Source organism: Cavia porcellus, unplaced genomic scaffold (assembly GCF_034190915.1).
Source record: "Cavia porcellus strain 051 isolate PalLab524CR breed Dunkin Hartley unplaced genomic scaffold, mCavPor4.1 scaffold_4, whole genome shotgun sequence".
NCBI classification, from domain to species: Eukaryota; Metazoa; Chordata; class Mammalia; order Rodentia; family Caviidae; genus Cavia; species Cavia porcellus.
This window is the reverse complement of record NW_026947487.1, coordinates 77,305,925-77,378,013: the sequence shown is the minus strand read 5'-3', so window position 1 is coordinate 77,378,013 and position 72,089 is coordinate 77,305,925. Positions and strand designations below refer to the sequence as shown.

General features: G+C 38.8%; 1 protein-coding gene and 1 pseudogene across 2 annotated transcripts; both read left to right on the top strand.

Moving 5' to 3' along the window:
- The first annotated feature begins 9,485 nt into the window (after nt 1–9,485).
- LOC111757445 (DNA endonuclease RBBP8-like) lies at nt 9,486–15,618 on the top strand (annotated as a pseudogene).
- A 17,699-nt stretch (nt 15,619–33,317) lies between these two features.
- On the top strand, nt 33,318–71,437 carry Hpgds (hematopoietic prostaglandin D synthase). 2 transcript variants are annotated; one of them, XM_013154996.3, is made up of 6 exons: nt 33,318–33,521; nt 41,639–41,780; nt 49,240–49,332; nt 55,364–55,473; nt 68,889–68,987; nt 71,122–71,437. In XM_013154996.3, exons 2-6 carry the CDS (start codon nt 41,648–41,650, stop codon nt 71,284–71,286), a joined length of 600 nt encoding a protein of 199 aa, XP_013010450.1. In that variant the 5' UTR covers nt 33,318–33,521; nt 41,639–41,647; the 3' UTR covers nt 71,287–71,437. The 2 variants fall into 2 exon arrangements, with proteins under 2 accessions (XP_013010450.1, XP_023421792.1); XM_023566024.2 differs by lacking the exon at nt 49,240–49,332.
- Nucleotides 71,438–72,089: the final 652 nt, after the last annotated feature.

Below are 72,089 nucleotides of genomic sequence, written 5' to 3'. Positions count from 1 at the left end.
GTGTGTGTGTGTGTGGTATTAGGGATCGAACTCATGACCTCCTGCTTGCCAGGCAGGTGCTTATGTTGAGTAAATCCCCAGCTGAGTTGTCCACACTATCACACATAATAAAATCAAATAAAACAAAACAGATTAAGACCAATCAAAACAAAAGAATTATAGACAAAAGCATTATAGGACTTCAAAGCAAGATGATAGGAAATAGCAATGGCTATCATAAAATGTCTCATTTTCTTCAAAATAGTTGCTCATACCATCACACATAATAAAATCAAACAAGACAAAACAGAATAAAACCAACTAAATGAATGAAAGCATTATAGGACTTCAAAACAAGATAATAGGAAACCAATCATGATTATGATAATCCATTCCATTATGTTCAAAATAGCTGCCCATACCATGAGACACAGTAAAATCTAACAAAACAAGAAAGAACAAAATCAAGCCTAACAAAATTGTGAAAACAATACAAGAGTTCAAGACAAGACAATAAGAAATCAACAGTGATTAACACCATCATACTCCCCTATCACATTCATAGTATCTATTGTGCTTTTTGGATCCCACTAACTCCTTCTGTTTTTTTGTGCTAGGGTTCACCCATATGAGTTCAACTGCTTTGCCCATGAACATGATCTCCAGTTGCATCCATTTACCTGCAAGAGCCTTAAGATTACTTTATAGCTGGGTAGCTTTCCATTGCATGAGTATATCATATCTTTCTTATTCATTCTACAGTTGATGAGCAAGTTACTCTTGCTTTTGGTCTCCTGTCACATGGAACAATCATTTTCTCTCCTTTGATTTTCTGTCTATGAATTTTCTTTCAAGTGTGTCTTATATACAGTATATTGATGGATCTTGTTTCTTGATCCACTCTCCCTCTGTTTATTTTTATTGCTGACCTGAGGCCATCTACATTAATGGTTATAACCAGCATATATTAGTTTGTCTCTGTCATGCTATCCTCCTGTTGGCCCTCCACTTTTCCCCTTCATTCAGTTGCCTGTCATGTTTGGCAACTCTCTTCTGCTGCTGTTCCTGGCACCATGGTCATCTTTATCTCTCTCTAGAATATCTTCCAGCACTCTCTGTAGTATTGGTTTGGTAGTCATGAATTCCTTCAGTTGTTTTTTTTTACCATGAAAGTATCTCATTTTTCCATCAATTTTGAAAGATAGTTTTGCAAGGTATATTAATCTGGGTTGGAAGTTTTTTTTTTTTTTTCAATATTTGAAGCACTTTGCTCTAAACTCTTCTTGACTTGACAGTTTGTGTTGCTAAGTCTGCTGTGATTCTGATTGGTTTTCCTTTAGAGTGATCTGTTTCTTGCTTCTAACAGCTTTTAATATCCTATTCTTGTGCTGAACTTATGGGATCTTGATTATTATATGTCTGGGGGTAGATTTACTTTGGATATGGCTAGTTGGAGTTCTATATGCCTCACTTATCTGCATGCCAGACCCATTTCCCATGTTTGAGAAGTTTTCTGCTTTTACTTCTGTAAATAGCCTTTTAATTTCATTTGTGTTGACCCCTGCTTCTTCACTGATACCTATCACTCTTAAATTATGTTTCTTTGTGTCATCTTGTAGCCACTGAATTATTTCCTTGTTCCTTGTTATTTTAGGAGATCTTTCCTTTCATGATTACTAGCTTCAATCCTGTCTTCAAGGTTTGAAAGTCTATCTTCAGTCTCTTTCAAATGGTTTTGCCGGCTTTTGATTGTCTTTTTGAATCTATTTCATGCTTGTAATTCCTTTCTATATTGTTTGTTCAAGGTTTCTATCATTTTCCTATGTTCCTCTTCTATATCTATGTCTTCTTTTTCTATGTCTTCTTTAGATATGCTGAGCAATTCTTTCATTGCATTTGTGATTTCTTCTTTTAACTAAGACATTATTTCTGATTTGATTACTTTTACAGCCTCATGAAGTTGTTTCTTTACTTCAGTTGCTATCCTCTCGGAGATTTCAGGTATGTGACTTCCATTTTATTCCATGACTATATCACCCAGATTTGTTCTGTGTGGGCTGGAGGTGTTTTTGCTCCTTTGTCTGGACATTCTCTTGGTTCCTCCCACAAAAGTAGTTGTGGAGTCCCAGGCACTTCCACAATGGCAGCCCCTCCATGGTGTAGGGGGAGGGACAGACACCTGGGATCCTCTAACCCCAGATTTACAGGGAGGTAGCAGGGTGTGGGGTGGGCTTTTCCAGACCTGTGCAGCTACATGAGTCTTCCCTGATGATTAGGGGTGCATGGATGTGGGGCTGCTTCTCTTGGCCTGATTTTTTACACTGGGATTCTCATAATGGTGGCAGGCACACAGGAATGTGTTTGTCCAATTCTGCTGGTGGGTGACAGCTGGGCCAAGGGAGCAAGGCCCTCTAGGGGTGGCCTACAGGTGCACGAGGCTTACCCGGCTGTTTGTCCCTGCTCCTGCTGGCTGCCCACAGAAAGCAAGCCTTTTAGTGGTGGTGGCTCGCAAGTGGAGGTAGATTTGCTGATTCTCTCGGCATGTGCTCTGTCAATACAATTTGTTGTCTATATTGGCTTTCACTCTTGTCTGGTTTTCACATGCAGTTAGTTTTTTTTTATTGTGAACTAGTTTTCCTTGTACTTTTATCTGTGAGAATTCTTTGGAAATTACATTTAAGGTGCCTTTTTCCTAAGGATAGTAAAACATGGGCTTACTTTAAAGTGTGTGCATGTGTGTAGAGACAAAGACAATGTAAATTTAGGAAACAAACTAATAATGTGAGTGCAGACTTGGGGTCAGAATTATGTACAGAAAATTTATTTCCTTTTTTTCAGCCTTCCTACAATGGGGCAGTTGTCCTTCTTTATGAGGATGGTTACTATTTTCTGTTTCACCTAATAAGAATATTGTCCTTTTGGGTGTTCTGACTTCATGGCTTGGGCTCTGTTCTAAATTTTGGTCCTGGCTAAGACACCAGGTTTGTTTCTTTACCACATGGGGGCTCCACAAAAACCCATAACTTTCTACTTTCTTGTTGCTTCTAGCCTGTGAAGAAGTTATTGATTCTGTGCCACCATTAATCAGTAATTTGTGCTGCTGGCCTGGCCTGTATTCCTAGCCAAGTTATCCACTCTGAAAACTATTTTCTACAATACCATTAGTTGTGTTCTCTCAGGAAAAATTTCTTTGAATCCCAGACAGCCATAATTTACAAAAAGAGGTCAAGATTGGATACCTTACCTGGACTTGGTGTCTTTGTGCCCTGTATATTCTCTGCCTACCTACATGAGTTGATGGATTATGAAAATATTTGGAACAATTATAAAAGGATAATCCATGAGTAGCTCTCTGCAAAGGAACCATAAATAAAAAATACAGACATGAAAACATAGGCAGACAAGCAAATTACAATGGTGTTTTCTTCTATCCTACTCTCACAACTAGGTTAGCAGATAAAAACAAATGAAAATAGAGTCAGATAAGAGAAGAGATAGTCTGAAAAAATTAGTCAAGAAAGCTATTTGAGAAATGAATTTAAATCATTATTATTAGCAATAAACCCTCTTAACAGGTGTTATAGTTTAATATATTAAACAATAGTAGTATACAATTTTATACAAGGAAATGCATATTTACATGCTTAATTTTTTATTGTTTGGTGTAGCTGATTGTTTTAAGAAGTTTGGATATCACTGGGTTACATTTTGTACACACTATAGAACTACAGAAGACTTTAGGCTAGAAGGTAATATTTCTGCTCTTTAGAAAGATTAATTTAATTCAAAGACTCAAGATGAATGTGAAACAGTAAGACTGGAGGCAGGAAGGCCAGTTTCTAATGATCTAACCTAATGTTCAGGACAGCTTCCTCCTTCTGCGTTCTCAAATGGAGCTTGATGGCAGTTCCTATTGAGTGTGAAAAGGCTGGTTGGCAGTTAAATTGGAATTATCATCAGTTATAGCATGCTAATGAATTGGTTTCCTTAATCATACTTTATAAATTGTGAGCCAGAACAATTTATATTTAAAAAATCACTGTACTTCATAATCATGAGCCCATGCAATTAATCAACTGTTTAAACATAACCTTTTCCAGGGGGCCTGCAACACTGTATCTATCCTTGTTAATTGAAATTAATTTCTTTTTAAAAAATATAATTGCTTAAGCCTGTAAACTATGGATCCAGTCTAAACAAGTAAAGCTTCTAACAGGAAATCTAGAGTGGTTTGCTTTTGTTTCTGTGTAATACGTTTCATATTCATTCAAAAACTTTACTATTTCTGGTCATTTTTTAGAAGATTAAGAGTCAAGGGATTAGAGCAAACTTTCCATACTTACCCTCACAGCATTATCATTAGACAAACAAATACAGCTTCAGTATTACTGTGCTGGCCTTCCTTCCACATTACAGAGTGTGTACTTTTCCTCAGCAAAGTCCACAAGAAATGTCAGTTCCTAATGCCTTTGTCACCTGCCTTTCTGTAAGCCAGAGAATGTTGCTAAGGTTTTCTGAATTTCTCTGGAGTTAAAAACTACAGTTGAGAGAAGCCTCAGATGTAGACAGATAAGAGAGACTGAAAATGTTAAGAGGAAATGAGTCTAGAATTGATGTTTTTGGAAAAAAGATAAAAGATAGCATTCAGTAAAGGAAGTTGACTTGGCCAAGCCTGTTTAACAAGATAACCACGGTTAACGCAGATGTGCTCGTGTTCTTCATTAGTCAGTAAGTATTCCAGAAGGCTAGAAATGAACAAAAGCAAACAAGCAAAAAATAATAGATATTTCACTTCATGGAACAAAAAGAATTCAATAATTCTTAATTGATTAAATAAATCCAAATTAAAGTTAAGTGTGCTTGTTTTGCAAGAGAGTGAAGCTCTCTTGTAAAACCTTGAATTATACATAATTCAATTATAAAAGTTAAAGAAAATCTCCAAAGTTTTCATAATGGTCCTTATGTTGGAAACCAAACTAAATAATTATTATTTTATCAAAGGATCTAAGGATAGTTATGTAAATACATGATTTATTTTTTACAATTTCACTCTCTAAGATTTATGCCCTCTGGGTGATTTGGTATTTTGTGAGTGTGCATTCTTTATTGGGAACCTGAAGTGGATGTTTTAATCTTATTTCCTATTAACATATAAACATAAGCCATAACTCATGTGTGTTTTTATTTATAGAGTTTAGCATGATTCCTGACACAGGAGTAAGTGCTTGATGATTTTCTTTTAATGGAATGTAACTTTCTCCATTATAGTATTTCTCTTAGACAAAATACTTACTTAATAGCTATATTTACATTTATTAACCAATTTATCTTAGTTACTTTTTACTCTTTGCTGAGACAAAATACCTGATGCCCAGAGTTAGGGAAGGAAAGGTTTATTTCTTATAGTTCTTTGAGTTTCAGTCCATACTCAGTTGGCTCCAAGGCAGGGTGGCATGGTGGAGCAGCCCTTCATGGCTGCTGCAAACAGCAAGGTGGAAACCGGCAAGACAGAGAGACACACCTTCTTCCCATCATTACGTAATATCCTGGCTCCACCCCTAGGCAGGTGTAGAACTCACACCACCAATCCACCCACTAGACAATGAACCAATCACAAGTGCATAATTGCATGAAGATTGGGGGCCACTGACATAAACCATGACACAATTCTTTATTAAAAATGAGATATATTTTAATGGAGATTTTCTTATTAGAGATATACTTATAGACTCTTCAGACCTGAAAAGCATTTTCCCAAATTCTGACAGTTACTTGTGTAAAAGAAAGTCTGGAGTGCTCACTGAGCCAAAACAATGCTTTTAAATACTAATAAATAAAACAATATTAATGAACAATAGGGATGGAATGTTTGCACTATTCTATCTTTCCTCTTGCTGCTTATTCTTATTTTTCCTTTTTCTTTAAGTTTTTTTTTTAACTTTTAACTTTTTATCAGTACCAGGGATAGAACTCACGACTGCCTGCTTGCAAGGCAGGTGCTTATGCTGCTGAGCTGCATCCCCAGCCCCTATTCTTATTTTTCTAAAAGGAGATAAAGGGTCTGAAGTAAATGTGCAAGTCTGAGCTGTAGATTAGCTATTTTCTAGCTGATAGTGACCTTAATCAGGAATCAGGTTGTTTTTCTGTACTTCAGTTTTCTCATTTCTAAAAAAGGAAGTAAAATAATATTAATGTCAGAGTTATCACAAGTTGTAAATGACAAAATACATTTGAAATACTTAGAAAATTGTCTGACATATAGACTTAGATAAACTTACAATATGCACATTATTAAGAATGTTGACCAAAAGTCTCATGTACTTCAGAGGTGCAGCTTTTGGAAGTAGATTGGATGATAGAGTGCTGTACTCCCCAGTGGGTTAATTCACTGAACTACTGGTAGGAGGTGAGGCATAGTTGGAAGAGGTTTTATTGCAGGCATGCCTTTAAAGGTTCTGTCACCATTCTGTGCTCCTTTCTTTTGCTATCTGCTTCCCAGATGCCATGAAATGAGCAACTTTCCTCCACCATATCCTTCCATCATGATGTTTCTGCCTTAGAGCCACCCAACCATGCACTGAATCCCCCAAACTATGAGCCAAATTAAGCTTCTCTTCCTTTATAGTGTGAGTGTCAGGTATCTTGTCCTAGCAATACAAAAGCTGATCAATACAGAAAATTGTTACCAGTGAAGTAGGGTCATTGCTATGATTGTGCCTGACCATGTAGTATAGAAGCATTTTAAAATGATTTGTGGGAAGAGTCTAGAAATGTTTGGAGGTGCTGACTAAAGCAGCCCTAGAATGCTATACACAGTGTTTGATGGGTGATTCAGCCCAGAATTCAGAGGACCAGGATGCTGATAGGGATGTGGACAGCAAATGTCAAGCTTGTGAAGTTTCAGTTGGGAACAGAGATTCTATTGGCAGTTGAATTGGAGATCATGTGTTGTATTCTGGCACAAAAGTTACCTACATTTTGCCCAAGTTATGAGACATTTCAGAAGACTGAGATTGAGGATAGTGGGCAGAGAAAATTTCAAGACAGCCCAAAATTCAGGTGTGGCATAGGTACTGCTGGCTGGTTTTAGCCAGATCGACAGTGAAAAGCAGGAAAGGCAGAACAGAAAATTTTGAAAAACTTAAATTTTGGCTCTAAAAGAACCACATTTGGATGTGCGACCAAAAGAGGCATGGTTGCTGAAGAAATCAATTAAAAGAAGTCCAGTGTGTTGTATCAGGTAAGAGATTATCTTGAGGGCATCTCAGGAAATAACCAGATTCCATTCACTCCAGGCTCAAGGGTATAAAAAATGTAAACTGAGAAACTTTGCTTTCAGAAATGAGCTCCAGGAGACCCATTCAAGGATTCTTCAAATTATGGTTTCCCTAAGTTCAGCCATTTAAGCACTCAGAGGCATCTGCAACCCTGGTCCAAGGGAGCCAGGCTCCTGCTTGAACTGGTGGTAAGCCTTGGTGTCAACTATGTGGTTCCAGTTATTCAGAAATACAAAATGCAAGAGTTGTGGCATCATGAAGACTTCTATCCAGATTCAAAGGAAGATCTGAGAGGCCAAGCAGCGTACCCCAAGAGGTCAGTGTATGAAGTTATAAGATTAAATGCAGAGGTGCAGTAGAGACTTCAGGAAATCATAGATGCCACAAATATAGAACATTTGCTGAAGAAAGTTGAAGGCCATGAGTTCAGCCAGCCCAAGAGAGAGACTCCAATGGGCAATGCCACTGGGGCAGGGATTCCCAAGAGCTTTAGTGTCCATATCTGGCCATAACTTTCCCTAAGTGTGGGACATGGACCTACAATATTTAATGTTTGCCATGTCTAGTTTGGTTTTGCCTTCATCAAATCCTTTCTATTTCTCTATTCCTCTCTTTTCAGATAGAAATATTTGCTACATGCCATTGTATGTTGAAAGTATTTAAATTTTTAAAAATTTTTTATAGGGGCTTATAGCTAAGAGTTTGCCTTGAGTTTCAGAGAAGACTTTCTTGAGTCTCAAAAGAAATTTTGGACTTTTTTTCAGCAATGGTGAAACTGTTAAGACTTTGATGACTCTTAGAGATAGACTAAATGCATTTTATGTAATGAGATAGACATAAGCCTTTTGATGGCTAGTGATAGAATGTCATAGTTTACATTTAAGAACACCTACGTCAAAAATCTCTTATGTTTAGAGGTGGAAATTTGGGAACATATTGGGATCATGGAAGCAGTACAATCATCAATGGATTCATAGCTAAATGTGCTGTTAGGGGTGGGCCATAGTTGGAAGAAGTATGTCACCTGGAGCATGCCTTTGGAGGGTGCCTGTCGAGCATCCTCCTCCACACCTTTTTTTGCTATCTGCTTCTTGAAAACCCTGAGGTGAGCAACTGTCCTCCACCATGACCTACCACTATGATGTTTTTTTGTCTCGGAATCATTCAACCATGGACTGAATCCCCTAAACTGTGAGCCAAATTAAATCTCTCCTTATTTAGGTTCTGGGTGCCAAATGTCTAGTCCCAGAGACAGGAAACCTGAGTAACGCAAGGACCAAATGACAGTGGAATCTTCTAAGCAAGTTAGCAATTCACCATTTATACAAATTGTTTTTTCAAGTACTGAGAATATAATTTTCAAAGACTGGATAAAAATTATCTTTCTCAAAGGGCCATGCTCTGGCCCATGGGACATTTATTTGCATTCTTTCCATGCCTTGGTCCTTTATTTATCTTGTACCTCTTCCATAAAGTATAAGCAGACAAGGTGGAATCTGAGCTGATTCACCTCTGAATTTCCAGAGATTGTTATAAAACCTAGCATATTGCCAGTACTCACTAGGAATTTTTGGAAGAATGATGGGTAATCTTCACATTTTTATCCCTCATTTGGATATTCTTCTAAGCACCAGATGTATAGAACCATACACAGACTGAGTATCTTCACTTGAATGTTTTGCAGTCCCTTTCCTGGTGAAATTCTCATGAGGCTCTTCCTTCTGCATTTTTGATGTGATATCATGCAATAGATATTTAAACCATGTGTCTTCTTAATGTCAGTAGTATCTCACTGTCTCTAGAATTTGCTATTTCCTCCATTGCACTGTGAGTTTCCACTCATCTCTTTGTGCCCTGTCTTTAGTCTTTATAGCCTTCTGCCCTCACTCTGAATTCCAACACATTCTCCTTCTGGAACATTCCTTCTAAAGTGCAAATTAAATCACAGCACTGTTTTGCGTAACATTCTCCAGTGTCATCCTATTAACTCCTCAGTAGGCACTTTTTTCCCCTTCAGCTTCCTCCTTCCCACTGTCTAGCTTACTTAGACAATCTGTTTTCAGAGTGCTCTACTTGTAATGTATTGCATGTTAGTTTCATTACATGGAGAATTCTTCTCTTTTTTACTAGCTGGAATCATCTCCTTTGGGAAACATTTTTTAATCTCTCCATTTGCCTTTTTCATTCTGTCCTTATCTCTACAACTCTAAAGGTGTCTTTCAACGAGTCATGTGGCGACTTGGTCTCCATTGTGGCAGTGTTGGGGTGGTGAAACCACTGAAAAGTGAGGTCCATGGAAGGTAATGGGTTCATGAGACACCACTTTTGGAAAGGATTAAGTCAGGTCTCCTGGGCCTATATTAGTTCCCACAAGAATAGGCTGCAATAAGGGACTCTGGTACTTCTCTGGGGCCCCTTTCCACATTTTCTCAACACAGTGATGATCTCTGACATGAGGCCCTCACCAGAGCCAAGCAGAGGTTAGTGTCATGCTCTTCAATATCCAAAACGGTGAATTAGAAGATTTCTTTACTTTATAAACTACCCTGATTATGTGTTTTAATAGTACGAAATGGACGAACACAACCACATTTTCAGTTTTATACTCTTTTCGTTTCCTTGTACCCCGTATTAGACGATGAACTTTTGAGAGCATTTAGTGGGGAGTCAGGAGACATAGCCTCTGTTTTCATCCTTGCCACCAGTAGTTTCACCAGACAAATTTGGAATGATTTTGAACTGTGGCTTTTAACTATCTCACTATGTCTTAGTCACCTTCCTCATGGCTGGGAAACAGTACCCAACACCCACAATTTAAATGAGAAAATCTTTACTTTGGCTCACAGTTTATAGAAAGAAGCATTAATCCATAGTTGACTGTGCTGAGGCAAAGGGCATGGTGGAGGGAAAGCTGCATGATGGCAGGGAATGAGAGTCAAGAAAGTAGCTGGAGAGAGAGAGAGCCTTCTAGGTCATGCAGCCATGACTCGCCTCTTCTGGTGAGGACCCCCTTTTACCATAAGTCAGCTGCAGTGCTCCTTTGACACAGTCACCTTCCAAGCTCCTACTGTGATTGAGTGAGGTTTTGGGGGATATCTAAGATATAAACCATAAGGAATAATTCAAAAATCTACATGGTATCTTTTGTTCCATTGTATCTTTGCAAATGCTGATTTCTAATTGAAAAAGTCACTTTAACAACCCTTGCTGGCTGATAGTCGTAACTGATCCAGAATCCCAGACCCAGCAACTCACAGGAAAGCAAATGAATAAGGAACTAACCATACAACTTTCACTGTTAGCCATAAAGAAAACACATAGTCCGCAGTGGAGCCCTTATGATATATGAGCACAGAGTGCTGAGAGGCAAATGCCAAGAGAGGAAGCTGGGTGTAAGCAGGAAATTTACTAAACTTAGAAACCTTTAAGATAGACTGCCTGCATTCAAGCCCAGACTCTGCCAATTATTAGTGATAGAAATGTGGGAAGATTCCACATTTTAATAGAGATAGCTATAATAATAACACATACATACACACATAATACCCCATAATATGTTTGTGAGAATTAAATATATAATTTATATGAATTTTTAAAAGATCTGAATGTATCTATTGGAGAAAGAATGCTTCTGTCTGAGAGAGAGACACAAGGGGTCCCGAGTGGGTTGCCAAGGACCCTGAAATATTTTGAACAGTGCCTAGGACCATTGTTAATGCTAGATATCCATACCATTAAGTAGATATAAAGGACAATAATTTAAACCATAGGATGAGGCCACTATATCTTAAAAGAAAAAGTTAAACATGATATTCTGAAGAAGTGATCTATTTGATCAGAGGGCATTCAATAAAAATTAAAATATTTCTATAATCGTCATCAACAGTTGTAGCTACATGGTCGAGTTATGTCATAAATTGCATTGGCACAAAATAGAACTTTTTGGGGGATAAACAAAATAAGCATCACTGACCAAGCATCACTGACCAAGTATCACTGACCAAGACTTGAAATAATATTTTTGCAACAAACTTTTGGAATTTAGTTGATAATAATTACTTTGTGTAAGTCAGAATTATACACATATTTAAATTAATAAAAATACCTACAACTGGCTGGATTTATATTAAATTGTTTGTAACAGTGTCATTTAAAGGAAAATTTAACCAATGAAACATTTAATAATTACACCTACTTCTACTGCAGAATTATTTTTTACTTTAAAAAACGAGAGAAAAGCATGGAAAACATTCTGAAGCTATGATCGATATAAACCTACTTCAGTTTTACATTAAAAACACTCAGCCATTTAACTTACGACTCCTATGAGATGTTTGACAACAATATCTTTGATCATGAGCCATCAGCTCTGTGTTGAACATTGATCCCAATGGAGGAGAACTGAATGTAATCTGTGTGTAAACTTTGACCTGAAGATGAACATTGAACATTAACCAACTTTCCATACAAATGATTCATGCAGGTCTGAACATCAACTAAAGCACTTTAACATGTATAAATTAAGAGCAGCCATATGACATCTCTGGGGGAAATAACTGGCAAATTAAATAAATGCATGTATTGAACGCTTATTGCTGGAAAGCAATAGTCATTTTCTTAGGGCTTGTGGTATGACATTGAGCTCAACTGAGACAGTTTTTTTTTCTCTTATTTTAATAAATCAGTAAGGACATGAGTTATATTTCTTGAGTCCAATAAATATCATCTTTCAAAAGCAAGCCAAATATTTTCAGAAAGATTTGGCAGCAAGGTAGAAACCACTACTGTGGTAGTTACTTGAGGTTTGGACCAAATGATATATGTTGAAAGTTGAAGCTTGGTTTGGAGATTATTTTAAAATTTGATTTAACAGAGGGAAAATGGTTTTTTCAAGTATATTTATTGTGGTGAAATATACATGCCCTAAGATTTACCTTTCCAGCTGTTTTAAATGCATAGTTCAGTGGCTCTAACTTCACTCACACTGTATGCAGCCATCACCAATACCCACCTTTAGAGTTTCATCATCTCCCCCAAGAACATACAGTTTTAATATATGCACTGATTTGGCTAATTCCTCCTCCCAATTAACTCCCTAAAAAAAGCATCTTTCTGAAGAAAATTAAGATGACAGTTTCTTAAAAGAATGTGTATGAGTTCACTATGAGTTCAATTAGTTTGACTTCATGCTTTGCTCTTTATGGTTATAATTATCTACATGAGATTCCTAGAAAATAGTCCTACAGAGCCTAAAATATAAAGCAGTCCTGAGGAAGAGAAAGTTATTTTGCATTATAGTCCCATTCAGCATGAAACCCTGTAAGAATTCAAAAATAGTGGCATCACTTATGCACAAGAATGATCAGTATTCTAATAATTCTTTGGATCCATTTTATACAACTGTTTTTCTAAAGGCACATATGAGAAAAAAAGACAATACCAGTAGTTTCATGTTTTAAATTCAGGCTCCATCTCTGAATTGAGATAAACAGTGTGGTGAGATACGCACAGAATTAATTTCAAAACCACAGCTGGGGCTCCACCGAGGGTTTGGCAGGGGAGAACAGTGAACTGCAGTTGGTTCACAGGCCTAGCAGGCATCTGCTTCCCTATAGTGACTTTGGAGAAATCCAGATGGTCCTGTAAGACGTAAAAAGGATCCACTCCCACCTCCCAACCCAAGAGCTGGGACCAGGCAGCTACCTCTGGTCTGGAGTTGTGCTCAGCTATTGGGTACTTCAACTGTTCAAGGACAACTTGAGGCATATAAAGTGTAATAGAAAAAATCAGAAAACTGTACAAATGGAAGTATGGGGCCTACGAGATGATATAAACATCTCTGTAAGTAATTGTGGAAGCACTGGTTTTGTAGAGGTATCTAATGACTTTAAAGAACTTTGAACAAAATTAAAAGAATATTACAACAAAGAAGTACAAGGTTTAGACGTAGGATTAACTACAGTGAAGTAGGAATGAATTTTAGATGCACAGAGTCTGGAAGAATTCTTCACTAAAAGTCATCAGCTAAGAAAGCAATGGAAACCATTAAAGTTTGAGAAGATTGGTTACTGACATGCTTATGTGATCACTGTGTAGTAACTGAAGAACATATACAGAAAATGCAGCGGAAGTTTGAAAATACCTGCCGGAAAAATCTTAAACTTATTACTGAGCTTATGAATGAAAAGAATTCTCTGTAAGAACAACTAAAAGCTTTCTGAACAACTGAATCAGTAAATTGAGAATGATCAATAGCATCAAGCAACCAAGCGTGGATGTGAGGAAAAGTGAAGCTTGAATGGCTAAAACGCATGGAGCAAGCAATCACCCCACAGATAAGTCATCTTTTAATTCATTACAGTCATTGCTGAAATGCATGGACTTAGTGTTTGAGAGGAATCTGAATCTCAAGGTCCTATGAGCTTTACCACCACCTGGATGAGCTCCCGGAAGACAGCCTGTGAGGAGCCCATAAAAAATACTGAAGATAGTTTATGATTTTTTTATACTGGGGATCGAACTCACAACCTCATGTTTGCCAAGCAGGCGCTTGTGCCACTGACCTAAATCCCTGGCCCAGTTTATAATTTTTAGGTTCTGCTTTAAAGAGTTTTCAAGGAGAATTGACTACTTGAGTGTCATCTCTGTATCTGGAGCTACTTCAAATGTAAAAAGTATTTTGGCTACTTGGCAAATTTGTCCCCTTCTATTTAAAACCCATGAAAAAAAGCCATATGAACAATCCTCTTTTAGCAGCATTTCCATTTCTAGACCAGAGAAAACTACATCAAAATCTGAAGAAGATAGTGTCCTTTTCAGAGATCATAGTCTTGGGTCTGAAGTGGACGTGGTCATTAGCCAATCGTCTCCTAGTAACCAGATCTTACAATATACGTGAATTCATACAGGAACAGGAGAATACTGATCACTAAAGATGCAATTATTGATGAACGTATATTGTCTTGAAATCACAGGGAGACAGAACATCCAAAAGGAAGAAAGCAGACATGAAGTAGCTATGCCAAACCCTATTTTGATAAAGAAAAAACTCCTCTTTTTTCAGTGCATAGTCAGTTTTCCACGAACGGAGATCATGTCATGAAAATCCTCTGGATTTGTCTGATCAGTTTTCGGCTGTCATTATTAAGAGAGGAGTGAAGCAAATGAGACCTTTGAAACCAGATTTAAGCGATGACCTCTATGCAGCTTCTAAATCCACTGCACAGGGCTCTTCCTTACACTGTAAGGCCTTGGTGGAGGGGATGCTACATCACACCCACGGGTTCTCCAGAGGAGTCCTGTTTACAGGAGAGCTTCCCCCAGCCTGAGTGAACCTCTCCAGACAATAAAGCATCATGACCTATATAGTAAGTTCCCAGTATATGAACCAGTTCCATTCTGGGAGAACGTTCCCTAGTCAGATTTGCTTCTAAGTCTGACAAAGTGAGTCTTAAGCAACATTGAGACAAATATACAATGTAAAGCCTAAAAACCCTCCTCGTGTTCCATGATCTTGTCCTTGTTCTTCAGAATTGTGCCAATGTTCAATTTGTATTACATGAATGAGCGATCTCTACCAGCTTTTTGTCTTGGTCGAATCTCTCAATTATTTTTACTCTTGTTTCCATGGTTATTGCTTTGCACTTCCTAGCAGTCCTCTGCTTTTCCTCTTGCTCCTGGGCATCCTGGGCTCTGACTGAGCACTACACTCCTATACCCTGTCACACTGTGCAGTACGCGCGCAGCAGCATGACTGTGACAAAGGCCTGCAGATATGTGAACTACTTACACGATTTGTTTGTATCTATGAATGTCTGTAAAGCAAGGTTCATCCGTATCTGTGAAAGTTCAAAACTCAAGTATTTGTAAGTTGAGAACTTACTGTAAAAAAGAAAGTAGCTGTCTTCAAAATCTCTTTATGTTTACAAGAAAGTTTGGAGGCAGAAAACTTTTTGATGATATGAAGGATGCTGGTTCTCATGGGCCAATAAAAATAAAGAATAGGTCAGTCCATTGGAGAACATGAATTTATTCTCCAATTAAATCCCTGCAGATTTGCTAAGGCAAGGCCAAACAACCAAGGTGCATTCTTTGAGAACGAGGGGAGTACAGGTCCAGGAGAAGGAATCTGTCAGCATGGAACAGATATAACCATAATAGATAAAAGGATGGCGGTAGTCCAGATTAGGAGGAGAGAGAGTTGGCCTGGACTGTGTGTTAGTCACGAAAGTGAAGAAGCAAGAGCAAAAAAGAGGAAGAATGGCCAAATAGAAAAAGAAAAATGAATGATAGTGTGTAAGTTATGTTTGATTGAACAACACATGACAAGGATGAGCCTTGTTTGGTAGACAGTGTTTCTTAGTGAATGTACTGGAGAATTATGTGCTGCTACACACACACGCACACACACACACACACACACAAACACACACATGAAACACACATACTTTACAGTGAAACCTTGGACTGTGAGTAACTTGTTCTGTGAGTGTTCTGCAAGATGAGAAAACATTTCTAAGAAATTTTAACTTGATAAATTAGCTATGCCTTGCAAAGCAACTAGTGCATGATACTGAACATCATGTGATCACAAGTGAGCCAATGGTTCTTCTCCCTTCTTTGTCTTTCTGTCTAGGAACCTTCACTTCCATGGGATTAAAGGTACATGTAAAATGTAGGAAACAGTGCAAAATTTTGTAGAAAGCACCACTTAAAATAAGCTGTAGCAGTGTGAGTGATGAATCTGTTTAACAACAATGCAATGTCACATTTCTGCAAAATCATCAAAAGGAGGCAAAAGCAAGTGTTATTGCATAAGCTCCTTATTAAACATGCATAAAAAGATTGATTTCCTAATGTTTATTTTTTCTGAAATTCTGTATAACTTGTACCTTTTTTCTGTTTTTTTTTCTTTTTCTCCTTAAATAAAATTAAAAAAAAACATGCACAAAAAGAAAAAGATTCCATTGAGCCAATAGAAAGCAACGATTATGGGTTGGAGATTTAGCTCAGTGGCATAAGCACCTGCCTTGCCAAGTGCGCAGTCGTGAGTTTGATCCCTAGTACCTAAAAAAAAAAGCAGTGATTCCCTTTGTGACTGAGAGTGTTCTAATTCTTGTCTCTTCTTCTGTCTCCCTCACAAAGCTAAGTGCAGGTTAATTTGTTTATTTTTCTTTGTATTTTCTTATTATTTTTATTATATTACAGTATTATCATTTTTGAGTAGTAGAATGAATCATTTGAGTTTATATGAACTCTTATGGAGAAATTCACTTTGATACAGAAGGGTTTTGGATTACAAGAATGTTTACTGAATGAATTATGCTCACAAATCAAGGTTTTACTATTATGATAAACAAAATAAAGTCACAGCAGAAAGCATTTGCAGAGCCATATTTTAAAGATAATGAGAGACCAGTTTATAGAATTTCCCTGAGATTGAGGTAGTTCAGAAAAAAAAATGGAAGAAATTGTTTGGGCACAATATAAGAAATGTGAAATTTATTGCACAGGTATTCCCTCAGAAGAGAAAAGAAGTTGGTTTTCTGCTCAGGACCCTCACTGATTTTATATTCTACCCTATTCAACAAGGAATTTCTGGTAGTTTTCTTCCCACTTACATTTCTGTGGAAAGAGAAATTTTCCTTACATTAAGGAAAATCTTTGCTTTCATCCAATGAGACAGAAGTCTTACAAAGCAACGTTTTCTCCGAAAGGTAAGAAGCAGAAGATACAGAGGCTTAAACCAGAAGACTAGATAACAGTTTTTATCCTTCTAGATACCTAAAGTTGGTATTAAAACATTGCATTTTAAAATCTTCTGTAAATTGATTTATAAGTGAGTTTTCCATTAAAAATGTCTTTAAATGGTATTTACCTACCATGTAAGTGACTTTAAAATGTAGATATTAGCTGGGTGTGGTGGTATACACCTGTGATCCCAGCACTCGGGAGGCTGAGGCAGGAGGATCGTTGTGAGTTTGAGACCAACCTAGACTGCAAAGTGAGTTCCAAGCCAGCCTGAACTGCATAGTGAGTTCAAAAAGACAAAAAAAAAAAAAAATTAATATGTGGATGTTTATATACTTTCTTGCTTTTGCACCTTTAAAGCAACAATTACTGTGACTTTGTATGATGAGTTATTTACTTTTTTGATAATTATAAATTTGAGGAGAAAACACAGTTGGTCTCCACAAATATATGCAGAGAGGAATTAGTAGAGCTAATGTAGCTCTAGAATGAAAAAATGGAGGAATATCTCCACATCTGCCCCATGTCCTGCCACACTCACACACATCACTTGTTTGCTCAGCATGTGGTAATGTCAACATTACTCGCCCTCTTTTCACAGGGTTAGTGCCTCAACTTCCTGAGTGACAGTCATTAGCCTCCCTCCCCGACAATCTGCGGTTTTGCAGTCATCCCCGTGTGTCTCATATGTGTACAGGAGCACATCTGGCCCCTTGTTGTGGCTGCCTGTTACCTATAAGCAGCTGGAAGGAGCATCCCTTCACTAGCATCGCCCCAGCTAAGCCACATGACAGTGTTGCTCCTGTTGATAAGAGTACTTGCCCTGATGCTACTATGTTTGAAAATAGGGTGGCAAATGGCACAGTGCATATTTCAGTTTGCTGGACCTTGCATCCCAACTCAGTGTTACAGTTTGACATCAGAGACCCAAATCAGTATTCACTCACAAAACTATGTGAAAAGATCCAGGAAGCAGAGTGCGAGAGAGGAACGAGGAGGAGCCGTGTCCCAAAATCACTTCTGAAATTGTGTTCTGAGTCACTTACTTCTTTCCCCAGGCCCCACTTCCCAAGGCTCTACCACATGTGACAGCACCACAGATGGGAACTGAGCCTTAGATACACAGTGGGCCGTTGGTGACATTTATTAAAGACAATGTAGTGGCACCTCAGTTTGTGAAGTTAACTCCTTCCACAATTCTGGGCCGTGTTTGTGTTCTTGTGGGGAGGATGGCTCCAGCTGTGTTTGTAACACAATTGTAGAGCTGTGGATGAAAAGTTTGCCAAATCTATCATCAAGAACTCAACCAATAACAAATGCTGGCAGGGCTCTAGGGAAAAAGGAACCCTTCTCCACTGTTGGTGAGAATGTAAACTGGTACCACCGCTGTGGAAATCAGTGAGAGGAGTTAGTAGAACTACTGTAGCTCTAGAATGAAAAAATGGAGGAATATCCCCACATCTGCCCATGTCCTGCCACACTCACACACATGCGGTAATATCAACATTACTCACCCTCGTTTAACAGGGTTAGTGCCTCAACTTCCTCTCCTCAAAAAACTAAAACTAGGATTGGAGGTCCCATTCAATCCAGCTATTCTCCTGCTAGATGTTTTCCCAGAAGAACTGAAAATATCATACCACAGCGATATATGCACATCCATGTTTACAGCAGCACAGTTTGTAATAGCTAAATCAACCATGGAATGGATAAACAAGGTGTGGCATTTTTATACAATGGACACTGCTCAGCTATAAAGAAGGATAAACTTGAGGCTTTTATAGGTAAGTGGATGCAACTTGAGACCATACTCATAAGTGAAGGAAATCAAACTTGCATGTGTAAACACTGTACTGTCTCTCTAGTGTAAAAGACTGAAAAAGTAAATAGGATCCAAAATGCACAATAAATATTGTGAAAGTGAATGGGGAAGAAAGTGCTCAACAGGAAACAGCTGGGATGGAGGGAAGGAGAGAAGAAAGAAGGGAAAAGATTTTATGTATGTGTACAAGACAGATAATTATACTAATTGTTTCTAGCTGGTCAAAAAAACCAATTTGTGCTTTCATTGTTTGACCAATATTCATGCCTATATCTTATAGTCTGAGCAACTAGTTTGAAGGTAACAATATGCAATATATTAACAATATTATTTTGTTTTGAAATTCTGTATCGTTGTTATTCTTTTTCATTTTAAAAGAAAAATTTGTCAAACACTTCTTTTTGTGAACCAAATTGTTCTTAAACAGAAGTGTTCATTAACTGAGGCATTACTGTATATTCATGGCTAAATGGGAAGCCATGGGAAGCACCTCACATAGTGCAGGGAACCTTTATTGTCAGCGTCAAAGATTTGTACAAATTTTGGCATCATTGGAAAGCTTAATCCACTTCCCTGCCACACTGAGTATTTGTTATTTACCACTTAGTTCCTCCTTTCTCCTTCCTAAAATAAAACCATGAAACCACAACTTCCATTCCAAGCAAGCAGCTGGAGTAGGATTCACCTTTAGCTGCAGACTGAGCCTTGACTAATTTTCCCTGAGTCCCTTCAGTGTCTAGTAGTACAGCTCTGTCTTCCTTGTACATAAAGCTCTCAGTTATGCCATTAGCTTCTCTTTCTTGCCTTCACACACATAAACATTGTATTTTACTGAGATCGGTTTCCCTTTTGCTGTCTTTTTTTTTTTTTTTTTGGCTCCCATTTTCTTTTCATTTTCACCCTTAATAGTCTCCCAAAATTTTCATTACTAAGCTTCATTTTAAATATGAATAAAACTTTCAAAAATTTTATTTAGGTAAAAAATACAGATTTCCCCCATTTTCTAGTGGACAGTCTTTTGCTGCCTGCTTCCAGGAGCACCTGCCAAAGGATTCAGTGCCTGTCATTAAGCTAAGAACTCCCAGTGACAAACCCACACTTCTGTGTTGGTGACAGCTGTGTCAAGGCGTGGCCACATTTCTTTTGGCAGGCTAACTGCCTGTGAGGCCCGACAGATAGAGATGAGCGGGGGAGTCATTAAGGATGCAGGAGGAAGAAGGAAATCGTTTCCTGTTTGCTTGTTGGATCTTGGTGTAGCTGCCACCCTAGCTATACTTCCTCAGGCAGTTCACTCCAGCAGTAGCACTTGATTCCAGCTCTCAGTGTTTCCTGTGCTCATCAGACAAGCCACACTGAGCCCTCTCAGCGACTTGAGCAGCAGCAGACTGGTATTTCTGCTTGAACACTTAGGAGTTCAGATTTTAGCAACATAAAACATAAAACACCTCCTTCAAGCTCCTAAGTTAAATAACTTCAATGGCTTTCTCTTTGTTCTTCTAGGCCAGAGATGTTGGTTTGTTCCTTGTGCACACTACCTCTACGATATTTAAAATTTTTTTTGTCTTTTCAGTCTTTTAATACCTATTATTCCTTTTTCATAAGTTACTTTTGTTAAAATAAATTGTATGGTTGTGGCCTCCCTGTTTCCCTTCCTTCCAGGATTAGACAATATGGATACATTAATATTTAGAGGAAGCTCTTATGGCACTATATTCCTGCTGTAATACTGTCATTATGATGCATAACAAAACCTGGTGACTTATACAATCATAATATTCTGATTGATGAGCCCATGGGGAAATTAAGGCAGCTTTTTGTGGGCATGTGCATATGGAAGATCACAGAAGAACAAGAGGGCAATCCAAACTGTGTCAGTACAGTTGTGTATTTTGGTCGTAGTCACACCTAGTATTATATGAAGCACAGCAAGTCACATGGCCAAATCCTATAAGTCAAATGGTTGGAAAGTACACTCTGCGTACTGTGAATATATGGTGAGGATGAAGAACGTATACTCATCACTTTCCTGTCACTGACAAAAAAAGTACTGCACGCCTGCAACTTAAAAGATTTGGCTGATGCTTTTTAGATTCAGTTCACAGTTGGCTGGCTCCAGAGTAAACGTGGGATGGCAGAAAGGCATTGTGCAAGAAAGATGTTCCTATCATGTCAGCCAGGAAGCAGCTGACAAAAAGAACTGGGGACAGAAATACAGATCTTACCCCCAGTGACATACCTCTTCTGACCAAGACCTATTCCCCAAAAGCACATTAAACCATGAAATCATCAGTGAATCAATCCACTGATGAGTATGGTACCTGCATGATTCAATCACTTTACAAAAGCCCCACCTCTGAACACAAAATGTTTAGGGGACCTTCTACATGTGAACCACAATATTCTGCCCCTGGCCTCCTAAAAGATTCATGCCCATCTTATTATACAAAATGCTGTTAGCCCATGTATAATTCACCAAATTCTTAACAGTTTCAGCACTGCTGAAAAGTCCAAGTCCAAAGACTTCTCTGAGACTCAAGGCAAACTCTGAACTCTGAGCTCCCATAAAATTTTTTTTAAAAGTTATATATATCCAACACATGAGGGGGCACAGTAAACATTTCCATTATAAAAGAGAGGAATAGGGGAATAGAAAAGAACTCGGCAAAACCAAGTCCAAAACATGGCTATAAATCTTATAGGGGAGGTTATAGCCGTATGTAAACTCCAAAGAGGCAGCTTGGGCAGCTCTGCAGTTAAAGCTGAATTGACCTCTCTCAGGCTGGCTGTGCTCCTTGCCTGTAGTTTTCCTCTGCAAATATTCTACATTCCTAGCATCTCTGATTTCCTGGGGCCTGTACTGAACTTTCAGTTTTTCTCTCATATCTTCATGCACCATCCCCCCAAGTGCACACTGCCCCAGGCCTTCCTTTGAAATATGGATGAAAGCTTTCATGAAGCCAAAAAGGTTGCATTCTGTGTGTGTAAAAAATACATGAATGAAGAGACCATCTGCCACCAGCTTGAGTAGTAGCCTCGTTCCCTGGGCCACGGCTGCAGTGCACGCTCGGTGCCTGGATGGCTGAGCCTATATAGGGTAGGGTCTGGCACATACCTGAATGGCCGGCAAGCCGTCTTTCCTGTCCTGATGCAAACTTCTTGGCTTTCTTTTAACATAAATCTTTTCAATAACCATGCTTACCCTGGCCTCACCTTTGTGGGTGCTTTCATGGAACTGCAAACTTTTCAGTTTGGCTCTACTTTTCACTTCTGATTCTCACTATAAATCAATCTAACAGTAGCCAGAAGTAACCATGCCCCAGACTGAATACTGCATTGCTTTGAAATGTCCTCTACCAGATCAATTAATCTGCCTCTTTTAAATTCAGTCTCACACAGTCTTAAAACATAGTCAAAAAACAGACAAACTCTTCATCAACATGGAACCTGCATGGTCCCCATTACAATGCCTGAAACCTCATGAGCCTGTCCTTTTTTGTCTGCATTCCTACCAGCATTCTGGCCTGAGCTTGTCCCAGGAGGTCTGATTACATCATTCTGAGGTGTCTCTACCCACCATCTACAACCTTTTTCAAACTCCTCTTACCAGTTTTAAGGGCTTCTAAACTACAAAGTCAGGTATAATCTCAGCAACCTAAATCTTGGTGACTATTTTCTGTTAGTCATTTTCCTGTCTTTAGAAAGTGGTCAGAATAGAAACTCAGGTGAAGCTGTGCCCTAAAAAGACAGCTCAGAAGAAGGTTTAGTTGGTGAAAACTATGAGCCAAAATAAACCTGTCCTTCAAGTGGCGGTTAACAGGAATTGTGTATCAGCAACAAGAAAGTAACTAGGGCCCTCACCAGGAATAGTTAATATTATCTGTTTAAAATGCTCTGAGACATTTTTTAACTATGAGAAAGTATTAAAATGATCAACTCATATTAGCTCTAGAATAACATGTGTAACTTTTCTGAACATCAATTTGATAGTGAATATTACCTTTTAACATGCATCTAAGGAACTCGGTGTACTGGTGCACACCTGTAATCCCAGCAGTCAGGAGGCTATGGCAGGGAAATTATTCCAAGTTGGGGGTCAACCTGGCTTTATAGTGATCTTAAGGTCAGCTTGAATCACATAGCAAGACACTGTTTCAACCTTCACTCCCCAAAGTAAAATAAAATAAAATAAAATACACTTATCAACTACTCAACAATTCCCCTTTTATGAATTTACTACACAAAAAATGATTAGCAAAGATTTATATACCCTGATGCTTATTATGGAAATAAAAGGGGAAAAATTACCTAACAAATTGAAGAAAATCCTGATCCCCTGAATTTGTCTGAATAGCACCCTTGTATGCAGGCAGATATGAACTGATCACTTTGCTCATGGCTTATAATCACAAATTTCACATTGTGGTATAGTAGACTAAACTTAACCAACAAAAATCACAACTTTAACATAAATATAATGAACTTCAGAAATAAAAATGTGCTTTTACTGTGAAAAATTAAAAATTATCTCTAAAGGAAGGAGAAAACAAGACAGAAAAGATAAAGCAAGAGAAAATGAACAGAAAGGTTGGCTTTTATATGCTTTCTTAGTTTTACTGTTAAGCTTTAAAAAGTTGAAATTTTATAGCTTTTTATACATCAATTATAAAGTGTTTTTAAGAACTCACTTCACAGACATTACGAAAACGAAATGGAAGAAAATACACACATTATAGTTGATAACAGAGTTTTTAGCAAGGAGTAAACAGGTGGAAACCCCAAACTGACGATTTTGAGGGTCTCCCCACTGGGGTAGGCTGGGGATGGTGTTAGAAGCTGTTGTTGTTGCTATCGGCTACTGACATATTGAAGAACTCATGCCTCGTTAGGCACTGTGATGGCCAAATGATACTGCTTTTCTTCTATTTTTACAGAATATTTAGAAGGAAGATATTAGTATTTGTATTTTTTTCTTTCATGTTCTTGATACACTCTGCACTTTTTAACCTGTCTGAACATGCTAAGCATGGCAGATGGACAAAAGGACAAGCTATAAAGTCTTTTCTTCCTGGTATTTCCACAAATTCATCCCTCCACCACCCCCCCACCCACTCCCAGCCCACTCTCTTAAAGGAGGTCTCTGTCTGACCACATGTCACACACACAGAAAACAGAAACGTGGAAGCAATATGTGACTATCCAAGGTGCTACCTGACAAAGGTTAGTGGAGAATATGAAAAATATTCAGGTAATGTTTAAATAGGCAGAAATCATACTAAGTAGTTCTGGCCCAACTGTTAACCAGGGCAAAGTTTGTTGGGAAGGCAGTGACTCCTGAAGCCATTAGTCACAATGAAAAACATCTCAGAAGAAATGGCTAGTGGATGAAAGTAAAGAAACATTTGACAAACTTGACTTACATTGTATTTCTAAACATGATTTTGCATACTTACAGATTTAGGAGTAAAGCAATTTTTGAAAATATCCTAGCCTTTGAATCCTGTTATTGCTTGAATCTAGATGTGCTTCCAAAGCCTCATGCACTCAGAGGTAAGGCTTTTCAGAGGTGACTGGATCTAGAGTGTGTGAATGCACATTAAGAGTATGACCCTGGGATTGAGGGTATGTGACACTGGCTTAGTTCACTAACCGGCTTATCACAGTTAGGGGTGTGGGTCATAGGAAGCCCCATCCTGGGTGTGGATGGCACCCTGGATGGGATTAAAGGAAAGCAAGGGAGGCTTGCTTCTGCCACCTCCCTGCCTGGTGCCTTCCGCCTGCCGCATCATGAACTGCTTCTCCTCTGTCCCCCGGCCGTGTGCACCCTGCCTTGGAACCAGCCAATTATGGACCGAAACTGCTACAAACTATGAAGGGAAATCAACTTTTCCTCCTTTAACTTGCGGGTTCCTGATGTTATGTCTCACAAATGAAAAAGTAGCACAGACAAATTCCAGGTTTGTCAATCCAACTAGTGAAATAGTTACGAATTCTTAACTTGCAGGGAGTATTTCATAATATAGTACTTCTTTTTCCTAGAGAATCTTCCCAAAACTTTGTGAAGCCGTCTGAGATAATTATAGTTAACACAACTGTTTTTAAACCATAGTTGCACTGGATCTGATTCCCCAAGATCCCCCTACTCCTTTTCTTTTTGAGACTGAGGAGCTGGTTGGTGGCCAATGAGGACTGAGAAAATGTGGAGCAAAAGAGGTCTAGGGCTTTCTAGATTGACTCTTAATTACTCTTTGGTTTCCAGTTCCAAATCTTAACTTTTGTGATACTTGGGGCCTGGCTATCTCGTAGGTCCTTCCTGAACCTTACTGAGATGTGAGCCCCTCAGTATGTGTATCCTTCCTACTGTGAGGAAAAGTTAAGTCATTACTTTGACTCTATTTTTCAGTCCTTTTCTTACTTTCTGCTGGACCAAAGTCTGCTTTAGAATGTTTCCTGCACACAGTCATCTCTCGGGATCTGTGGCAGTTGGTTCCAGCACCTGGCCCTTCCTCAGGGTATGAAAATCAGCAGGCGCCCAGGTCCCTTATATAGAATGTCATAGTATTTGCATGTAACTTGTGTCCATGCTTCTGTATACTTTAAATCATCTCTGTATTACCTCTAAGACCTAATGTAAATGGTGTAAATGGTAAAATGGTTGTGATACTATATTATTTAGGCAATGATGATAAGAAAAAGAAGTCTATACATGTTCAGAACAAGGGCAATTTTCCCCCCACATAATTTTAATCTGAAGTTGGTTGAATCTATGGATGTAGAGGGCAAACTGAACTTTGGTCCTTTCCTCTTTGTCTTCTTGATTATACCTTTTGCATACCTGTCTTTCCAGTGGAGCTTGGGAAAAGAATTGAGCCTAGCATTTGCTGTCTTACCTAGCTTCCTCAGTAAAACAGTAAGACTTAAACTAGGTATGAACAAAGAAAAAGAGAAAGCAGTTTTTAAAACTTCGAGTAAAGGGTATATAAGAATTGTAGCTTTTCGAATTTGGGGGAGCAATACTTACATTTAATTGGATCATTTATGGTGTAAGGTTCCCAAGATAATGGAAGAAAATGCTCATGTATTTATTTATTGGTCTTTTTTCCTTTTTATCGGTACCAGGGATCGAACTCACGACTGCCTGCTTGCAAGGCAGGCGCTTATGCTGCTGAGCTAAATCCCCAGCCCCTCATGTATTTATTTTTAGAAAACACATTTCCCAATAAATTTGCTATGAAAACCCTATTTCTTAAGTTTATAGGTAGGGCTTAGTAAACTGGAGGCAAAGTATGAGCTAAACACAACACTCAATTGGTTTGAGTTCAAACTTTACCTTTAGAAAATCAAAGGATGTAAAAAGATAATATATACTTTGAGTTTTTATTTTAATTATTTGAATTTTCAAGGACCAAAAACCTGAATCATGTAGACAACTTAATTTTGACAACTAATGTACATCAAAGTATAACCCTTCTTTCAGTACTAGATATTGAACATGGGGTCTTTGCACTGGGCTACATCCCATGCTCATTTTTTATTTCGAGACAAAGTCTCATTAAGGCAGTCGTGAGTTCAATCCCTGGTACCGATAAAAAAGGCAAAAGGCAAAAAAAAAAAAAAATTTGAAAAAAAGAAGTGAGAACTACAAACTCGGGAAGTCGGTGTCTGCCAGCCAGGCATGTTCCATTCCACCACAGCTGCAATCTGCAAGAGCAAGAGCAAAGTGACAGAAGCTGTTAAAGGATCTGCTTTACTGAAGGCAGGAGGCTAATGAACATTCAACAAGTGTCAGTATCAGCTATGGGGAAATTTCTAATGATTTGTGTTGAAGATCAGATGCAGAAGTGTATCCCTCCCAGCACATGACAGTCATAGCCAAAGCAATTTGTAATGTAGAAAAGACTGCACCCAACTGTGATGCCAAATTTACTGCTAGGTCTGGATGGTTTAAACAATTCAAAAGTCATTACTTGTTATATAATGTGAAAGAGCAATAAATCTATGAACACTGATATGAAGGTCGCGGAAGGATATTTGGAAACTTCCCATGAACTGGTAGAGGAAATTACTTGTCAGAGAGCATTAGTCAACTCTCTTGTCACTAAGACACAATGCCTGTCACTCACAACTTGAAGGAGACAAAGTTTGATTTGACTCATAGCTTCAGGGATTCAGTCCATGGCTAGCTGGCTGCAAAGCAGCAGTAGAGTTATGATTTGATGCACGGTGTCAACTTGAGAAGTTTAGAAGTTTGACTGAGAGACTCAGCAGGGAACCAAAATCCTTTGTAAATATCTTCATCTTGTGCAAGAGCATGGCACAGAGATTTTATGAGTGCTACAACTGCCCTGGAGGGGAGTGGGTGGACTGTGTACAATACAAAGGAGGAGAAGAGGCTTGTTCCCCTTTTGCTCTGGCTGCTGCCTTGAAGCGTTGCCCCTGTGCCATGCCACCCTGCCTTGGAGCCAGATGACTATAGACTAAAACCTCCACAAACAATGAGCTAAATAAACCTTTCCTTTCTTCATTTTGGGTTGTTGGGTGTTTCATCCCAGCAATAAAGAAAAGTAACCAAGACAAATAGCGTGGTGGAAGGACATGGCAGAGCAAAGGTGCTTAGTTCATAGTGGCTGAGAAGCCAAACAGAACAGTGCCAGAGAGGAAGGAGAGAGGGACCAGATACAGTACCCAAGATGACGCCTGCATGACCTACCCAGACACACCCAGAAGTGTGCTTTACTGATCGCTTGGGAAGATCCCAAATCAATCAACTCAACATAATTACAGTTAACCACCACGCAGGATAGGGAACAAATCTCTGCTCTGGAAACAGATGGTAAAAGGACATCCACCCTGGAGAAAGCCAACTCATGGCCAAGTTATAAAGCTTTAGGATGGGTTTAAATGTTTTGCTTGTGAGTGGTGCCACAAGCTACAAATTGACTTGGCATGGAGAGGATCCCAGGGTTTCCAACACATCTCTAGACACACAATGGCAGGGACTGCAGGTGCAATAAGAGATCAAGAATGGCTCAGATTATTTTTAACTTGCCTCCTGAGATCCATGTCAGTGCAAGAGAGAAGTGCTACTTGGAGAATAACAAAACTTGGAGAATTTTGCTTATTGTTGATAAGCAATCATCCTTTTATGATGATATTCATTCCAATATTAAAATGGTCTTTCTCCTCCATATGCCACCTCTTTCTTCCAAATAATGGGTCAGCGTAGCCCAAGCACACTGTATCAGGGTTATCTAGGCTTGTGTAAGACCCTACCACTTAGCATTTTCACCCCAGCAAAACTGCCAGACAACAAGCTTCTCAGAACATATCCTCATTATTAAATGACACATGACTGTGCCTATGAAAGCATCTTCCACCTCTGATAGTGATGGAAACCTGGAAATCATTTTACAAAGTTCTTTCTTGTCAGTATTTTTTTTCCTGCCATCAAAATTTCACTTTATAAAAAAATCTTTTCCTAAGAAGTAAGGTGGCTAAAAAAAAAAAAAAAAAAATCTTTATAGGTAACATCTTATGATGTTGGTACCAGGGTCTGATACACTTTCCTGCATCAATGAGAGTTGAATGCTAATCTTAGAGTAATTACATATGTGCATGTATACATTCCTTTCTTCACTGGAAACTCATATTTTGCTGAGGTAGGTTATTCTCTTTAAAAGGACATAGGCCTTTGGGAGAGAACAAATGGCTTTGAGGGGGGAAGGAAGGACCCAAATGGTCAAATCCACCCTAGAGAGTCACTAATCAAAGACACAAGTTAAAATATTGCATAACTTCTCTTGTATGATAAACCCAAAGTATAAATAAATTAATGAGCAAAAAAAGAGATAGAAAATATAAAACAGGGAGACAGATCTTTTTCAAAAGGGAAGGGGAACAAGAGATGTGGGGAAAGCTAAGGAAAGGGGATAAAAGCAGAACTAAAGTGTGTTGTGTTTGAGTACCAGCTCCACACAAGGCATGTAATCATCATGAACTGTGAACATATACTAGTGAAAAGAAACAAATAAAGGAATAAGAGATGTACTGTCAGCCCTGTAAGGAGATCAGTACCACTACATGTGACATTTGTTACATGGGGCGGGGCCGTGCTACTGTTTGGGTATTCAAGTCTAGAATCAGTGTTGCATGATGGCTATCAGCTGGTGTCCATGGAGGACAATTTTAACCATTTATATAAATTATTTCAAACTCCAGGATTGCTAACAATTTTAGAGCTTGTCTCTTGAGAATGGCAGTTAATTGTAGTCGAGCTTGTAGTGTCCTTGCTCGTCTTCATCAGCGAAAAGCACCCACTGCCAGAAACTAGCCGTCTCCAGCCTTTCATGGATAGGGCCCAGCATTTAGGAAACAGCTGATTTCTCTCTCTCTGACCCAGGTTTGTGAAGAACCAAAGTATCCAAGCAGCAATTGGGCTTAGAGGTCAGCAAAAAATATCTTTAGCATCAGTTTCTATTGTTTTCTGGATCTTTATGTTACTTTGATATGAATGAAAATTGCTTCTCCTTTGAACAAGCTGTATGTCTTTTATATTTCTATATTTTGCCTTAAGGATGAAAGCTTTGTCTATTCTTTTTGAGACAGAATCTCTGTGCAGTTCAGGGTGGCCTTGAGCTCACTTTGTAGCCCAGGCTGGTCTCGAACTTGCAACGATCCTCTTGCCTCTGCCTCCCAAGTGCTGGGATTACAAGTGTAAGCCGCCAGGCCTGGCGCTTCGTCTGTTCTTAAAATTCTCCTGTTACTGTAGAATTTCTCTTTTCTGCAGCCACAGTAGAGCAGATGGCAGTTGTGTCAGCAGAAACCGCGATGTCTTGATTTCCTTTGTCCTAAGTAGTTTCCTGTCTCTATCCTGTCTCTATCACAGGCCAATCTAAGAAACAGTCACCGAACAATCCCCGCTCAATTCTCTTCCTTCATTTGGTGATTTCTGTTCTTCTAGAGGAACTCTAACACAGTCCCTAGTAGCAAAGCATATGAAAGTAGATAAATGTTTCAAATATTGGACCTACATCACGTTGGCTTTGAGAGCTTAGTAAATTACAATACTGGCTGAGCACCAGGCACGTGACGAGCACAGTTATCAATGTTGGCATTTAGTAGGCCAGTACGGTCCTAGAAACTTCCTGTTAGCTTATTTTCCAAAATCTCCTTTCCTCCTGCAGATCACATGCCTCTTCAGATTAATTTATTTTCAAACATATAAAAACTCCAACATACAAGGTATTTAATAGGTATCATTTAAAAATTGGTATCATTGATTCCTGCTCTTTGATAACTTTTAGGGAGATTCTTGAATTCTCCAAAATTTTTTTTGTTATAACTTTGTCTTCATTCTCATGGGGGTTTATAAGGAGTGAACCATGTGGGATTATTGAAGTGAATGACCTTCCTTTGGTTTGAGTACCTTGTTTTTGTTTTTAGACTTGGGGACAAGGATGACCCATGAACCTGTCCTCCTGGCCCACAGCTCTGTGCCCCTTTGGCCTTCATTTTCACCCAATCATGTAGGACAGAGAAATGTCTTCGGGCGAATATCTTTTAATAACATAGCAGGAGGTGACTTTAGATGTCAGAAGGCCAACTTCTATTTTTTAATAATTAAAGTTTGGGAAAGACCTGTGATTCTTTTGGGGAGCCAAGACAGGGCAGAAACAGAGAGGGCCTTACTGCACAAAGGTAGTTACACACAGTGTAATAGTGCAGAAGTGACATTAACCAATTCAGGAAAAATCTTGAAAAACAAGAGTACTTAATTTTAATGTTTATTTTCACCTATCCTTGACAGGAATAAACATGAAACTTCATGAACTAGATCCAAATATTTGGGGAACATTACATCTAAAAATGCCTTCATGACACACTCTAGTAAGCCATGTGACCGCACTAAAAGGAGAGAACACCATTGTGATGTGTTCTGTCGGCGTTAAATGAGAAAATGCCAGGCAAGCACTTTATTCACTGCCGTCCTACAGGAAAGCACTTAACAGATTTTAACTTATTTATATTACTGTATTTTCTTGTATTCAAGAATCTTGTAAAAAAGAAACCCTCAACTTGAGATCATACTCATGAGTGAAATACATAAGACACACATGTGTAAACATCATACTGTCTTATTAGTGTGAGCAGCTGAGAGAAACAACATATGTATATTTATATGTCCATGTATATAAAAATAGTTAATTTAGTTAAATAAAAAGAAACCCTCTGTTAGTCAAAAGGCTAGGGAATGGAGCATTTACACAGTTGTGGAAACAATTGCTGTATCATTCTCCACAGTATCCAGAAGCGGCAGGTAATAAAACATGATTAGTAACATTGTCAGTGAAATCTGGGAGACCATACACACTAAAAATTTGCCAGCACATTCTAGTCAGCAAGGTAAGTTAGACACAAAAAGAAACAGATTTTCCATTCCCTGCCTTCTCAAACACAGGCATAAATATTTTTACTTCACATGTTTTTAGTCTTCTAGATAACTTATTATGACAAGGAGACTGAGTGAAAATATGCAGATTACCATTGCAGGAGCCAAGTAACTAAGCCCTTTCCTTCCCCAACAACAGAGTGGCTAGGAAAGGAGAAACAGGTTTGAACACTTCCCTTTTAAAGAGGAACTAACATGCGCATTGCTATTTTTCCATTATAAAGACATAAATGGTAACCACTGAGACTTACCAAGCAGTTGCACTTGCTAAGCGGTTGCAGTGAGTGGTGTATGTGTATTAACCCATTCACAGCTTTGGGAAGTAAGGACACTGTGTGTGTGTGTGTGTGTGTGTGTGTGTGTGTGTGTGTGTGTGTGTTTGTGACTAGGAATTCAATCCACAGCCTTCACATTGAGATACATCCCTAGTGCTGTTTGGTTTTTGTTTGATTTTTCTAATTTTGAGACAGGGTCTCCCTAAGTTGTTCATGATGGTTTTGATCCAGGAGTCCTCTTCCTGCCCTGGTCTCCCGGAGTGCTGGGGTTACCATGCCGGGCAAGTGAGGAAGCCTTTTGTCCTCACCGAGTTATAGGTGAGGAAGCTGAAATAGGATGTGAGGGCTGGATGTTCCCTCCAGCTTGGAGAATGGGTACACAGTATAAAACTGCCGCGGAAATGAGGGAGGAGCTATTTAGGGCACATCTGAATTTAGTTTCTTAAACTGGAGCAGTCTGTCATTATAGGTAGGCAGCAGACTGTATGAAAAAAACATTAAATGTGTCATCAAAAGGTCCAGGCTGTTCCTTCAAAAATTGCTGGGTAATTTATTTGATTTTCCTACATCTTCATCTTCTGATCCCACAATAGGGATTAAGATAATTGGCGTGAGAACAGAGAGGCCCTGAGCTCAGTCTCTAGGACTGTCCTGTGAAAACACAAAACTCAGGGGCTGGGGATTTAGCTCAGCGGCATAAGTACCTGCCTTGCTAGCAGGCGGTTGTGAGTTCGATCCCTGGTACCGATAAAAATGAAAAAAGACAAAAAAAAAAAAAAAAAGAAAAGAAAACACAAAACTCAGTGAAAGATTATGCAGTGTGCTGATGTTGCTTGGAGCAAACGCACCCCATTCACACCTGATTTTGACTCCTTTCTTTTTCTTTTCTTTTCTTTTTTGGATGGTGGGCAGGGCTGCTCTTGTATCTTCTTAATTAACTCTTTGGCAAAGTAATATTTCCAATTATTTCTATAATAAATAGAGTAAACACTTTTCATGTTGGAGGCCGAGAGTCAGCCTGGCATTAAAAAGTTTCCTGGATAATCTGCAGGGTCCATAATGCACAGGTAGGTTCTTTAGTGGATCCTTTCACTGAGCTGTTCTAAGATTATACCTGGAATTAGTTCCTGTATTAGGGAGTGAAAAAAATAAATGTCTAAAGCAGAAAGATAGATGTCACTAATTTTCCTAAGAGTATAAACTTATATAAGGATTAGCACAGCCTGGAGTGTTAAACTCTTCCACTCCAGGTTTTCTTTGAAGGAGATGGCTCTTCTGAGAAATTAGTGTAAACAAAATACAACAGCAGCAATGCAAATGTCACAAGTCCATATGAAAATGTGATTTGTGAAGAATGCAAATTAGGGTCACGCAGTCATCAGAGACATGCGGGTGCCTAGGACATGCCTGACATGGCTCTTGTACCAAGATCTGACCTTAAGGAAAATGACAAGTATCACTGTACATTCTGCAGGGGAGGCTGCAGACAGACAAAATGCTCTACAAAGGACCCTCAACAGGCAAAGGTGGGTTCCAAAAGATGGCATGGGGGTTGGGTGTGCAGCAGAGGCATCGCTCGGGAGGAGGCTGTGAAGACAGGAGCAAGCCACGCACAGATCTGTAAAGTATAAAGGGACCCTCGTTTCCTCCTGTCCCAGAAGCCTCTGGTACTAAGATTAAGAATAAGTGAACCTGTAGCAACAGGCACACTTGATTTTATCCTGAATGCAAATACGCTGGATTATTCACAGGCAGAGAGGCCTTATAAAATGCCAAGAAAAGCCAGGATCCTTGGCAGGCTGGGGCTGTTGAGCAGGCATATTTCAGCTAAGATAGGAAGGAAGGCATTTAGGTGGAAGTAAGTCGCCTCTTCTCTCTTGGCTTCTGACCAACTCTCACTTACCATATAAACCCACAGTGCAGCCACAAACCCACGCAGAGCAGACACCGGACTCCGCAGAGACACAGCGCAAGTAAGTGCGATTATTGGGTGACACACAGATTAGAAGTGACACAAGCCTCACTCTTGAGGGTCTTATTTTCATTCCTGTCATATCCTGTTTGTGATCATTTCGTGACCCCTTTTTAGCATTTAGGATCTTGTCTCACCTAGAAACCTGCTGTGTTCAGGATCACATGGAAATCGGACGGGAATTTCTAAGAGAAACCACAGGCCCAAGAGACTTACAATCCTTCGGGTTGATTTTAACATGGAAAATATAGTTACTACTGGTGGAGAAAAATCCTGTCCCACCCAGAGTTAGTGATTCTTACAGAATTCCCTCCAGTGGCTCTTCAGTAAGAAAAGCAGGACAGAATTTTAGTTCATGGTTCTTTGCATTCTTTTTTATTTTTAAGCTCAGGGATTTTATTTGTAATAAGTGCTATTATTTAAGGCTCCTGTTGTTGAGGCATCTCCAAGATGCCAAGAATCACATTCTACTGTCATTCTACTCTCAGATGTTGTAAGAAATTTCCCTTAGACCGGGAACTTGAACTCACAGCTCCAAAAGGACTTTTTAGTTAGTCCTTTTAGTTCAGCCATCATCTGAGGCAAGCATTCAAAATGACATTTATTGATTATTCATAGGAAAATGCAGATTCTAGCTTGCTAATTCAAGGTTAAAGAAGCATCCAGTGTTTGGCTGAGATCAACGCTTTGTTAAAAATTCTTTTTTTCTACAGTTTAATTCCAACCTGTATTCTTTTCCAGAACTAAATCAGAAACGCCCAGAGACACTGGGAAATAGGGGAGATCATCATTTTTCTCCATCAGCTGTTAGCTAGTAAATTGCTGTTCTCTATCAATTGTGCAAGAAGTTCTTATGTTGCTATTTTGCAGTACAGAATATCAGTGTCTATTTAAATGGAGTGTACACATTATGCTCTGTTACTATAATTCATATGAGTTTATTAAAAACTTAAAAAGGCTTAATTAAAACCTTAGTATTACAAAGTAATACTAAGATGTAGTAAAGAAGCACTATTAGCAAATTCACAAGTAATCTTTCTTTTTATTCTTCAAACTCATAAGTTATTAAATAATTATTAGGTAGGCAAAAAAAAAAAACCTGTGTCTAGAATTCCCTAAAAAATGTTTGATCTCCTGTTGTTCTATATTTTAGACTTTAAGTAACTAATATTTTGAACTGGGTTATAAAATGGCTAAAATTTAGTTCCTCATTTGTAAGTGTTTTTCTATCTATTAAAATCATTCCAACAGTTCTATATTCTTTTTTATTATCTCATGAAATCTTTATTAAAATATTTAACACTTCAATATTAGCCTCCTTTGCCAGAGAATATTTCTGACCCAGAAACTAAAAATTTTTAAAACTATTTTACTGCACTCTTACAATACACAAAGTAGATACAGATTTAGTAAAATTTATCATCTTAGTCAAATTGAATGGCTTTATGTTGATAATTTGTATTTTCTCAATATGCATGTTAAAATTGCTTGTGGAATTGAATGCTCTTATTTTGTTGTTTTTGTTGTTAATCAGCTAAAAAAAAATCATAGCATTATATAAAGTAAAAAGAGCAACAAGCCTAGGGGAAATGATAGACGTACCCAAAATAGAACTTTTCAAAAACACTGTTATTTCTCATGAAAAATATTTAATTTCTAAGATGTTTGGATTTTTTTTGTTTGTTTTTTGTTTTTTGAGGTACTGATGATTGAACCCAGGGCTTTTGCACTGAGCTACCTTCCCAGGGCCACTATACTTTCCTGGCTGGGTTCAAATTTGCTGTTCTCAGCTTCTCAGAGTTCTGGGGTTACAGGAGTGTGCCATTACCCCTGACTTTTAACAAGTTTAACATACACTAAAAATTAGGTCTCTGGTGTTTGATGGCTACATCTATGTGAGTTTAGACACACACATTTCTGTCCAGAGAAGATAACACTCATCCATGAACATGTTCTTGAGAGTTTATATAACTTTTCAAACAATTCTAAATAGGCTTTTGATTGCCATGTTGAATCAGGAAATTTATATCTTTGGACAGTAAGAAAGACAGGAATTCATTTTAGGGATAAAAAAATCTTTAAGCTCAGTTGACTTTTCCACTTCCCGTTTCTATATTGTTCCAGGGAATATATAGCACTTTATCTGCATGACATTCTAGACCCAGAATAATGATGGACAGGTCTAGAAATGAAGCTAACAGGAAGCAGGAGGTCAGCATGGAATGGGCATTGTCCCTGGCTACTCAAGTCACACTTAGTGAAACCACAGCCAAATAACCTGGACATTATTTCCATGAATGAAGTTCAGTTAGGGACTAACAATGGCTATTTTGGCCCGTAGCTTCCATTTGAGATTTAGTACCAGGATTATTGGTAGTCTTAAATTTTGAATAGAAAAAACCATCTTAAATATAAATAAGAACAGTTTTTCCTTTCATTCCTTCCCTATGTTATTTATTGTGAACAGTAAAAGAACTACCTTATCTATGAAATTGATATATATATATATATATAATACTTCTCAAAACTTTTCCATTAATTGAACATTCAGATGTATTGTGTGAAGTTATTTGTTATGTTAGCTTATGATTTTTAAGTTGCTTGTTTTACCTGCTATTATTATTTTATCTATTTTGCCTGCTACTTTTGGTAATTTTATTTGTGGCTTTTCATAGTTTTTCTCTCTTCTCCTTTTCCTGGAGATTCGCAGTTCTGATCTTAATTTCATAATGTCGATGTCCGCTCCCGGCCGGCAGGAAGGACACACGACAAAGTCTGGTAGTGGACAACCTTTTCTTTTTATTTTCCTTCTCCGTACAGCCTGCCCTGGGTTCTCCCAGCTGAAGCCTCCTCTGGTCCGCTCCCCGCGGCTCCTTTTGTGCTTCAGTCTGCCCCAAAGCCTCTACCGGTCCGCTCTCCGCGGCTCCTTTTGGGCTTTTACTTCTGGGCTTCTACCTGGCTTCTTCTTCCGCCCAGGGGTGGCACCGGTATATATACGGGTACAGTGTCCAATCATGTTAAAGTAAGCAAGGCAAGCTGATTGGCTAACATCATCAGTTGCCAGGCAGACTATATTGTTGAGCGGGTTGTTTACGCCGGTAAGCAGGAAACTAACATATTCGATGGGAGGGGTAATCTACCTCAGGCTTTGCTCTTTACCACAGGCCGCACGTCCGCCGCGCAAGGCGAGCTATCACAGACGCGGCTCCCAACATCATAACACAGAAACAGCTTTGGATTTTAGCAAACCACCCCTTTGGTGTCTTTGCTGTGTAGGAGATGCTGATCTCCTTCCCTCTGAAGGGGCGAATCCCCCTGCTGGCCCCAGCTGAGGGTCCTGCTCACTGCACTGGTTACTTTTGAGCGGAGGCTCTGTTTATCTTGCTTTTTAATCCAACTATGTATTTGGTGTTTTTTTTTTTTTTTACTTTTCTCTTTATAGTTAATTTTTATACACTACAAGCAGAATGAGTTCATAAGATAACATGATCTGGAGGAGCTCAAACAATAAAATCACCCCGAACTGGGCAATAGCCCCCACAATGGGAAAGAACCCTTCCCTGCTGTCTTGTTTCTCTTTTCTTCCATCTTTTCTTTCTGAACAGATACTACGTGCTAGGCACTGTGTGGACCCCTTACAAACAAAATTTTCATTACTAGTTTTCAAGAGAGGAAACTAAAGTTAAAAGCAGGGAACAGGGACGTGGAGACCCGAGTCAGGGGCAGGGGTGATGCTGCATCACGCACTCCTGGCTTCCTCTCTGGCCCTGAACTTTCAGCTTCCCATCACACCTGTGGGGGCGGGGATGTGTCTCACCTTCACCCTTCTAGTTCATCCTCTTGGTGAGATAAACATTTTAACAAAGAGATCATTGTAACAAAGATACAGGGATGAAAGAAATATATGGCGAATATTTAAAATTTTTAAATACTTCTCACTTCGAAAACATTTACTTGATAGTCCTTGCCACTCTGTGAAGTGGTTCTAGATGTCCTCTTTTGTGTCTTTATGAGTCATGATAAAGATAAAGTGAACGCGGTACCCAGTGCCACCCAGTGGAAAGGCCGGCTCATAAAGCCCCTGTGTGTCCTCATCCACACTATTCACCAGATTTGATGCCATACGACTTCTGGCTCTTCCAGAAAGTCCAAGTAACCATGAAAGGTAAATGTTCTGAATCAGTTCAGGATGTGGAAATAGCCACAACAGGGCAACTAAAGACATGAAAGAGAACTTCTCGAACTGCTTCAAACAAATAGCACAAATAATGGAACGCGTGTGTTCCAAGCACAGGGAGGTGGATTTTGAAGGAGATTAATGGAATTGTGCCTTTTACCGTAATACTGTTTGTATTTTAAAGAGAATAAAATCAAACAAAATAAAACTAATCAAAACAAAACAGTGAAAGTGATACAGGTCTTCAAAACAAGACAACAGGAAATCAACAATGGCTACCATAGTGCCTCTTGTTATCTTCAAAATAGCTGCCATAACTATCAGACATAATAAAACCAAGCAAAATAGAACAGAACAAAACCAATCATAACAAAACAATGAAAGCAATACAGGACTTCACAACAAGACAATAGGAAAGCAACAATGGCTACCATAATATACCTTGTTATCTTTGAAATAGCTGCCAGTGCCACTATTATAGTAATATAATATAATAATATATAATATCAAACAAGAAAAAACAATGAAAACAATGCAGGACTTTAAAACAAGATAGTAGGGCATTAACAATAGCTACCACCTTCAGAAAGAAACTCCCCATTGTTACTATATTGTACACTGTCATACTATAAATAGATGCTCAGGCTACTGGGTTTAGGCTTGCAAAATCAATCAAATACAGGAGCATTAAGTTTTTGGTTTTTTTTAACCTCAGTTGCTGTCATCTCGGCCTGTGTTTCTCCTGATCAGCTGCTGCTTACCATTGGAGGGCCTCAGCTCTTCTTGTCTCCCAGCCAGCAGGCTGGCTGGCTCACAGGAAAGAGTCACTTCTTATTTCTCTTCCCTGACCACATGGCTGCCTCTTCCTCACAGGAAAGGGTTGGCTTCTCATTTCTTCTCCCTTCGCACAGTGGCTACTGGCTCACAGGAAGGGGTCAGCTTCTTTGGTTCTCTACTAGTCCACACCTGCCACTAGCTTACATTTTAAAAAATTTAAATATTTGCCATTTTTAAGGCACACTTTATATTGCTAAATGTAGTAAGACGGAAAAAAATAGTCTTCTAGGTAGCATCCTGTATACTTTTCATTGGCTTTATTGTGAATTTTCCTATCAGTTTTTACTGGCCAAAGAAATATTTACTTGAGATTCCTTCTGGTTTATTTGATTTTTTGTTTATTTTATGACACTGGATATTGAACCCAGGGCCCCTACCCTGAGCTACATTCCACCTCTTTATAACAATATTTTTGAAATTTTAAAACAGGATCTCACTGCATTGTCCAAGCTGAAGCCTGACCCTTGAGCCTCCTGCCTCAGCCGCCGGAGCCCCTGGGATTACAGAGTGTATGCTCTCCTGTTATAATTTTATACATAAACCTTATAAAATCTAGAAAAGATCTTAAGAATCCATACTATTTCCAATTGTGTTGATCTTTACCTATTTTTCATGTTATAAAAATGTGCACATATGACCTGAAAATATATTTTCCACTGAGATAAAGTCCTGGTTTCTTGATTTATATAGTTAAAAGTTCCTTGTTTCTTTGTTTCTTTTTGGTACTGGCAATCAAACTCATGACCTTATGCTTGTTAGGCAAAAGCTGTGCTGCTGATCTGTATCCCCAGCCCTCTAGAGTTAAAATTTCTAAACTTGAAGTTAAGAAACCAGAGTTTTGATGAGTAGCAATTATAACTATGCAAATAACTACAGGAATGCAATGCACAAGTTGTACAACTTCATTGATGAATCATAACATTGAAAGAATGTTCTGGAGGGAAAGATAAGCATTCATCACACATTTTTGAGACTCTGCTGTATCTTTAGATTTAAAGTTATGCTTTCAGAAAAGTATAGATAGCCATCGGTCGATGCTGAGAAGTCTTCTTTACTTGAGTGAAATACACTGTAAAATGGCATAACTTGGCAAATTAAAGACTTTTTTGTTTTGTGCAGAATTCAAACAGCAGACACTAATGTTAACGTACTATTGGATTGAATGAGAAAGGGCTTTTTACTTTTTAATGCTGATCATAACAAACACACGCATCATTTTTATTTAGCATTGTGTGCTTTCATAGCTCTCTCCCTATTTATTCCTAAATCTAAATTCAGCATTTCTAAGCAGCTGGGCATCACCCCAATGATCTAATGGGCCGTGTGTGTAGTTCTCCCTGTTTGAACTCATATATATTTCTCCCACTCCCAAGAAGTTAGGGCTTGTCTTGAAATTGTCCTTAGTTTACTCAGTTCTCTTCAGATACCATCTCCCCGTGGGTGAGTGGTGTGCCCCATCTTCCTGGGTGGATACTGACTGGGTGGGACACAAGACGACTGAAGAGCTTTTGTTTCAAACAAGAATCTAAACTGACCCCTGGGCACCTGGAAGAGGTGAGCATCAGAGACAGGGATTTGTGGAGAACTGTGCGTGGCTTTCCCTGAGGCCCCAGAGGGTCCAGACAGGCAAGCAGCCAGCCAGGTGCAGACACCCTGCCTGAGAGCAGCTGCAGTGGACAGGCCTGGATCTGCACTGGGCAGTCTAGACTGTGACAGTTTGTGTTTGACATTTGTATGAGATGCGAGTCCACATAGAACTTTGTCTTAAAGTATGAGCTCAATTTGTTGTTATATCAAATGTTCTATTAATATCATTCAGAAATTTCCTTAGTAGAGAATATACTATGTTAACTCACCATTTTAAATAATTGTGATGTTTTTAATCTTTACTGCAATTATTAGTGTGTTGTATTCACACTATTTATTCTTAACTATAGTACAAGAGTTTAAAGTTACCATCAATGCTAATATTAGTAAGTGTTTCGCATTATGTTAAACATACTTTTACATATCACCCATCTCCAACACTACATCAGTGTCCTTTTAAAAGTGGGCTTTGAGGCCAGGTACGGTGGTACATGCTTGCAATCTGAACACTTGGGGAGGCTGAGGCAGGAGGATTGCTGCAAGCTCAAGGCCGGACTGGGCTACAAAGTGAGTACAAGAGCAGCCTGAATAAGACCCTGTTTTAAAAAGACCACACGCACACACACACACACACACACACACACACACACACACACACACATACACCCACATACAGACTCAGGTTTGAAATTCAGAGGGTTTCTGTAAACTCATCCAAAGACTCACAGAAACTAAGTGCAAGAATTGAATGTAAGAAAAAAATGTTTCTTTCTCAGTTGTCTGACCATCATAAAATTGTACATATTCTACATCACTGCTCAAACTCATTTACTTTACAAACAGTGGAAACGAGATGTAGAAATCACAAAGCCATGACGCACTTTAGCCCATACTGACGAGCTGTGATGGTGGACTTGCAAAAGGGAGGCGTTGGCCTTCTTCCAGGAGGGGCAGAGGCCTGTGCTCAACCCTGCCCAGTTCTGCACATTCCCAGAAAAGGAAATGTTTGCATGGTGCAAGCAACCTGGGAAGCCCAGAGCCCCGCAGTGTGGGGCAGTAGGAGAACAGGGAGGGCCAGGCAGGCAGGTGAGCCACCTCCTCACATGGACCCTGCCCTGACGGGTGGTGTCACCCAGCCAGCCTCACAACTGAGCTCTGCCACCAAGTAAATAATATGCCCAAAGGACACAAATATCTTAAGATGCAAAGGTTTTCTCTCTACATTCTGAGATAGCATCTGACTCTGAATATGTTTATAAGCAAAATTTGAATTTGGTTGTTTCACTGGAATATTTCAGTTGATAGGGAAAGTGGGAGGTGCGGGAGAGAGAAAGGATCTAATTTCCATCAAGTCTTCTCAGGTTTTAAATAGTCACCTATAATTTTCATTTTGGAGTATCTTCTAATATTTTTGATTGTTTCAAAAGATGGGATAAAGCTTTTAAAAAATCCTGCCAACAATACTAATGCATGCATAGAGGACTGTTGCAACACTCCCTGCCTTTGTCTCTTTCCAGGGCAGTGCCATGCCAGACTACAAACTGATTTATTTCAATATGAGAGGGAGAGCAGAAATTATTCGTTACTTATTTGCCTATTTGGACATAAAGTATGAAGATCACAGGATAGAACAAGCTGACTGGCCTGAAATCAAATCAAGTAAGTAGCATAAATTCTAGTTTGTAAATGTGTATGGAAAATAACCTCCCAGAGCCGTTTGCCTTTCCCATGGCAAATGAAAAAGAAAAGTAAAGATTTCCCAACCTTACCAAGTTTTTCCAGTCTGAGTAGCTTGAGATTGAGAAGCAGCAGTCCAAGCAAACTAAATAAATGCCATGTGACTCAGTAGATTTTCTCTTACAGGTCAAAACACAAACTTCACAGAAAAATAATGTAAAAATAAACCAATATTCACTTACAAGAGCTGCAATAAATAGGGGATGTATTATTGTTTCTATTTTAGAGTTGCAGCAAAATGCACAAGAGTTGGGTCATTTTTCCAGTTGCATGACTGTGGCAAGTAGAGTTGAGTTTCAAACCAGATTCATTTAATACTGTGGCCCAAATTATTTATATTAGACAGTGATAATAATATTAGTAGTGTATATAATAACTGGAAGATTGACAATACGTTGCCACTTGCCTTTTGGAAACAGGAGTTCCTGATAAATCATTGCCTTTATAACCACTTTTCTTACCAGAAATCTCTCCTCTGGAGGAAAACATGATCTTATTCTTATTGTTATGAAACACTGACAGCCAAATGTTTCTTCTGATATCAGGGTTCACAGGTAGGATTTTATGACATGGACTCATAATATGGAACATTCATTTCGTCCAGTAATTAGACCAAATGGATAGCAAATTCCTTTTAGTTTTTAAATTCAGCCTTTATAATTTTAGTATTCCTTTGAGGACCTCAGACTATATTTTACTTAGATTTGTATCTTAGTTACTTTTCTCTTGTGGCTGAGATAAAATATCCAACACCCAAAGTTAAGGAAGGAAAGATTTATTTAGCTCACAGTTTGTAGAGGTTTCTGTCCATAATCGACTGGCTCTAATGCTGTTGGCACATGCAGAAGAGAATCAGTTCTTGGCAGCAGAAAACAGCAAAAGAAGGCCAGGGAAGGGAGAGACAAGCCTCTTTCTGCTCCTTTTTATCTTATCCAGACTGCTGGCATTAGGGCAGTGAGCCGATCCAGCAATCACCTGCACTTAATTCCAGCACCCTTAATCCTAGCATTGCACTATGAATAAATTACACACTCTAGATTCATCTATCTCTGAAGAAAAAAAACCCCTTATGACCACATGAGGCTGTGAGACCTCTAAACGCAAACCATAACAGCTTGTTGTTATGTTATTGAAAATTGGACTGTCTGCATTTTCTTAATATTTTTCAGATATTCAGAGATTCTTAGAATTGAAAGGGATCTTAAAGTTCAGAATAGTTAAGGTACAGTTTAAAATGCTTTAATAAGCAGAGCCTCAACATAAAATTGTCTTAAAGAGTTTAGCAATTTCTTGAAACTTGGCATGAAACTTCAACTTGGCATTAACTATGCTGCTCCATGAAGTTGTCAGAGATTAGGCTGCTCCTTTCTTGTTGATCTGCCATTGGAGTTATTTATTCAGGGCAAGATAGTTGGCTCTTCTGCTGCATTCCAGCTTGTGGGATGTCAAAAAAGCAGGGCACACGCTTTTCTTTTGCTATCAGGACTAGAAATCTTCAAGCCACGTTACTTTAGCAGAAACTTGGTCACACAGTCCATACTGCAGTGACAGCTGGGAAAGGTTGACTTCATTGTAGGTATCTATTTGCTCGATAAAAATTCAGGGTTTTATTACTTTGAAAAGCTGTTCCTATTACAAATGTTATTTGGCATAATCTGTTTCCTATCCTGTTTAACCGAGCTCACTAGTATTTGAAACTCTCTAGGTCTAGGATATCCCCTTTGTTAGAACCCAGAACTAAAGCCCAAGTGTTCCATCATTGAACATTTCTATTAAACAGTTCTCCTTGGCTGACCCTTGTAGATTGTGCACATATATTTACATTTTTTCCTTTAATAATATTCAAGTACTTATTATTAAAAGGCAAAGACTCATGCAGACAAAGAAACCAAGCTAACACAAAATTGTGGAATCTAGAAAGCAGGTCAAAGAAAGACAAGGTGAGCAAGCCAATTGTGATGGCTGATTGTGTCAACGCAAGTGAGAGAAACTCAACTACATTGGCTCAGCAATTCCACACCATAGTGTCAAGGCCCACCCTCAGGCAGTTTGAGGTCTGATGGTTTAAAGGGGAAATGAGAAAAAATAGATCTGCTTCTGTTTCTTTGGAGGAGCTCCAGTCTTACCCACACCTTGGATGCTACTCCCTGTCTTCCAGTGCAGACTCTAATGCAGATCTTTGAGCCTTTGTGCTGTTCAGCTTTCCATTGCAGTCTCCCTGGGCTCCTGCTAAGGACTTGCCTGGGGCAATGCAGTGAGCTCCAGATCTTTGATTGAATCCTGCAGTCTCCAATGTGCAGACAGATACTCTGCACACTTCTCCCATCCAGCTCTGTGGGTGGCCATTGTGAGCCAATCTTGTAAATTCTTATAAACTTGTATATCTTCTGCTATATCTGTTTCTCTAGTAAATATTGATTAATACACTTGTTAATCTCAATTATAAGCTTGGAGGAGAAGACTCTGAATGCAGAGCTGAGAGGATCTAAATCAAGAAGAATATAATGAAGCACTGGGACCACTGGATTTTGTCTCTTTCCTGCATAAACACAGAGGGGATGAATCCAAAGATTTTGGGACAGCTGACATGGTGGAGATGTTAGAATAAAGATGAGATTCAGTGGACTGGAGACGTAGCTCAGTAACTGAACATCTGCCTAGCATATGCAAGGCTGTGGGTTCCATTCCCAGCACTGCAAAAATAAAATAGGAATGGGATTTAGGGGAAGTCTACCAACTAAATGGTGAAATGCATACCTCTTTTCCTTGTCCTAAAACTACACTATTGTGAACAGCCTAATAACCATTAGGCAAAAACTGAAGGAATTCTTCCTGGGGAAACTGACCAACCCAAAAGAAATGTCCCGTAGTTACCGAACCAGTGAGGGAGGCTGTAACTCAATGAAATGGCCCATTTTTCTGTTGCAAGCCCTTCCCATACACTGAGCATCCAATAGGCGTTCATCATTTTGCCTCTTAAACAAGAATGTCAAAACCAAACCAACAAATATTTGAGAAGAATTTCCAGTATGAAACAAACCTAAACAAAAAAGCAGGAGAAAAAAAGCACTTTGAAGAAACTAAGATGAGTTAATGAAAAAAAATCTTGGAAAGTATTATAAAATTCTCAGAGAGAAAAGAAGATAATCTATATATGAAACAAGAACAAGATGCCATAAAAAGGGATGTACACAAGCACTTTTTTTTGAAAAATTAAAAATATGATACAAATAAAAATAGGTAAAGTGATGAAAATAAGGAAAAAAATAGGAAAATAAAACAAGAAAGATACTTAAAATCAAGAATCAATCAGTTTGGGAGGTTCAATTTCCAAATCAAATTCTAGGAATAGGAAACACAAAATGGAAGAAAAACAAACTTAAAAAGAATCTTTCTTATACAGCATTGCAGTCTGAAGCTGGGGATCTGAAGCTTGCAATCTGAAGCTGTACTTCAGCGGTAGAGTGCTTCACCAGCATGCACTGGGCTCTGGGTTTTTGATTGCTAGCATTGAAAAGAGGTTAAACCTGTCACGTTATGACTTTCATATATTGGTTTTAAGGTGTCATTTCCATTAATGTAGAGCAGATTATTCCTTCTTCTATATCTAAATGTTTGAGGAAATTGAATTCCTTAAGCATATTAGGGGAAAAGACACTGCAGAGTGGTCAGGACAATAAAAGTGTTCTGAATGAAAATAAAGATCTTTGGATAGGAGTGACAGCACACACCTGTAATCCCGTCATTTGGGAGGTTGCAGTAGGAGGATTGCTGTGAATTTGAGGTCAGCCTGCGCTGCACAGTGAGTTCAAGCCCACCCTGAACTGCACAGTGAAAACTTGACTCAAAGAAAAAAAAAAAAAGGAGAAGGAGAAGGAGAAGAAGGAGGAGGAGGAGGAGGAGAAAGAAGAGGAGGTATAGGGGAAGGAGAAAGAAGAAGAAGAAGAGGAAGAAGAAGAAGAAGAAGAAGAAGAAGAAGAAGAAAAGAAGAATAAAAAGAAGAAGAAGAAGAAAAAGAAGAAGAAGAAGAAAAAGAAGAAGAAGACGACGACAAGATCTTTGTCTCAGCACTTCGGAGGCTGAGACAGGGGGATCATTGCAAGTTTGAGACCAGTCTGGGCTACAAAGTGAGCCCAAGTCCAGGCTGAACTGCATAGGAAAACCTGCCTCAAAAAGACCAAAAGAAAAGAAAAAAAAAAAAAAGAGGAAAGGAAAGATCTTTGACAGAATTCAGAATTGGGTGCCATGCATCTGTGCTTCTACTTAGATAACAGCTTTTGGAACTTCCTGTTTTGATCATGATTACAAATTTCAGGCCAGCCTTCCCACACTGATTCTACTTCATGATTTAGATACTATGTCCCGTGGACTGAGATCTGCAATCACATCCGGATTCAAGAGAGAACTCTTCTTTCTCAGGAGTGTCATTTGTATTCCCTGGCTTGTTCTCCTTAGCATCTGAGGAGGTGTTTTCTGAAGACGCTCTTGCTGCCTGCCATCTCCATGTCATGTGTGGTGCCTGTGGAAAGCAGGATGTCCCAGCACAGAACAGGACCATCATCTTGCTGTTGGTTAGGGCTCTCTGGAGGAACAGAGCCAGTCTAATGTGCATATAACTATAAAAGAGGGGATTTCCTCTATTGACTTATGCGATCAGAGCCTGGGCCCACAATGGCTGTCTGTAAGCTGAAGCGCCAGAGAAACCAGGGGCCATTCAATCCGAGAAGCTTGCAGCCTCAGAATGTGAGGGAACAAGGAGGCAGCCCTAGCTACAGGCTGAAGGCCTGGACCCCCGGGAGTCACCACTAGAAATCCACATTCAGTGCTGAAGAATCAAGAGTTTGATATTCTTAGGTAATGGCAGCACAGAAAGCATAGTGGCTCAGGAACCAAGCTTGCATGGAAGCGCATGCTCCTCCCTTCCTTCAGATTTCCATACTGTTCAGGTTCCCAGGCTTTAGATGGTGCCACCCACATTTGTGGCAGGTAGCCTTCTTCTGCTGCTGGTCTTGTGCCAGCCATTTCTGGAAACTCCCTCATGGACACACCCAGAGCTTTGCCTTCCTGAGTGACCAAGTGATGACTAGGTATAGCCCTCACAACCCCTGGGGCTAGTCAAGACATTCTTCTGAGGCATTTACCAGGATCACGTTAGTTGTTTTGGCCTGCCTATCATGCTATGGTCTTAGATTTAGTGTCACTGAATTCCTTGAAGCTTTCTGACAGATGTTCCTGTTAAGTGATACCTCCAACAATGCTGGAACTATTACTATTTTTTTCTGGAACCAAATGAAGTACTTAGCATTTGTCATCTTATATTTCTTCTTGTTGAATTTAGATGATGTTCCATCTGTTGGCAGATTTTCCAAGGTTGGAGCAAGCACTTCTCCTGGCTGAGAGCAGACCATCTCACAAGAAGGCACATTCCACAGACAATTACTTAATATTAACAAATCTAGTCTTCACTCTGAGTCAAAATCTGCCATTTTTCCTCATTTATCTTTTGTTTCCAGTTCTGCTTTTTAGAGCTGGTAAGAATAAGTGAAATTTTTCTTCTGTTTAATGGCTCTGCCAAATTTGAAGATAGATATCAGTTTTCACTTAGTTCGTTCTGTTTCCTGCTGGTGAAATGTGTCAAGATTCTGCAACTAATTTTCCTAAAATGCGGTTTCCAGGCCCCTCTCCATTTCAGATACTGTTTTCTAGGCTTGATTTTTATCTTTCTCAATATATTGCTCTGAAATCCATTCTAACTGACCTCAGTTTGAATCTTTCCCTACCAGATGTGAGGCTGGATAGTTTACATAAAGTCTTTTAACATTATTTCCCATAAAATAAAATGATGGTTAATACCTACTTATTACAATTATAAGTATTAAAAGAACTAATAGGCATTTAGAATATTTAGTTCTAACCCTAGCATAAAGGAACCTCCCCAACAGAGTAAAGCAGACTAATATCCTCTTGTTTATGTACTTTTCTTCAAATCTGGCATCCCAGTTTCTGTCAGCTTTATTTGGAACTGTTTTACTCCGTACAGTATCTCAGCCATCTACAGTTATAATCATGCTCATTAGGTAGTAGTCAGAGATATTTTTGTTATGTGTGGTGACATGCCTATGATCCTAGCTACCTGGGAGGCTGAGGCAGGAGGACTGAAAGTTCAAGGCCAGCCTAGACAATTTCATGATTTAGTGACACTTTATCTCAAAATATAACACAAAAGGGGCTGTGGTTGTGGCTCAGTGATAGTATTAGCAGAAAATGTATAAAGCCTTTGATTCAATCCCCAGTAATGCCAATTTTTAAAATTCCTGACATGAACTATCATTCATCTTATATTTAGTCAGTATGCAAGCAAAAGATTTAAATGCCACACACAAAATTGGTAACAGCACTTAGGTGAGGGTCCTGAATGGTACTTTATTCTTTTCCTTCTTTCCTAAATAATTTCCATTTGGGAAAAGTTTGGTCAATACACTCATCAGAATTAAGAAGTCATTAGAATGATAGTGTTTCACTGATTTTGAAAGATTTTAAAAAAACACTGTTAAGTGGGAAAAAGTAGTTTACAAAATGTTACACAGCTTATGATTTATTTTTTAAAAATATATATGGAAAAATCTATTAAATGGTTATTACTATGTGGTAGAATTATTTTCAACTTATACTTTTTTCTATAATACATGTAAATTGTTTTGTGACAAGAATATAATAGGCTTAGATAAAAAAATAAAGTGGGATTTGCTGAGAAACTATAAATATTGTATATGTTATGAATCTCATATAGAAAAGTTTTTGCAATTTTATTGTATGCTTCAAAAAATCCATCAAATAAGACTTTTGCTAAATTTTGTTTTATCATAACTCATGTAAATTAAACACATAATGGATGTGTCATGCTTTTGAGGCCACAAAATTAATGATGATTTAAAATACAGGTTTTGTTTTAAAAGTTGAGTGATGTCTGAAACAATATGTGATGTAAAATATAGTATCACTATAAGCACGAATGTTAGAACCAGTCTTGCCATTGACTTTAATCCAGTTTTCCAAAATCATTCTTATTTATTTATTTTTTAAATTTTAGTACTGGGAATCGAACTCAGGACCTTGTGCTTGCCGAGCAGGTACTTTGCTAATATGAGTATCCTAAGTTACCGGAGAAAGGTAACCAAGCACTGTGCCTTCTAAATCTCTTTTAACTTATAAAATATAAATGTTTCATTTGAGGTTGTCAAATGTCCCTTTTATAGAATACATTTTTAAGAATTCCATGATTTTCACAGTCATTATTTACAACCATCATTGTTTCCACAATTTTCTGTAAAAATGGATGCATCATTACGTTAGGAGGCTGATTCCCTGCTCTTATTTGAAGCTCTTCCATTTGGCAAAATTCCCATTTTGGAAGTGGATGGACTTATCCTTCACCAAAGCTTGGCAATAGCAAGATACTTGACCAGAAACACAGGTAATATGTTTATTGTGGTTAATATGTGATAACTGAAAAAAGAATATCTGCATATTCAATGTTAATTAAATTAATTGTTATTGAATGCAATAGCACAAATAAGTATGAAATTAAATACTAGAGCACTGTATTTTATCAACTTTCCGACTATGAGACACAATACTCACAACTAAAAAAAAGATTAAATTTAGCTCACTGTTTCAGAAGAGTGAGTCCATGGTTGGCAGACTCCAACAGAAACATCGTGGTGGCAGGACATGGTCAGTAAAACTGCATAGTTCATGGGAGCCAGGAAGCAGATCAAACGACAGTGCCAGACAGGAACAAGCAAGGGACCAGATGCAGTGACTCACCCAGAAACATGCAGGAATGTACTTTAGCAATCTGCCAGGTGCTTCTTAAGCCAATGAATTTGACATATTGATGGTATCAAGCAGTATAAATGTACCATCTATATCACCGTAACTTTTCATGTATCCCTAGAACAATTAGATAATTCTGTTTTATACTGTAACCTGTTCTTCCTGATCCATACCTCTTTGCTTCCTATGTCTGAGCTCTTTTTGGAATATAGTTGAAAATTTTAACAGGTATTTCTCACCCTAACATTTTGCTAATATGAGTATTCTAAGTTATTGGAGAAAGTTAATCAGCCAGAAATACATGTGATACATGAAGGTTAAATTTTCTTAGATTATTAAAATCACGTACCTGAGACTTTCAGGAAGATGACAGTATGGTGACCAGCAGAGAAATTGCTTCTCTGATATTTGGAATCCAGATGCTGGAATATAGCAACATGAGGAAGAGAACGAGGAGGGAAGTGCATCTCTGGGACGCAGTAAGGACCGGAAGCCAGAATTAGAGCCAAGGGGTGAGAGAAGAGAGGGGTCATAATGAGGAGCGAAAGGGCAGGCAGAGCTTTCTCCCTGAGGCCAGATACCACATGGAAGGGATGGCTGGAACCTGTGAAGGCACAGTGACTACTGGCAACCCCAGAGGCCTTCACAGAAAAATTCACCAGTGGAACAGAGCAATGGATACTGTGGACTGCAGTGGCTGGTGAGTTATTCAAGTTCAGATGCCCCCACGAGAGGGTGACTGGCCAGGTGCCATACTGGAAAATGGCTGACTGGAGTCAGAACTCAGAGCAGCTGTGGGCTGGTGCTTCTAGTGGCTCCAAGTGTCAAAATGAAGTGCCCGAGAGTTCAAGCCAGCAAGAGATCCAGACAGGAATCACTCGGGGTGCAATGGGCAGAAAAACCAGGGTCCTAGTCTCACAGACAAAAACCAGAAGCAGCCTGAACTTCAGCAGAACTAAAGGCCCAGGTCTCCTGGGATTATCTGTCACCACCATACTTCTGCTGGCTTGCTGGAATCAGTCGACACAGATCTGGGCCCTGTCTGCCCGTCTGTCAGCCAATGACAGCAGACACACATCTTGAAGTACACATTTTTTTCTCTACATTTCTTCTTTTCTTTTTTTAATTTTCTGTTTTTTTCTCTTTTTCGTGTTTGTTTTTTGTACATGTGTGAACATTGTTTCTAGTTTGTCTTGATCTGTTCTTGTTTTTCTCTCTCTCTTTTTTTTTTGGTACCGGGGATCGAACTCACGACCTCATGCATGCCAGGCAGGTGCTTATGCCGCTGAGCTAAATCCCTGGCCCTATTCTTGTTTCTTATTCTTCCTTCTTTCTTTCCTTCCTATCTTCTTCTTCAGTTTCCTAAAGTTTACATAATCTTTGTCCTCGAGTTTTACCTGTAATCTCTTTCTCTTCTTTTATTTCTCTATTTTTTCCTCTACTCTTTTTTAAAAGTTTTATCCCAGGAGAGTAAAATTGCTATTTTGAGGGAGTATTTACTGTTCACAATTTTCCAGTTTGTTTTAGATTTGGTTATAGGATTACAAATCTTGTTAATATGGTTAATGGTGGCAAATTAATAGCTACCATAGTCTGTCAGTTTCTAGAATGTGTTTGATACTACTGTTTTTCCTGATTATACTACTTTAGCCAACGTGACATAATTGTTCTAATCAGGAATTCTTTCTAATTGCCTAGCAGTCATAAACAATACTACAGGCCAGTGCCAGAGACCCAGTTTTCAGCCAAATAGGCAGCAATTTCTTATCTCTGATACACTGAAGAGGTAGGATCTTGCAACAGAATCAAATGCCAAAAGCCAGCCACACATGGAAGACATTTCAGAGAAGTAGTCATTTCCCAAATGTTCTTGATGCTAGCAATAAAGATAACTATCATAAATTATTTACAAGCATCAATGAAGGAGTTAAAAACTAGAAAATGATCAAGACTCAGAAGTAAGATGCCACTGCAGACTTCCAGCTCACCCAAGGCAAACCTAGGAGGCAAAGAGGTGACACAGTTCAAAAGGCACCCATCTGGACTCTCTGAAGTGTTAACAAAAGAAGTAACAAGGTAAATGAATGAAGCCTTTGGAAAAATAAAATCAGAAATAATCTGTCAGATAACTTCAAATATGATGGCCATAATAAAGAATAGGGTTAGTGAATCTAAAGAAGATACAGATTTAAAAAGGAACTTAGCTAAAATGATGGAAATTATGAATTTCCAACATAAGAAAGAAATAGAATTCATGAAATAGATTCAATCAGGTATCTAGGAGATTAAAAAGTCCACTGAATGTATCTGCAGAATGTATCTGCAGCAGAATGAACCCATGTGAGGGCAGAATATCAGATATAGAAGACAGGATTGTGGTTAATGATCATGAAAAGATTTCTTAATCTTTTTAAAAAATCTTTTTCTTAAAAATAGTAAGGGACTGTGAAAATTCAATTCAACAGCTGCTAGATGATGCAAAGAAGAGTAACATTGCTCAGAGTCAATGAAAAAGTAAGAGCACAAGCGACATTTTTAAAAAACCTGTTCATAGAAGTACTGACAGAAAACTTCCCAAGCAGGAAAAAGAATTTGAGTTACAGCTGAGGCATTTAGAACTGTAATTATCCATGATCAAAGAAAATCTACCATATAATAGGATTTCAGAAATGAAAATAAGAATAAAATATGAAAAGCTATTAGAGAAAAGAAACAAATCCCTTACGAAGAAAAGCCCATCGGAATTATAGCAGACTTCTCAACACAAGCACTCAAGTCAAGGAGAGCCTGGAGTAAAGTATTTCAAGCCCTAAAAGAAAACAACCTCCAACCCAGACTGATGTACCCCACAAAACTATCTTTCCAAATTGATGGAAAATTAAGATATTTCCACAAAAAAGAACACCTGAGGAAATCCATGACCACCAAACCAGCACTCCCAGGTGTTCTGAAGGACATTCTAGGAAGAGATAACAAAGACTACGACTCCATAAACACCAAAAGAATGAATCCAGCAGGCAAGGCAAGTAATTAAAATCATGCACTCAGCAATGTCCTTCCTCCTACTCCTGCTGACAGAAGAGAAAGAAAGGGACATTTTCTGCACTGAGTGCCCTCAAGCGGATCTAGCAGGTCACTTGGCTTCTGGATTGTACTGTTAGTGCCTTTACCCATCATTTGAATGAGAAATAATAAACTTGGTCCTCATTTTTGCTTGTTGCCCTTTCTCTCACTGTGCTCTGTTGTCTTTTTCTCTCTTTCCTACTTTTCTCATACGCTGTCTTTTTAGTAAAACCCCATTTTTGTGTTCTTTAAAAGCTCTTTCCTTTCTCATCAATCTGTGGAATCTGCATTTTTCACTTCCAACCTGTTAAACTCATTTACAGTTCTCCAGATGGGCTTAGATACTAGACTGGTTTTTGGAACAAAGTCAAGTATGTTAAAAATGCAAATATCTAGTGTATGGGGGACCTTGCTGTGATTCCAGTGGTTTAGATCCCTGTCTCAAAAAGTGATATGTCTCCATGCAAAGGCCCTGGGTTCAGTTATCTTTTGAAAAACAAAGCAAAACAAAAAAAATTGAGTTATACTAACATATACTGTATTTCAAGTGAAATTTTCTTAGGGTTAGGAGAAACAGAAATTATTTTTTACTATGAAAATCTGTCCTTGAAGTGAAAGTGAAATTTGAGTCCAGGCTTAAGGGATGCCTCAGCATGGGCCTTTATACCCCATTTCTCTGAAAATAAGACATAACTGGAAAATAAGGAGCCTTGAAAACTAGGGGTGAGAAATGCCAGCCGCAGTCACCTTGCCTTACCTGCCACGACAGAGCAGCCACAAAGAAGAGACTAGTGAGGTATAATCTGCGTGATACTGGCCATCACCATGCTAATGAACAGTGACTATTTTTCTATTAGGCTTTATTTGGGAGGAGTATGGTGTTTTTCAAACTTCACTGCATCAGGCTCAGGCTCATCAAACACATTTTGCTTGACCTGGATTCCAGAGACTGTTGCAGTAGAAGTAGGAAGTGCCCAGGAATTGGCCTTCTTAACAATTTCCTAAATGATGCTGATGTTGCTGTTTGTGGACTTTGTACTTGATTGGCCTGACTGCAGGAAAGCACACAGAAGGCCATTGAAATAGTCCAAATGAATCAGAAAACAGAGGAGTGAGTGAAGTATGAGAAAGTTTGCAAATTTGGAAACATCTTGGGGCTGGCAGACACTGGCACCAGAGACAAAGGGTCGGGGAGACCATGGGTTGTACATGGTTTTTCTTTTCTCTTCCTTCTTTTTTGCACTGGGGGCTGAACAGAGAAGCTTTGCATTAAGCTTCATCCCCAGTCCTTTTCTTACTGTTTAGTTAGAGACAGGCTCTCATTTCTGAATTTCCCAGGCTGGTTACACGGGCGGTCTCCCTGCCCTAGCTCTGCAGCGCTCAGAGACTGCAGGTGTGTGCACCACACCTGGGGCGGTCTCCATTCTTGTGGCACCCTGTACTGCTTCTTCTTCTCTTCCTCTTGTTTTGTTTTCCAGCTCATGTCAATCTGAATTATGTTCTTGACTGTCTGCCCTTTGTGGTCAACCATATGTATGTGTTGGGCTGTCTCACAGATGGAACTTACTAAATATTTGTTGAGTGAGAAGGAGGAGGTAGGGTACCGAGGCAGGTTGTGGTAACTGCATTTGGGGATTTGTTGAAGAAGAGTTTAGGAACCCAAAGAACGCTCAGAGCTGTGTGCAAAGGGAAACTCAGGACACAAGCCTGCAGCTTAGCTAAAAATATCAACCGAGTTGTCTGTGTGACTTTGAAATCGAAGCCTTGCGTGTGGAAGTTGAGTAGGAATGAGAACTGACAGAATTCTGAGGGGTTTTTAAGGTCTGAAAGAAGAATCAAGCTTCGAATACTTCACATGAAAAGCAGTGCACAGATAAACTCTAAGTGACTGAAGCACTTTAAACAGCTTTACTGAAACAGTTTTCCCATTGCCGTAATATAATTTCTTGATTAGCAGTACATTTAAAATTGTACAAAAAGCAATCCATTTTAGAATGTTTCCATACTGAATCACTTTAAAAACAGCAGTGAGAAAATATTTGGAAAGACCAATGATTTATTATTGAAACAATGATTAACAAATGGCAGGAAAGAAAAAACTCTTATATTATCATAAATTTTTAGTCTCCAATGATCAAACAAATGTTCCTGAAAAAAACTGACTGGAAAAATAAAAATTATTTTTACAAAATAAATTATACTCCACATACAGTTTATTTAGGGTCGCACTGTTTATATTAGCAAAAGGCTGGATACAATTCTGTAAGTTGAGGCTAGATAAACTGTGATAAATGTGCCTTAACAACCATGTGGCTGAAAAAAGATATTCCTTAGGTTCTGGTAAGAAATGGTCTCTTGTATATATGAAGTACAGAGACACAACTGGTAGAATATATAGTCTTTTGTTTGTGTTTTCGTAAGAAACAATAGAATACATAAGAGATTATTGAGACTGATCAGTTGATAAGATAGGTAGATAAAGGAGAAATGGGGACAGGGTAGAAGGAAAGTTTGAATTTATAGCTCCACAAATGTCTTTCCTATGTAATGCAGGAAGTTAAATGGAGCCTTGAGCTAAGTATAAATGGCCTCTCTTTGTTCCACAGATTTGGCTGGAAAGACAGCAACAGAACAATGTCAAGCTGATGCCATTGTGGACACACTGGATGACTTCATGTCATGTTTTCCTTGGGCAGAGAAAAATCAAGAAGTAAAAGTAATGTGATCAGTTTGCTATCATTACTGTTAATCACGTGCCACTCGACAGCAATTGTTAGGTGCTTTGTAGAACACTTTTTAACTTAAGTAATGTAAGTGCACATGTGGTGTTAGACCATCAAATTACATGAAAAGTTTAAAGCAAAGCACAACTCCCTCGCCCCCCCTTCACATTAACTCCTTCCTCCCCAGATGCAGCCCTCTTTAATTCTTTTTAGCTGTGTCTTTATGAGTTACATGTTTCCATATTTCTGCAGCATCTTTCTTTGGCCCATCAATCCCAGACAGTTTCTATGGATTTCTTATGTCAACAATTAAGAATTTATCTCTCAGTCATTCTCTTTGCCTCCCTTTTTCTCAAGATGCCAATGTGATGATTTTTTTGATTGAGTCAGTACACCAGGATAAATGTCATTTTACCTATGCAGATAGCACACTGAACTGGGCACTGCCGTGTGCTTTCCTATTTCCTTTCTCATTCTTCCTTGTCGGAGTAACTGCCTTTTTTCTTTCATTTCGTAGTTTTTACTTTGGTTTTGGATCTTTCCAGATCATCCAATAATCTGCCGATAGGATTTTCCACAAGGTTGCTGATTTCAAGTCACCTACTGTTCCCGCATTTCTTCGGAGCCACCTAACCTGGAGACCTGTGGCCTCCCCGTGACGTCCACTAGGTTTTTCTGCCCAGCTCTCACCACTGCCACTTATGAATGCCATTCTCTGGAATTTCATTTTTTTTTTTTTGATACCGGGATTGAACTCACGACTGCGTACTTGCAAAGCAGGCGCTTATGATGCTGAGCTAAATCCCCAGACCCTGGAATTTCATAACTGGATGCACTACTCTTTATCCTCTCTCTCCTGTCTGTGGAGCACATTTACTGCTCCAGAAGTAATCACTGAAGTTTGATGCCAAGAGCTGCGCCCATAACAGAGTCTATCTCGGGAGTCCCACTGCATCAATGCAGTTTGGTTGCCAGACAATTCATGCACAGTTGTCATTCTGGTGACTTTGTGATCATGCTGGATATTTCTTTGGTCTTCTCTGGGCTCATCTTTCTGTTTTCTCCTTGCTTTTGTGGAATAATTCTCCAACAGCTTACTGGTCATAGGAAAAACAAAAACATGAGGCCTTTCTCATCTTCAGGTCTTTTACTGGGCATCACTCTTACGTTGTAGTTTGCTGAGTGTAGAACTCTATGTTGAATGCGGTTTCCACTAACATTTGGCAGGCATTCTCTATAGTCCTTTTGCACTGGGAAGTCTCAGTTCAACATAATTCCTGACCTTGTGTGTGGAACCTGCTTTTCCCCTCTTGGAAAAACTGTGAGCACCTGCCTTCGCAGTTCCACGGTTTTATAATGGCCAGTCTTTGGTACAACCTACATTTGACCATTGTGCTGTTTCCCTGTTAAGCCTGTTCAGTGTGGGATTTGTGTCTCAGAAATTTCCTTTAATTATGTCACTGACGACCCTTCCTCCTTTCTGCAGCTGTTGTTCTGTTGTACTGGATTCCTGTTCTTTAGACATTGAAACTTTTCTCTGTTTCCAACCGTTTTGTTCTGCATTACTTTAAGGAAGAATTCCTCAACTTTTCTCTGAACTCTAAATTTCTCGTTTTGTGTTTTAAAATGTATTAAGATTCTTTCTATGATATTTTGTTCTTTCGAAATTTTTCTATATTTATTTAATGAATATGGTGTGTATCATCTTCCCACCCACTGTATGCTTGTACAAAGTTGCTTTTTTATTTTATTTTGTTTTTTGGTTTTTTTTTGGTACTGAGGATTGAAGTCATAAATTTCTGCTTGCCAGGCAGGCGCTTGTGCCGCTGAGCTAAATCTCTGGCCCTGCTTTTTTTTATTTTAATGAGAAAAAAGATACAGAATTTCTTTTTTATGTAAATTTATTTTTAAATTTTAAAACAAAAAGTAAAAATGACACAGAATTTCAAAACAAAATAATAGATTAACAATGGTTACTATATTGTGTACTATTATCTTCAAAGTAGTTGCTCAGATTACAAACATAGGCATGAAAAAGTGATCAAACAGTGAAAGCATAAACCACTCTTTTTGATGAACCAATAGAAATTAGTAGTGTAATTATTTACCGTATGTGTGTGTGTGTATATATATATAATATTTTCCTTTCTCCTTTCCCCCATGCCAATTGTCCTTTCTTTCCAAGTAGTATCCTCCCCTTTCACTCTCACAATATCTATCGTACATTTTGGATCTTATTTTTAATACTAGGGAGACAATACAATGTTTCTACATGAGAGTCCGATTTATTTCACTTATGGGTATAGTCTCAAGTTGTGTTCATTTACCTATAAAAGTCTAAATTTTATCCTTCTTTGTGTATGAGTAGAGTAGTACTCCACTGTATAAAAATAACTCAACTTTTTTATCCATTCCATGGTAGATGGGCATTTGGGTTGTTTCCAAGATTTAGCTATTACAAATTGTGTTGCCACAAAAATGGGTTCACATTATCTTTGTGATGTTTATAATTCTGGGAAATACCCAGAAGGGGAATAGCTGGGTTGAATGGGACCTCTAATCCTAGCTTTTTGAGGAATCTCCACTGATTTCCATAGTGGTTGTACCAATCTGTACTCTCACCAACAGTAGGGAAGGGTTTCTTTTTCCCCACAGCCCTGTTAGCATTTGTTACTGGTTGATTTCTTGATATGACCATTCTTTCTAGATTGAGATGGAATTTCAGTGCTGTTTTAATTTGCATTTCTTTAAAAACCAATGATGTTGAACATTTTTCATATATTGATTTGCCATTTGTATTTCTTTTCATTTGAAAAGTGTGTATTCATCTCAGATGCCTATTTTTGGACTGGGTCTTTGAATTTGAGGGGCCTGATTCTTAAAAATTGCTTATATGTTCTAAATAGAAGTCCTTTGTCTTGTCACTTACACTATCTTGTTTTGATCTGCTTTATTCTGTTTTATTTTGCTTAGTTTTATTCTCTTTAAAATAAAATTTAAAAAAAAGAAGTCATTTGAGGCACTGCGGCTGAATTTTTTTTTTCTGATTTGGGGGTTCTCTTTTCACTCTGTCAGTGATTTCTTTTGATGTGTAAAAGCTTTCTAATAAGATGAGATCCCAGTTGTTGATTCTTTGAAGTACTTCCTGTGCAGTTTGGGTTTTGTTCATGAACTCTCTGCCTGTACCTATGTCTTCAAGATTTCTACCTACCTTGACTTCCAGTAGATTTAGTGTTTATGTTTTAACATTTTGATCTTTGATCCATTGTGATTTTAGTTTAGTGAATGGCAATAGACATGGGTCTAGTTTTAGTCTTGGCATGTGGAAAGCTAGTTTTTCCAGAACTATTTATTAAAGAGGTTTTCTTCCAGTGAATATGTTTTGTCTCTTCATCAAAGATAAAGTGGCTGAGTATGTTTGTAGCTGTGACTGCATCTTCTAATCTGCTACAGTAGTCCTCAGGTCTGTTTTGTTTTGTCAGTACCATGCTGATTTAATCACAGTAGCTTTATGATATAATTTACATAGTTTATGATATAAACTAGGGATTGTGATGCTTCCTGCCTTGCCTTTGTTGCCCAGGATTGCTTTTGCTATTCTAGGTCTTTTCTGTTTCCAAATGAATTTTAGTAATGTTTTCTCTAGTTCTGTGAGGAATGTTAATGATATTTTGATCAAGATTGCATTAAATCTGTACAACAGTTTTGTGAGTATGGCCATTTTCATCATATTAACTCTTCTATCCATGAGCAAGGGATATCTTCTCATTTCTTTTCAATCTCCTTTTTCAGAGTTCTGTAATTTTCAATATATAAATATTTTACTACCTTTCTTAGATGCATTCTTATGTATTTCATTTTTTGGATGTTTTTGTGAAGGGCGGAGTTTCCCTAGTATCTCTCTCCGTGAGTTTGTTGTTCGTGTACCAGAATGCAATTGATTTTTGAGTGTTGCCTTTACATCCAGCTATACCTCTGAATTTTCTTATTAACTCTAGTAGTTTAGGGGCCAGGAATTTAGCTCAGCATCATAAGTACCTGCCTGCCTGAGTTTGGTTCTCCGTATGAAAGAGAACCCCACAAAAACTCTATCAAGTCATCTGCAAATAATGATAATTTAACTTCTTCCTTTCCTGTCCTTATTCCTTTTATTTCTCTCTCTTGTCTAATTGCTCTGGCTAATGTTTCTAGAACTATATTGAATAGGAGTGGTGACAGTGGACATGCTTGTCTTGTTTCTGATTTTAGAGTGAGTTCTAGTTTTTGTCCATGTATTGTGATATTGGTTTGTCATAGATGGCTTTTATCAGATTAAAGTAAAGACAATTTATTCTAGTTTTCTTTAGGGTTTTTTTTAAATCATGAATCAGTGTTGGACTGTGTCAAAGATTTTTCTGCTTCTATTGAGATGTTTATGTGAATTTTGTCTTTGGCTCTGTTGATATGGTATGTTATGTCTGTTGATTTGTGTATGTTGAACCATTCATGTATTCCTGGGATGAGCCCCACTTGGTCATGGTGTACAGTCTTCTTGATGATTTGCTGCATTCTGTTAGCTGGTATCTTATTAAGAATTTTTACATCTATGTGCATGAGAGAGATTAGCCTGTAGTTCTCATTTTTAGTTGGGTCTTTTTTGGGTTTGATATCAGGGTAATACCTGCCTCCATGAATGATAGGGAAAATTTCTTCCCTTTCAGTTTCAATAAGGAGTTTGAGGAGTAGTGATGTTAAATCTTCTCTAAATTTCCTGTAAATTTCAACTGTGAATTCATGGGCTTTTCTTTGTTGGTAGGTTTTTAATTGTTTTCAGTTTCATTAGCTGATATTGGGTTACTAAAAATTTTTTATCTTCTTGATTTAGGATTGGTAATTCATACATTTCTAGGAATCCATCCATTTCTTCTGTGTTTTCTATCCTATGTGAATAACAGTTTTCAAAGTAGGTATTGATTATCTTCTGAAGGATCTGTAGCGACTTCACCCTTTTCATTCCTCATTGTATGAATTTGAGTTTTTCTTTAATTTTCTTGATAAGGTTGCCTAGGGGTTTATCAATTTTGCTTATTCTTTCAAAGAATCAAATCCTCAATTCATTATTTATTTGTATTGTTTTCTTGGTCCTTAATTGCATTAATTTCTTCTCCGATATTTTATAATTTCCTTCCTTCTATGAGCTTTGGGATTAACTTGCTCTTCTTTGTCTAGAAGTTTAATGTGCAACATTAGGTTATTTATTTGTGTTTATTATATTTTCCTGGTGTGAGAATTCACTGCTATAAATTTTCCTCTTAGGGCTGCTTTCATTGAGTCCCAAAAATTCAAGTTGTATTTGCATTTTCAATTGATTATAGACTTTTTTTTAACTTCTCCTTTCATTTCTCCTGTAACCCATTGGTTGTTCAGGAGAATGTTATTTAATTTCTGTGTATTTATGGAGTTTTGCATTTTCTTTTGTCTTTGATTTTCAATTTAATGGCATTATGGTCAAATACTATGCTGGGTAATTTCAGTTCCTTTATTTTACTTACACATGTTCTGTGGACTAGTATATGATCTATTTTAGAGAATTTCCTATGTGCAGCTGAGAAGAAAGTGTATTCTGATGTTATTGGGTGGAACACTGTACACATCTGCTAAGAACACTTGTTCACATGTTTGATTCAGTTCTGTTATTTCTTGACTGAAATTTTGTCTAGTTGATCTATCTCTTTGTGACAGTGGGGCCTTAAATTCCCCTACACTGTGGGACCCGGCAACTGGGTGAACACCAGCCACAAAGTAGGGTCCTGTTACAATCGTGCTATTGTTGTATTTGACTTTTCATGCCTATTAATGTTTGTCTTATATAACATTAATGTGCTCCCATATTTGGTATATATGATTGTTATCTTTTCCTCTTGAGTTTTTTCCCCAACAAGTATTTAGTGACTTTCTTTATCTCTTTGGATCATTCTTGGTTTGAAGTTCACTTTGTCTGCAAGGAGAATACCTACCCCTGCTTTTTTTCTGTGTTCCTGTTGCCTGGAGTATTATTTTCTATTCCTTGACTTTCAGTCATCAAGTTCCTTTGTGAGTTAAATGCATTTCTTGTACACAAAATACTGTTGGGTCTTGCTTGTTGATCCATTCTGCCAATCTGTTTCTTTTTATTGGTGAATTGAGGTCATTTACACTGATGGTTATAACTGATAAATAGTGACTTGTCTTTGTCATGTTATTTTCCTATTGTTGGTTCTCTGCATTCCCCCTCTATTTAATTGCTTGCCTTTCCTGGTGATTTCTACTGTTGTTCTTGGAACTGTAATCATTTTTATCTCTATCTACACTCTTTCAGTACTCTTTCAGTGGTTGGTTTGGTGGACATGAATTTCTTCATTTGTTCTTTGTTATAGAAGTATCATATTTCTCTATTAGTTTTGAAAGGTAGTTTTGCAGGGTAGATCAATTTGGGTTGGAAGTTATTTTCTTTCAGGGTTTGAAATACTTCACTTTAAGTTCATCTTGATTTGAGGGTTTATGTTGAAAAGTCAGCCATGATTCTGATGGGTTTTCCTTTAGAGGTTATCTGTTTCTTTTCTCTGACAGCTTTTAATATCCTGTTTTTGGGCTGAATTTCTTGGATCTTGATTATTATATGTCTGGGTGTAGCTCTATTTTGATTATGGCTGTTTGGAGTTCCATATGCTTCACTTATCTATATGTCAGATTCTGTTCCCATGCTTGGGAAATTTTCTACTATTTCTGAGAATCATCTTTTTTATGTCATTTTTGTTGACTCTTGCTTTTTCACTGACATCTATCAGTATTATATTGTTTTGCTTTGTCTTGATGCTGTTGAATTGTTATTTCATAGTCCTTTGTTGTTTTTAAGAAATGTTTCCCTTTGTGATCACTCACAAAGGTCTGAAAGTCTATCTTTAGTTTTGTTCAAGCAGTTTTGCAAGCTTTCAATGGAATTTGTAATTTCCTGAGTATGTCTTTGAATCTGCTTCATACATTTTATTTCTTACCTATAGTATTCATTCAACGTTTTGATCATTTTTCTGTGTTCCTGCTTTTTAAATCTATGTCTTCTCTAGCTATGCTGAGCAATTTCTTCATCAAGGCTATCATATCTTTTTTATCCAAGAGGTTATTTCTGATCTATTTTCTTCTATAGCCTCATGGGTTTGTTTCTTCCTTCACCTGCTATCTTTTCAGAAATTTCAGGTGTGTATTTTCCAGTGTCTTCTATGTCAATGTCTCCTATACTTTTTCTGGATGGCTGGACATCTGAGATTGCATTTTGCTTTTTTGTCTTGTCATTTTCACCTCTTGGTTCCTATTTTGATTTCTTCAGTCTTACTTGTCTTGCCTGTTCATTGTGTGCATCTTAGTCAGGACCCTACTGTGTGGCTGGTGTTCACCCAGTTGCTGGGTCCCACAGTGTAGGGGAAAGCTGGTCACCTGAATTTCTCCTGCAGGGCCAGTTGGGTGACTCCTGAATTCTTCCTGGGCTGATGCCTAGCAGTACTAATGCAAGCCAACCTTTGGCTCATATCGTTATTGCTGCTTCACCCTTTTCCAGGCTTCCAGACCCATCTGTCCATGGTGTGCACCCTATTCAGGGCCCTACTGTGTCACGGGTGTCTTCCAGCCTGTCCAGGTTCTTCCAGATGGAGGGAGGGGTCACTGGCGCTCTCACAGGCCCACCCTGGTTCCTCCAGGTGAGAGGAGGGCTCATGTGCACTCTTGCCTGTCTGCCAAGGTTCTGTGTATATGTATTTTTTTCATAATTTCAAAACAAGAGAATAGGAAATTAACAATGGTTAATATTTTGCATATTGTTATCTTCAAAGTAGTTGCTCAGATTATAAGATATAGCCATAAAGACTGATCAAGCAATATAAGCAGAAACTGTTTTGTTAATGAACTAAAAGAAATCAGTAATATAATTATATATATAAATTACATATATATATATATATACTTTTCCCTCTCTTCTCTCAAGAGTCAGACTGTTTTTTAAAACTCATAAACAGTAGTAGATTCAAAAGTTTACACAAAACTCTAAGTATGTGAGTGGAAGGTGTTAGTTTTGAATATCACTAGGCTATTTTGGGAGGTATGTCCCAATATCACAATCTTCAGGTATCCCTCATGTACTGGAAAGAGCTCCTGGCAAGGATTTATGACTTCTGCCCAGAAATAAAAGCCCGGCTGTTGTGTTCAGGGGTTACAAAGAGCGTTGGGAGCCTCAGAATTTAGGGTGCAGGGCACATGTGATCATTTGATCCTCCTATTTTTAGTATGTTATATGTGATACCCTCTATCCTAAACCCATCTATGTGACCCTCTCAAGACTCCTGCAAAAAATGAGCAAACAATAGTTGTCTAGCAGTGTGAACCAGAGGAAATCGCATGCTAAAACTGGACAGTTCCCCCGACTCCCCTCCCAGCTCCTCAGCCCCAGACCTGGATGCCTTCTGCCTTTGCTGAGCCATTGGTACACTGGGTGATGCAGGTAGGGGTGGTTCCCTCTTGTCCTTCACAGGTACACTTGCTCATCTTCACAGCTTCAGCTTAGGTTTGTTCATGTTCCCTGTCTTCTTTTCCGCCTCCACACAGGTTCTATCACTTTAAAAATAAGCACTGTGGTCTGATTGGATCTGAGGAGTTCTCCCCAAAGGTGAGATGGAGGACAGAGATCTCAGTTCAGCCTCACCCATAGAGTAGACTCGACTTGTCATAGAAAGGCTCGTCAGGACAAATGAGTGTGAGGGGATGCTTGGGCAGAAAGAAGAGCACAGTCAGGAGGAGCTGAAGGTGCTTGTGTGGTCATGAGCTTTGCCATGGTCGGGGGCTGGGGCTATTTGTGTTTTCTTGTGTTTGGCGACCTATGGAATTTATAGAAAGTACTGTATATCTATACACACTGGGTTCACAGATGAAAGGCAATGGCCCATTTTATTGTATCTTCAAGACTTTGGAATTTTCTTTTTCGTGTCTTGGAAGAGAAAATAGGTATTATAACCATCAGTAACTGTGCCCTCAATCCATAGCTTTTCTAAAAAATATGTATTATGACTTTCCTTGTCTTTTTTCCACCTTTCTTTATTTCTTCTATGCAGCAGTTATGGATTTCAATTGAACACAAAATCATGTATGTTGAACCTGCCATCTTTATCCAGAGTCCTAAATGTTAATCTCTTTCTGTTAATCTCTATTGTGACCCTCTAGTGATTCACTGTAGGGCTCTTGTCAACTTGAACAATTTGAATTTTAAAAGGCATTTACATGTTTTTCCTCCATAGCTCCAGTAGGACGTGTCACACTGGCAGGAATCTTGTCTGTATTTTTCAACCGATACTCCTCCTGCCTCTATTACGCAGCCATTAAATACTCCGGGAACACGCGCTCACATGCCTCGTTCACTGTGGCTGGGCCCAGCTCTCTCTTCTTAACTCATTTCATCACTAGGCTCTCTTTTGAAATGAAAGAATAAAGAGAGAGTGGCAAGTGAGGTGCTCAGGTCACGCGAGGGACAGAACTGTGCTCTGAACTCAGATGGCCCAGCCCCAGAGCCCGTGGCCTCACTAACTCTGCACAAACCTGTTAAACAAATGAATAATCTTCAGAGCGTCCCTTGAGTGATGGCGTTGCTATTCCCTTTTTCCAGAGCAGGACACTGAGATCCAGCAATGTAGATCATTTGGCTAGGGTTCTTTCGGGAGTAAGTGGTGTACGAGGAAGTCAAGCCCTGTCCTTCTCATGCTACAGTGCCGGCAGCTGCTCCAAACAGCTGTGCATAAATATTTATTACAACTTAAAGCTGAGGACTATCCGAGTCTCAGCCCAGCGCAACAGATGGCTGACTTAGCAGTTTACGCAAGCACATTAATACTATTCATTCTATTTATTTAGTTAGGACTTTCTGAGTTAAATATAGATATTTGGGCATAAAAGCATTTATAGTTACCGACCCTAAAATAAAACACAAGGCATGTGGAAGACACACACATGTGCACAAGCGTGCGCGCACACACACACATGCACACCCTAAAAAAGGTGAATGAAAGCTCAGCTTTGATAACAGAAATATAACACAACTTTTTGTCATAAATACTTCTTGGCTCTGGAGTAAGACTGTCAGGCTGGAGTCCTTGTTTATTAGCTGCCACTTAAATCCTCTTTGTAGTTCAAATTCTTCTTAAAGTGGAGGCTATTAAACTCTCCTTTTTAGCCAGGCATGGTCACGCATTCCTGTAACACCAGCACTCGGGAGGCTGAGGCAGGAGGATCCTTGCAAGTTTGAGACCAGCCTGGGCTACAAAGTGAGCTGAAGGCCAGCCTGAATGGCATAGCAAGACCCTGTCTCAAAAAGAAAAAAAAATTCTCTTTTTTGAAGTGTGTTGGAAAGTTAAATAATAATGCATATACCTATGACTAAGTGGAAAGTATTCAATAAATATTAGCTATTGTAACTATATGTGTTATCAGATAGTTCAATATTCATTTTTCCTTATGTTTGTCAGAAGTGGTAACTCTATTTCATATATCCTTATAAACACAGACACAAACAGATCCATAACCCCAATTTAGGAATAATGTGTCTAAATCTTTTTCTTGTGCATGCCAGAGACCCCAGGCAGAAGAAGCCTCTTGGGTCATCAGTTTGTTTTTCTCTGATTCTCTACTTTTGCTCCTCTGTGACTGAGGCTCCACACCTGAAGACACTTTCCAGGGAGCAATATTTACACTAACAGTAACACTCTACATTTGTATTAAAGAAACAATGCCCTATATACATGGCACCAGCCTCAAATGCCAGTCTCACAGAACACGGCAATCCAAGTTAATGAATAGCTCATATGACGGAAAACATGTTTCAGATACATTGTCAGTAGCTACAGACTGGGGCATAAACCAGCAAAACCAGAGCAGTACACAGCGAAAAAACGCACCTGTCTGGTCCGTCTCTCTGTAGTGGGTCAATTGCTGCCACCTTGTGGTCAGAAAAGTTACGCATTGAATGTAGAGGTAGGCACCTGTGTATTGAGAGGCAGTGACAATATTCTTGTTTCCTGTATGCTTTTGAAAATTTCATCAAATACACACAAAAATTATGACTGTTCCAGGACTTGTTGCAAGGAACTCCATTTCATATCTTTAAAAAGTTAAAGGCAACATGTACCTGTAGGCGTTGGTCCCCACACCAGTCCTTGAATTTATGAGTGTTGGTTACTTTGTTATTCAGTGTGTTTGCATTTCAATTTCCTTGTCTGAGGAGGAGGAGATGGAACGGCAGATGGGCAAGACTGAGTAAATTCCCTGACTCACGTCCACCACTAAATGGCTTAATGATGTGCATTTTAAAAATAATGCATTGGAGAAATACACAAATTTCCTTAAATCCTCTAAAAGTCATCATTAGCATATTCTAACAGTGCTCTCTTGAGGTGAAAAACCTGCCTCTTGACTTCCTGGAAGAGGAGGCAAGAAATGTCTGAATCTACCAAGTGTAAGAGTGGCTGTCTAGAATTTATCAACAAGCACATTTTTCAAATATATATGTGGAAAATGATATGTCATCTTTTATATTACTTCGGTGAGTGTTCTTTAAAATGAATCTTATCTACACTTTGTTAAACTGAGATAACTCACCACGCTTGAGAAGAGACCTTGGCTAAAGAGAAGTCACGGGCACAGATATTGTAGTTTTCTTCCCCTTGGTATTGCACATCCACAAGCATGGGAACCTTAAACTGTGAAGTGTGCAGGAGACGGATATTCCCAAGCTGGATCTTTGGGGCAGCAGGGTGACATTTGTCCTGGACCCCTCTGTTTCTAGTGGTCTAGGGGAGCCAGTGTGGGCACCTTTCCCACTGATGCAGAGCCAAGTGGGCTATAGGACATACTGGGGGGTTCTGGGCCCATCGCCCCTGTCCTCACAGACTCTGTGGAGGCAGGCACAGAATTCACTCTTGTATTTTATTTAAATTTTCACCGTAGGAGACCTGTCAGAAGAGGTATAGAATAGGGAAAAGAATGGCAGTCAAAATGATAACAAGCTTTTCAAGGTTCAGTTTTAAAATCACCAGTTGGGTGTGCATGTAACTATGTAAATAATGTTTTGCAAACCATACAAATATAAGGCATTATGTTCTAGTAACCTGTATTAATCTTGCTAAATCATAATTCAAATATGAGATAAACCAGAAAACTAGTGAGACAGTTATCTGCTACTTGCTTCGAGAAGGCTGATGGATGGATACTAATCAGTGTTGTGCACATGCAATATTCCTACCTTTTGTGCTTCATAGCCAGCTTTTGCGGGGGAGGCTGCTGAGTACCAAGTCCAGGGCTTTTGCACTGAGCTATATCTCAAGATCTTTTAACTTTTTCATTTTGAACTTGAGCCAACTAAGCTGCTAAATTGTCCAGGCTGGGCTAGAACTTGTGATCCTCTTTCCTCAGCCTTCCAGAGTTCTGGGATTACAGGTGTATACCATCACCCCAGACCAACCAAAATTTTTGTACAAAAGAACAAAAGAATTAGTTGATAGACAGAGGCCTTCTATCAGAGACTTGAGTAAAAACCTAAAGACAATTTATAAACAATAAACACATTTTTATACATAAACATTTCATATAAATTTTCCTTTCCAAGTCTCTTAGATTTACTATGTAAATATTAGCTTAATAATATATCAAGAAGGGCTATGTGAATGATGCATTTTGTAGATAGTATTCAAGGCAGGCAAATTTCATGTCAAGGTACCCGGTGCCAAAGAGAGAAATTCATGTGTGCCCAAAAGCAAGATGATTCACTGTGGCTTATTTGCTTTACGGTCAATGGCAAGACTGGGAGGGACATTAAGGAACAAACTCTAGAAGTTGTGGGGTTAGCTTGGTGGCCAAGTGTAAGGTCATGAGTTTGATCCTCAGTACCAAAAAAATAAATAAATAAAAAATTACAAATTCTAGAAATTAAAAACACAATGAAATAATTGTATTAGTAAAAGAATAAAAATCATAAATCTAACAGGTGAAATTTCTTTCTTTCTTTCTTTCTTTTCTTGGCTTTTTGAAACAGGGTCTTGCTATGTAGCCCAGGCTGGCCTCAAACTTGCAGCAATCTTCCTGCTTCAGCCTCCCAAGTGCTAGAATTATAGGCTGCACCACCATGCCCTGCCAGATGAACTATGTAGTTATTATGTGCAAAGAAACTATAAAATTGGTGACAGAGTCTTTCTTTTAAAATCCTGACTAATGGAGAAAGGAGTACGATCTGTGGAACCAGGCTGAGCCCCCATGCTGCCATTCTGAATTCATGTGGGAGGAGACAGATGGGAAATCTCCTTCCTCTGTGCTCAGCACTCATTTTCCTCCTGGGTGTAATGTGACATTTTTGTCTGTCTTGTAGAATCAAGTGTTTAATGAGCTGCTTACACAAGAAGCTCCTCGCCTCCTGCAAGATTTGGAAACATATTTAGGGGACAAAGAGTGGTTTATTGGTAATTCTGTGAGTATATTTTTAAAAATATCAGCAAATATATTTAAATAAAATGGTAAAACAAATATTCATCTAAAGAAAGCATTACTCATAGAAAAGGAATAGATTACATGGCAGAGATGAAAGCTAAATTCCTTTATGCTAAAATCTTTAGAATCATGAAATATTTTACATAATTATATAAAATGACAAGTTTCAAAAAGCTATCCTAAAACCAAAATCAAAATGAACAAATAAACTTATCTCAAGTAGATGTAGAGACGGTGTAAAGAATATGCATTGTGCTTTATTAGTGAAAAATTATTTCAAGAGATATGATTTTGTAAAATAGTAACTTGATTCTACATCTAAAGAAAGTTATTCTCTCAGAACAAAAAATAAAAATCATACACCAGACTCAGTAATGTTTTTGATTATGATTATGTCTATATTGTGGGTGCAGAAATAAGAAATTACGTTGATATTATTAAGAGCTGCTGTCCAGTGATCTCGCCCTCACGGATCTCACCCTCGCGCTAGGCCACAGGATGCAGGGCCGCCAAGGGGCTCTGGTGACCTCTGCTCACGGTCTCCTGCCTCAACTTGTGCGTGCCACAGAGGCCAAGGCCCACTGCTGTGTCCACAGCTCTCCACCACCGCGACACTTCCTCGCTGTTTCCCGTCATCTGTCTTAGCTTTTCCCAAGACAGTCCTCTTCCCGCCGTCGTTATCTGCAATACTGCAGAGGTTTAAACTCTAAAGGCCCTTTATACTCGGTTTCCTGATGCGTCTCGAGGCGCCCTTCCCCTTCCCTACAGCCTCCACACCAAGGCGAGTGTTCCTCACACACATGGCACACACTCACCCTACAGCCTGCGCACCTTGGGTTCTCTCTGCACACAGCGTTTCATCCCCAGATCGCTCTGTGTCTGGATTCTTTTCTACCATGCAAGCCTTGCCTTCTGCTCTTCTGAAAGGGCTGTCTGAGAGTCCCCTTACTTTTTCCTCATCACTACTGTCTTGTAAAATAAAAGCCACATTGGGGAGGGGGTTGCACCACACCTTGCTTGCCTATCAACACCCAGCACTCAGCCCTGGCCTAGGCATGCAGTATGTGCTCAATAAATCATCTCAAACTTGACTTCTGAATCCTCCAGTAGTATCTCTGGGCTTACAGATAGTGAGCTGGTTCATAAGACTCTAGCAATCAGCTTCTTCAATTCTGTACACGAATCTAAGAATGGTCCTCATTTAAGCTTCATTGTTGACTAACATTTGCAAGGAAGCAAAGTCACATTATACAGGTTACTCTGTAGTCACACAGACAAAATGCCTAAGTGTACAAGAGTGGGGCCAGACTGTCATAGTCCTGGTCCCAGGGCCAACCAGCATTCAGCTAATGAGCAAACGTCTGTGTATTATTTCTCCTGATTCGATACAGGATAATATATTTTAGCCTGACACTATTTCACTGGGAAGGGTACAGCAGTGGTGACAGACTTATGGCGCATGTGCCACAGTGGGCAGTTTGTAGTCCTGAAAGCTCTTAAAGGCTCACTACCCATGGTGTGGTCTCAGGAGTAATTTACACAGTGCTCATTTATATCATAAAACACAAAAGTACAAGACAGAAAGATGAAATAAGTACAGATCCCAAGGTGGGGTATTCTGTAGGGTGAGAGTGGACTTGTCAAGCATTTGGTGACCGGAAAAGAGGACTGTTGTGAATTACAAGGGCTAAAGGGCATAACTAGGTGAGATACATAAACCTAGAACAGATCCCGCTTTGTCCTGCAACAAATGAGAAAAATATGGATTCAGTATTAGATAAGATAAAGACGTCACAGAGGTGAAGATTGGACCAAGTTACCAAACAACACGCATGGTAAGGTTGCATGTTACCTAAACCTGTTTCTCCATCTGTATGCAAGAAGGCCCTGTAGTCTAGGACTCTAACAGAGGACCCGGTGTTGACAGTACAATGGTGCCTTCTCTCTACCCTTTTCCAGGCTTCTATTCTCTACACATTCAGTTTTCATAGTGACAAAATTATTTCAAATTTTATAATTATCTCAGAGTAAGAAACTAAGTTTAATTTTGAAATGATGAAGCTATGCCTTTTATGTTCAAATGGAAGACAATGTTTTCTCTGTTGTTTAACCAGGTGACTTGGGCAGATTTCTACTGGGACATCTGTAGCACCACACTCCTGGTCTTTAAACCTGACTTGCTGGACAGCCACCCCAGGCTGCGGACCTTGCGGAAGAAAGTCCAAGCCATTCCTGCCATTGCTAACTGGATACAGCGGAGGCCCCAGACCAAACTCTAGCTGATCCATGCCGTCTTGGGCTCTGCTGCTCACAATCGTCTCTCCCTCCAAACATGCCAGCTGCTTCTTTTGCCCTGAAATCCTCCACACACTCCCCACCCCACTGCCACCTTCCACTGTTGCCATATCCTGGAATAAAAAATAGTATTTACTTGCCATTTTCTTTATTTCTAAAGAATAGTTTCTCACTGTTTATGTTTTGTTGTTTTTTGAGACCACATCTTGCCAGGCAGTACAGATTGGCTTGAACTCACTGTTAGTCCTTGAATTCACAAAAACATTCCATCCTTAGATACCCAAGTGTTGAGATTACAAAGGTCTGCCACCACGCCTGGAAAATGTCACACCATTTACATTAAGGAAAAATAGTTTCCATGTAGACATGCAAAGCCTGCAGCTCACTCCTGAGTCCACAGTTAATTATTCCAAGAGTGTGCGCATACTAAGCAATGACTGATTATCCCATCAGTGATTCTCACACCCAGCATAGGGTGCTGTTGAACTGCTTGTCAGTGATAAATCCATTGGCTATTGAAAAAAAATAAGTGTTACAGCAAAAGAACAAAAAATGGAGTCAAATTCAAGTTAAAGATAGGTGAAGATATGAAGATATAAGAGGTGCACATACGGGGAATATAATACTGCTATAATTCAGTGGTCTCCAGGCAGGAACCCAATGGAGGTAACATGATTGGCAGAAATAAGGAGGCTGAACCCAAGCCTTTGCACTGAGCTATTATTGTTCTAAATTTTGAGACAGGTTCTCCCTAAGCTGCTAGTTCACCCAGAGTGGGATCAAACCT

What these genes read in the sequence shown, in the direction of transcription:
- Hpgds (XM_013154996.3), top strand. Translation starts at nt 41,648, where the DNA reads ATGCCAGACTACAAACTGATTTATTTCAATATGAGAGGGAGAGCAGAA. An exon ending in AGAAAAATCAAGAAGTAAAA is followed by an intron (nt 55,474 to 68,888) that starts GTAATGTGATCA and finishes TCTGTCTTGTAG; the next exon opens with AATCAAGTGTTTAATGAGCT. An exon ending in AGTGGTTTATTGGTAATTCT is followed by an intron (nt 68,988 to 71,121) that starts GTGAGTATATTT and finishes TTGTTTAACCAG; the next exon opens with GTGACTTGGGCAGATTTCTA.